Source organism: Gymnoscopelus braueri (genome assembly GCF_963280865.1).
Source record: "Gymnoscopelus braueri genome assembly, contig: SCAFFOLD_96, whole genome shotgun sequence".
NCBI classification, from domain to species: Eukaryota; Metazoa; Chordata; class Actinopteri; order Myctophiformes; family Myctophidae; genus Gymnoscopelus; species Gymnoscopelus braueri.
In genome coordinates this window covers 178,100-250,188 of record NW_027660482.1, presented here as the reverse complement: position 1 = coordinate 250,188, position 72,089 = coordinate 178,100, and the positions used below count along the sequence as shown (strand labels likewise).

Here is a 72,089-nt window from a genome sequence, read left to right as displayed (position 1 = left end):
TAAAGGTTCAGGAATAGCACCATTCGACTCAGCGCAAAAAAATAAGTCAGAATAGCTATGATTTGATTAAAAAAAAAAAGAAGAAAAAAAAAAAAAAAAGGGGGCGTGTCCATGACTTTCTCGGGCTGATTTGACCACTTTCCTGACATTTTAAAGATTCGGGAATAGCACCATTCGACTCAGCGCAAAAAAAGTAAGTCAGAATAGCTATGATTTGATTAAAAAAAAAAGAAAAAAAAAGGGGGCGTGTCCATGACTTTCTCAGGCTGATTTGACCACTTTCCCGACATTTTAAAGGTTCAGGAATAGCACCATTCGACTCAGCGCAAAAAAATAAGTCAGAATAGCTATGATTTGATTAAAAAAAAAAAGAAATAAAAGAAGAAAAAAAGGGGGCGTGTCCATGACTTTCTCGGGCTGATTTGACCACTTTCCTGACATTTTAAAGATTCGGGAATAGCACCATTCGACTCAGCGCAAAAAAAGTAAGTCAGAATAGCTATGATTTGATTAAAAAAAAAAGAAAAAAAAAGGGGGCGTGTCCATGACTTTCTCAGGCTGATTTGACCACTTTCCCGACATTTTAAAGGTTCAGGAATAGCACCATTCGACTCAGCGCAAAAAAATAAGTTAGAATAGCTATGATTTGATTTAAAAAAAAAAGAAATAAAAGAAAAAAAAAGGGGGCGTGTCCATGACTTTCTCGGGCTGATTTGACCACTTTCCCGACATTTTAAAGATTCAGGAATAGCACCTTTCAACTCAGCGCAAAAAAGTAAGTCAGAATAGCTATGATTTGATTAAAAAAAAAAAAAAAAAAAAAAGGGGCGTGTCCATGACTTTCTCGGGCTGATTTGACCACTTTCCCGACATTTTAAAGATTCAGGAATAGCACCTTTCAACTCAGCGCAAAAAAGTAAGTCAGAATAGCTATGATTTGATTAAAAAAAAAAGAAAAAAAAAGGGGGCGTGTCCATGACTTTCTCAGGCTGATTTGACCACTTTCCCGACATTTTAAAGGTTCAGGAATAGCACCATTCGACTCAGCGCAAAAAAATAAGTCAGAATAGCTATGATTTGATTAAAAAAAAAAAGGAATAAAAGAAAAAAAAAGGGGGCGTGTCCATGACTTTCTCGGGCTGATTTGACCACTTTTCCGACATTTTAAAGATTCAGGAATAGCACCTTTCAACTCAGCGCAAAAAAGTAAGTCAGAATAGCTATGATTTGAGAAAAAAAAAAAAAAAAAAAAAAAAAAAAAGGGGGCGTGTCCATGACTTTCTCAGGCTGATTTGACCACTTTCCCGACATTTTAAAGGTTCAGGAATAGCACCATTCAACTCAGCGCAAAAAAGTAAGTCAGAATAGCTATGATTTGATTAAAAAAAAAAGAAAAAAAAAGGGGGCGTGTCCATGACTTTCTCAGGCTGATTTGACCACTTTCCCGACATTTTAAAGGTTCAGGAATAGCACCATTCGACTCAGCGCAAAAAAATAAGTCAGAATAGCTATGATTTGATTAAAAAAATAAATAAATAAAAGAAGAAAAAAAGGGGGCGTGTCCATGACTTTCTCGGGCTGATTTGACCACTTTCCTGACATTTTAAAGATTCGGGAATAGCACCATTCGACTCAGCGCAAAAAAAGTAAGTCAGAAAAGCTATGATTTGATTAAAAAAATAAAAAAAAATAAAAGGGGCGTGTCCATGACTTTCTCGGGCTGATTTGACCACTTTCCCGACATTTTAAAGATTCAGGAATAGCACCTTTCAACTCAGCGCAAAAAAGTAAGTCAGAATAGCTATGATTTGATTTAAAAAAAAAGAAAAAAAAAGGGGGCGTGTCCATGACTTTCTCAGGCTGATTTGACCACTTTCCCGACATTTTAAAGATTCAGGAATAGCACCTTTCAACTCAGCGCAAAAAAGTAAGTCAGAATAGCTATGATTTGATTAAAAAAAAAAGAAAAAAAAAGGGGGCGTGTCCATGACTTTCTCAGGCTGATTTGACCACTTTCCCGACATTTTAAAGGTTCAGGAATAGCACCATTCGACTCAGCGCAAAAAAATAAGTCAGAATAGCTATGATTTGATTAAAAAAAAAAAGAAATAAAAGAAAAAAAAAGGGGGCGTGTCCATGACTTTCTCGGGCTGATTTGACCACTTTCCCGACATTTTAAAGGTTCAGGAATAGCACCATTCAACTCAGCGCAAAAAAGTAAGTCAGAATAGCTATGATTTGATTAAAAAAAAAAGAAAAAAAAAGGGGGCGTGTCCATGACTTTCTCAGGCTGATTTGACCACTTTCCCGACATTTTAAAGGTTCAGGAATAGCACCATTCGACTCAGCGCAAAAAAATAAGTCAGAATAGCTATGATTTGATTAAAAAAAAAAAAAAAAAAAGAAACAAAAAGGGGGGCGTGTCCATGACTTTCTCGGGCTGATTTGACCACTTTCCTGACATTTTAAAGATTCGGGAATAGCACCATTCGACTCAGCGCAAAAAAAGTAAGTCAGAAAAGCTATGATTTGATTAAACAAATAAAAAAAAATAAAAGGGGCGTGTCCATGACTTTCTCGGGCTGATTTGACCACTTTCCCGACATTTTAAAGGTTCAGGAATAGCACCATTCAACTCAGCGCAAAAAAGTAAGTCAGAATAGCTATGATTTGATTAAAAAAAAAAGTAAAAAAAAGGGGGCGTGTCCATGACTTTCTCAGGCTGATTTGACCACTTTCCCGACATTTTAAAGGTTCAGGAATAGCACCATTCGACTCAGCGCAAAAAAATAAGTCAGAATAGCTATGATTTGATTAAAAAAAAAAAGAAATAAAAGAAGAAAAAAAGGGGGCGTGTCCATGACTTTCTCGGGCTGATTTGACCACTTTCCTGACATTTTAAAGATTCGGGAATAGCACCATTCGACTCAGCGCAAAAAAAGTAAGTCAGAAAAGCTATGATTTGATTAAAAAAATAAAAAAAAATAAAAGGGGCGTGTCCATGACTTTCTCGGGCTGATTTGACCACTTTCCCGACATTTTAAAGATTCAGGAATAGCACCTTTCAACTCAGCGCAAAAAAGTAAGTCAGAATAGCTATGATTTGATTAAAAAAAAAAGAAAATAAAAGGGGGCGTGTCCATGACTTTCTCAGGCTGATTTGACCACTTTCCCGACATTTTAAAGGTTCAGGAATAGCACCATTCGACTCAGCGCAAAAAAATAAGTCAGAATAGCTATGATTTGATTAAAAAAAAAAAGAAAAAAAAGAAAAAAAAAGGGGGCGTGTCCATGACTTTCTCGGGCTGATTTGACCACTTTCCTGACATTTTAAAGATTCGGGAATAGCACCATTCGACTCAGCGCAAAAAAAGTAAGTCAGAAAAGCTATGATTTGATTAAAAAAATAAAAAAAAATAAAAGGGGCGTGTCCATGACTTTCTCGGGCTGATTTGACCACTTTCCCGACATTTTAAAGATTCAGGAATAGCACCTTTCAACTCAGCGCAAAAAAGTAAGTCAGAATAGCTATGATTTGATTAAAAAAAAAAAAAAAAAAAGGGGGCGTGTCCATGACTTTCTCAGGCTGATTTGACCACTTTCCCGACATTTTAAAGGTTCAGGAATAGCACCATTCGACTCAGCGCAAAAAAATAAGTCAGAATAGCTATGATTTGATTAAAAAAAAGAAGAAATAAAAGAAGAAAAAAAGGGGGCGTGTCCATGACTTTCTCGGGCTGATTTGACCACTTTCCTGACATTTTAAAGATTCGGGAATAGCACCATTCGACTCAGCGCAAAAAAGTAAGTCAGAATAGCTATGATTTGATTAAAAAAAAAAGAAAAAAAAAGGGGGCGTGTCCATGACTTTCTCAGGCTGATTTGACCACTTTCCCGACATTTTAAAGGTTCAGGAATAGCACCATTCAACTCAGCGCAAAAAAATAAGTCAGAATAGCTATGATTTGATTAAAAAAAAAAAGAAAGAAAAGAAAAAAAAAGGGGGCGTGTCCATGACTTTCTCGGGCTGATTTGACCACTTTCCCGACATTTTAAAGATTCAGGAATAGCACCTTTCAACTCAGCGCAAAAAAGTAAGTCAGAATAGCTATGATTTGATTAAAAAAAAAAAAAAAAAAAAAAGGGGCGTGTCCATGACTTTCTCGGGCTGATTTGACCACTTTCCCGACATTTTAAAGATTCAGGAATAGCACCTTTCAACTCAGCGCAAAAAAGTAAGTCAGAATAGCTATGATTTGATTAAAAAAAAAAGAAAAAAAAAGGGGGCGTGTCCATGACTTTCTCAGGCTGATTTGACCACTTTCCCGACATTTTAAAGGTTCAGGAATAGCACCATTCAACTCAGCGCAAAAAAGTAAGTCAGAATAGCTATGATTTGATTAAAAAAAAAAGAAAAAAAAAGGGGGCGTGTCCATGACTTTCTCAGGCTGATTTGACCACTTTCCCGACATTTTAAAGGTTCAGGAATAGCACCATTCGACTCAGCGCAAAAGAAAAAGTCAGAATAGCTATGATTTGATTAAAAAAAAAAAGAAATAAAAGAAAAAAAAAGGGGGCGTGTCCATGACTTTCTCGGGCTGATTTGACCACTTTCCTGACATTTTAAAGATTCGGGAATAGCACCATTCGACTCAGCACAAAAAAGTAAGTCAGAATAGCTATGATTTGATTAAAAAAAAAGAAAAAAAAAGGGGGCGTGTCCATGACTTTCTCAGGCTGATTTGACCACTTTCCCGACATTTTAAAGATTCAGGATTAGCACCATTCAACTCAGCGCAAAAAAATAAGTCAGAATAGCTATGATTTGATTAAAAAAAAAAGAAAAAAAAAGGGAGCGTGTCCATGACTTTCTCAGGCTGATTTGACCACTTTCCCGACATTTTAAAGATTCAGGAATAGCACCTTTCAACTCAGCGCAAAAAAGTAAGTCAGAATAGCTATGATTTGATTAAAAAAAAAAGAAAAAAAAAGGGGGCGTGTCCATGACTTTCTCAGGCTGATTTGACCACTTTCCCGACATTTTAAAGGTTCAGGAATAGCACCATTCGACTCAGCGCAAAAAAATAAGTCAGAATAGCTATGATTTGATTTAAAAAAAAAAGAAATAAAAGAAAAAAAAAGGGGGCGTGTCCATGACTTTCTCGGGCTGATTTGACCACTTTCCCGACATTTTAAAGGTTCAGGAATAGCACCATTCAACTCAGCGCAAAAAAGTAAGTCAGAATAGCTATGATTTGAGAAAAAAAAAAAAAAAAAAAAAGGGGGCGTGTCCATGACTTTCTCAGGCTGATTTGACCACTTTCCCGACATTTTAAAGGTTCAGGAATAGCACCATTCAACTCAGCGCAAAAAAGTAAGTCAGAATAGCTATGATTTGATTAAAAAAAAAAGTAAAAAAAAGGGGGCGTGTCCATGACTTTCTCAGGCTGATTTGACCACTTTCCCGACATTTTAAAGGTTCAGGAATAGCACCATTCGACTCAGCGCAAAAAAATAAGTCAGAATAGCTATGATTTGATTAAAAAATAAAAAGAAATAAAAGAAGAAAAAAAGGGGGCGTGTCCATGACTTTCTCGGGCTGATTTGACCACTTTCCTGACATTTTAAAGATTCGGGAATAGCACCATTCGACTCAGCGCAAAAAAAGTAAGTCAGAAAAGCTATGATTTGATTAAAAAATTAAAAAAAAATAAAAGAGGCGTGTCCATGACTTTCTCGGGCTGATTTGACCACTTTCCCAACATTTTAAAGATTCAGGAATAGCACCTTTCAACTCAGCGCAAAAAAGTAAGTCAGAATAGCTATGATTTGATTAAAAAAAAAAGAAAAAAAAAGGGGGCGTGTCCATGACTTTCTCAGGCTGATTTGACCACTTTCCCGACATTTTAAAGATTCAGGATTAGCACCATTCAACTCAGCGCAAAAAAATAAGTCAGAATAGCTATGATTTGATTAAAAAAAAAAGAAAAAAAAAGGGAGCGTGTCCATGACTTTCTCAGGCTGATTTGACCACTTTCCCGACATTTTAAAGATTCAGGAATAGCACCTTTCAACTCAGCGCAAAAAAGTAAGTCAGAATAGCTATGATTTGATTAAAAAAAAAAGAAAAAAAAAGGGGGCGTGTCCATGACTTTCTCAGGCTGATTTGACCACTTTCCCGACATTTTAAAGGTTCAGGAATAGCACCATTCGACTCAGCGCAAAAAAATAAGTCAGAATAGCTATGATTTGATTTAAAAAAAAAAGAAATAAAAGAAAGAAAAAAGGGGGCGTGTCCATGACTTTCTCGGGCTGATTTGACCACTTTCCCGACATTTTAAAGGTTCAGGAATAGCACCATTCAACTCAGCGCAAAAAAGTAAGTCAGAATAGCTATGATTTGAGAAAAAAAAAAAAAAAAAAAAAGGGGGCGTGTCCATGACTTTCTCAGGCTGATTTGACCACTTTCCCGACATTTTAAAGGTTCAGGAATAGCACCATTCAACTCAGCGCAAAAAAGTAAGTCAGAATAGCTATGATTTGATTAACTCATTCAGTGCCAATGACGTCGCAGACGTCACGTTTTTCATAAGCCCAGAGTGCCAATGACGTCTGAGACGTCATGAAAAAAAAAAAAAAAAAAAACTCAAAAAATAATCTTTTTTTTTTTTTTTTTTTTTTTTCTGAAAAAAAAGGTTCAGAACCCAAGATATGATGATTTGAAGATTTGCTGCTCCATTCACTTCTTGTTTAACTTGAAAACTGAAAAGGCTGTATCTCGGCTCCAAAGCACTTTTTTTTTACAATGTATTTTTGGCCTTGGCACAGGGGTGATATAGCCAGAAATATTTTTGGCACTTAATGAGTTAAAAAAAAAAGTAAAAAAAAGGGGGCGTGTCCATGACTTTCTCAGGCTGATTTGACCACTTTCCCGACATTTTAAAGGTTCAGGAATAGCACCATTCGACTCAGCGCAAAAAAATAAGTCAGAATAGCTATGATTTGATTAAAAAATAAAAAGAAATAAAAGAAGAAAAAAAGGGGGCGTGTCCATGACTTTCTCGGGCTGATTTGACCACTTTCCTGACATTTTAAAGATTCGGGAATAGCACCATTCGACTCAGCGCAAAAAAAGTAAGTCAGAAAAGCTATGATTTGATTAAAAAATTAAAAAAAAATAAAAGAGGCGTGTCCATGACTTTCTCGGGCTGATTTGACCACTTTCCCGACATTTTAAAGATTCAGGAATAGCACCTTTCAACTCAGCGCAAAAAAGTAAGTCAGAATAGCTATGATTTGATTAAAAAAAAAAGAAAAAAAAAGGGGGCGTGTCCATGACTTTCTCAGGCTGATTTGACCACTTTCCCGACATTTTAAAGATTCAGGATTAGCACCATTCAACTCAGCGCAAAAAAATAAGTCAGAATAGCTATGATTTGATTAAAAAAAAAAGAAAAAAAAAGGGAGCGTGTCCATGACTTTCTCAGGCTGATTTGACCACTTTCCCGACATTTTAAAGATTCAGGAATAGCACCTTTCAACTCAGCGCAAAAAAGTAAGTCAGAATAGCTATGATTTGATTAAAAAAAAAAGAAAAAAAAAGGGGGCGTGTCCATGACTTTCTCAGGCTGATTTGACCACTTTCCCGACATTTTAAAGGTTCAGGAATAGCACCATTCGACTCAGCGCAAAAAAATAAGTCAGAATAGCTATGATTTGATTTAAAAAAAAAAGAAAAAAAAGAAAAAAAAAGGGGGCGTGTCCATGACTTTCTCGGGCTGATTTGACCACTTTCCCGACATTTTAAAGGTTCAGGAATAGCACCATTCAACTCAGCGCAAAAAAGTAAGTCAGAATAGCTATGATTTGAGAAAAAAAAAAAAAAAAAAAAGGGGGCGTGTCCATGACTTTCTCAGGCTGATTTGACCACTTTCCCGACATTTTAAAGGTTCAGGAATAGCACCATTCAACTCAGCGCAAAAAAGTAAGTCAGAATAGCTATGATTTGATTAAAAAAAAAAGTAAAAAAAAGGGGGCGTGTCCATGACTTTCTCAGGCTGATTTGACCACTTTCCCGACATTTTAAAGGTTCAGGAATAGCACCATTCGACTCAGCGCAAAAAAATAAGTCAGAATAGCTATGATTTGATTAAAAAATAAAAAGAAATAAAAGAAGAAAAAAAGGGGGCGTGTCCATGACTTTCTCGGGCTGATTTGACCACTTTCCTGACATTTTAAAGATTCGGGAATAGCACCATTCGACTCAGCGCAAAAAAAGTAAGTCAGAAAAGCTATGATTTGATTAAAAAATTAAAAAAAAATAAAAGAGGCGTGTCCATGACTTTCTCGGGCTGATTTGACCACTTTCCCGACATTTTAAAGATTCAGGAATAGCACCTTTCAACTCAGCGCAAAAAAGTAAGTCAGAATAGCTATGATTTGATTAAAAAAAAAAGAAAAAAAAAGGGGGCGTGTCCATGACTTTCTCAGGCTGATTTGACCACTTTCCCGACATTTTAAAGGTTCAGGAATAGCACCATTCGACTCAGCGCAAAAAAATAAGTCAGAATAGCTATGATTTGATTAAAAAAAAAAAGAAAAAAAAAAAAAAAAAAGGGGGCGTGTCCATGACTTTCTCGGGCTGATTTGACCACTTTCCTGACATTTTAAAGATTCGGGAATAGCACCATTCGACTCAGCGCAAAAAAAGTAAGTCAGAATAGCTATGATTTGATTAAAAAAAAAAGAAAAAAAAAGGGGGCGTGTCCATGACTTTCTCAGGCTGATTTGACCACTTTCCCGACATTTTAAAGGTTCAGGAATAGCACCATTCGACTCAGCGCAAAAAAATAAGTCAGAATAGCTATGATTTGATTAAAAAAAAAAAGAAATAAAAGAAGAAAAAAAGGGGGCGTGTCCATGACTTTCTCGGGCTGATTTGACCACTTTCCTGACATTTTAAAGATTCGGGAATAGCACCATTCGACTCAGCGCAAAAAAAGTAAGTCAGAATAGCTATGATTTGATTAAAAAAAAAAGAAAAAAAAAGGGGGCGTGTCCATGACTTTCTCAGGCTGATTTGACCACTTTCCCGACATTTTAAAGGTTCAGGAATAGCACCATTCGACTCAGCGCAAAAAAATAAGTTAGAATAGCTATGATTTGATTTAAAAAAAAAAGAAATAAAAGAAAAAAAAAGGGGGCGTGTCCATGACTTTCTCGGGCTGATTTGACCACTTTCCCGACATTTTACAGATTCAGGAATAGCACCTTTCAACTCAGCGCAAAAAAGTAAGTCAGAATAGCTATGATTTGATTAAAAAAAAAAAAAAAAAAAAAAGGGGCGTGTCCATGACTTTCTCGGGCTGATTTGACCACTTTCCCGACATTTTAAAGATTCAGGAATAGCACCTTTCAACTCAGCGCAAAAAAGTAAGTCAGAATAGCTATGATTTGATTAAAAAAAAAAGAAAAAAAAAGGGGGCGTGTCCATGACTTTCTCAGGCTGATTTGACCACTTTCCCGACATTTTAAAGGTTCAGGAATAGCACCATTCGACTCAGCGCAAAAAAATAAGTCAGAATAGCTATGATTTGATTAAAAAAAAAAAGGAATAAAAGAAAAAAAAAGGGGGCGTGTCCATGACTTTCTCGGGCTGATTTGACCACTTTTCCGACATTTTAAAGATTCAGGAATAGCACCTTTCAACTCAGCGCAAAAAAGTAAGTCAGAATAGCTATGATTTGAGAAAAAAAAAAAAAAAAAGAAAAAAAAAAAAGGGGGCGTGTCCATGACTTTCTCAGGCTGATTTGACCACTTTCCCGACATTTTAAAGGTTCAGGAATAGCACCATTCAACTCAGCGCAAAAAAGTAAGTCAGAATAGCTATGATTTGATTAAAAAAAAAAGAAAAAAAAAGGGGGCGTGTCCATGACTTTCTCAGGCTGATTTGACCACTTTCCCGACATTTTAAAGGTTCAGGAATAGCACCATTCGACTCAGCGCAAAAAAATAAGTCAGAATAGCTATGATTTGATTAAAAAAAAAAAGAAATAAAAGAAGAAAAAAAGGGGGCGTGTCCATGACTTTCTCGGGCTGATTTGACCACTTTCCTGACATTTTAAAGATTCGGGAATAGCACCATTCGACTCAGCGCAAAAAAAGTAAGTCAGAATAGCTATGATTTGATTAAAAAAAAAAGAAAAAAAAAGGGGGCGTGTCCATGACTTTCTCAGGCTGATTTGACCACTTTCCCGACATTTTAAAGATTCAGGAATAGCACCTTTCAACTCAGCGCAAAAAAGTAAGTCAGAATAGCTATGATTTGATTAAAAAGAAAAGAAAAAAAAAGGGGGCGTGTCCATGACTTTCTCAGGCTGATTTGACCACTTTCCCGACATTTTAAAGGTTCAGGAATAGCACCATTCGACTCAGCGCAAAAAAATAAGTCAGAATAGCTATGATTTGATTAAAAAAAAAAAGAAATAAAAGAAGAAAAAAAGGGGGCGTGTCCATGACTTTCTCGGGCTGATTTGACCACTTTCCTGACATTTTAAAGATTCAGGAATAGCACCTGTCAACTCAGCGCAAAAAAGTAAGTCAGAATAGCTATGATTTGATTAAAAAAAAAAGAAAAAAAAAGGGGGCGTGTCCATGACTTTCTCAGGCTGATTTGACCACTTTCCCGACATTTTAAAGGTTCAGGAATAGCACCATTCGACTCAGCGCAAAAAAATAAGTCAGAATAGCTATGATTTGATTAAAAAAAAAAAGAAATAAAAGAAGAAAAAAAGGGGGCGTGTCCATGACTTTCTCGGGCTGATTTGACCACTTTCCTGACATTTTAAAGATTCGGGAATAGCACCATTCGACTCAGCGCAAAAAAAGTAAGTCAGAAAAGCTATGATTTGATTAAAAAAATAAAAAAAATAAAAGGGGCGTGTCCATGACTTTCTCGGGCTGATTTGACCACTTTCCCGACATTTTAAAGATTCAGGAATAGCACCTTTCAACTCAGCGCAAAAAAGTAAGTCAGAATAGCTATGATTTGATTAAAAAAAAAAGAAAATAAAAGGGGGCGTGTCCATGACTTTCTCAGGCTGATTTGACCACTTTCCCGACATTTTAAAGGTTCAGGAATAGCACCATTCGACTCAGCGCAAAAAAATAAGTCAGAATAGCTATGATTTGATTAAAAAAAAAAAGAAAAAAAAGAAAAAAAAAGGGGGCGTGTCCATGACTTTCTCGGGCTGATTTGACCACTTTCCTGACATTTTAAAGATTCGGGAATAGCACCATTCGACTCAGCGCAAAAAAAGTAAGTCAGAAAAGCTATGATTTGATTAAAAAAATAAAAAAAAATAAAAGGGGCGTGTCCATGACTTTCTCGGGCTGATTTGACCACTTTCCCGACATTTTAAAGATTCAGGAATAGCACCTTTCAACTCAGCGCAAAAAAGTAAGTCAGAATAGCTATGATTTGATTAAAAAAAAAAAAAAAAAAAGGGGGCGTGTCCATGACTTTCTCAGGCTGATTTGACCACTTTCCCGACATTTTAAAGGTTCAGGAATAGCACCATTCGACTCAGCGCAAAAAAATAAGTCAGAATAGCTATGATTTGATTAAAAAAAAGAAGAAATAAAAGAAGAAAAAAAGGGGGCGTGTCCATGACTTTCTCGGGCTGATTTGACCACTTTCCTGACATTTTAAAGATTCGGGAATAGCACCATTCGACTCAGCGCAAAAAAGTAAGTCAGAATAGCTATGATTTGATTAAAAAAAAAAGAAAAAAAAAGGGGGCGTGTCCATGACTTTCTCAGGCTGATTTGACCACTTTCCCGACATTTTAAAGGTTCAGGAATAGCACCATTCAACTCAGCGCAAAAAAATAAGTCAGAATAGCTATGATTTGATTAAAAAAAAAAAGAAATAAAAGAAAAAAAAAGGGGGCGTGTCCATGACTTTCTCGGGCTGATTTGACCACTTTCCCGACATTTTAAAGATTCAGGAATAGCACCTTTCAACTCAGCGCAAAAAAGTAAGTCAGAATAGCTATGATTTGATTAAAAAAAAAAAAAAAAAAAAAAGGGGCGTGTCCATGACTTTCTCGGGCTGATTTGACCACTTTCCCGACATTTTAAAGATTCAGGAATAGCACCTTTCAACTCAGCGCAAAAAAGTAAGTCAGAATAGCTATGATTTGATTAAAAAAAAAAGAAAAAAAAAGGGGGCGTGTCCATGACTTTCTCAGGCTGATTTGACCACTTTCCCGACATTTTAAAGGTTCAGGAATAGCACCATTCGACTCAGCGCAAAAAAATAAGTCAGAATAGCTATGATTTGATTAAAAAAAAAGAAATAAAAGAAAAAAAAAGGGGGCGTGTCCATGACTTTCTCGGGCTGATTTGACCACTTTCCCGACATTTTAAAGATTCAGGAATAGCACCTTTCAACTCAGCGCAAAAAAGTAAGTCAGAATAGCTATGATTTGAGAAAAAAAAAAAAAAAAAAAAAAAAAAAAAGGGGGCGTGTCCATGACTTTCTCAGGCTGATTTGACCACTTTCCCGACATTTTAAAGGTTCAGGAATAGCACCATTCAACTCAGCGCAAAAAAGTAAGTCAGAATAGCTATGATTTGATTAAAAAAAAAAGAAAAAAAAAGGGGGCGTGTCCATGACTTTCTCAGGCTGATTTGACCACTTTCCCGACATTTTAAAGGTTCAGGAATAGCACCATTCGACTCAGCGCAAAAAAATAAGTCAGAATAGCTATGATTTGATTAAAAAAAAAAAAAAAAAAAAGAAAAAAAAAGGGGGCGTGTCCATGACTTTCTCGGGCTGATTTGACCACTTTCCTGACATTTTAAAGATTCGGGAATAGCACCATTCGACTCAGCGCAAAAAAAGTAAGTCAGAAAAGCTATGATTTGATTAAAAAAATAAAAAAAAATAAAAGGGGCGTGTCCATGACTTTCTCGGGCTGATTTGACCACTTTTCCGACATTTTAAAGATTCAGGAATAGCACCTTTCAACTCAGCGCAAAAAAGTAAGTCAGAATAGCTATGATTTAATTAAAAAAAAAATTTAAAAAAAGGGGGCGTGTCCATGACTTTCTCAGGCTGATTTGACCACTTTCCCGACATTTTAAAGGTTCAGGAATAGCACCATTCAACTCAGCGCAAAAAAGTAAGTCAGAATAGCTATGATTTGATTAAAAAAAAAAGAAAAAAAAAGGGGGCGTGTCCATGACTTTCTCAGGCTGATTTGACCACTTTCCCGACATTTTAAAGGTTCAGGAATAGCACCATTCGACTCAGCGCAAAAAAATAAGTCAGAATAGCTATGATTTGATTAAAAAAAAAAAGAAATAAAAGGAAAAAAAAGGGGGCGTGTCCATGACTTTCTCGGGCTGATTTGACCACTTTCCTGACATTTTAAAGATTCGGGAATAGCACCATTCGACTCAGCGCAAAAAAAGTAAGTCAGAATAGCTATGATTTGATTAAAAAAAAAAGAAAAAAAAAGGGGGCGTGTCCATGACTTTCTCAGGCTGATTTGACCACTTTCCCGACATTTTAAAGGTTCAGGAATAGCACCATTCGACTCAGCGCAAAAAAATAAGTCAGAATAGCTATGATTTGATTAAAAAAAAAAAGAAATAAAAGAAAAAAAAAGGGGGCGTGTCCATGACTTTCTCGGGCTGATTTGACCACTTTCCTGACATTTTAAAGATTCGGGAATAGCACCATTCGACTCAGCGCAAAAAAAGTAAGTCAGAATAGCTATGATTTGATTAAAAAAAAAAGAAAAAAAAAGGGGGCGTGTCCATGACTTTCTCAGGCTGATTTGACCACTTTCCCGACATTTTAAAGGTTCAGGAATAGCACCATTCGACTCAGCGCAAAAAAAATAAGTCAGAATAGCTATGATTTGATTAAAAAAAAAAGAAATAAAAGAAAAAAAAAGGGGGCGTGTCCATGACTTTCTCGGGCTGATTTGACCACTTTCCTGACATTTTAAATATTCGGGAATAGCACCATTCGACTCAGCGCAAAAAAAGTAAGTCAAAAAAGCTATGATTTGATTAAAAAAAAAAAAAAAAAAAAAAGGGGCGTGTCCATGACTTTCTCGGGCTGATTTGACCACTTTCCCGACATTTTAAAGATTCAGGAATAGCACCTTTCAACTCAGCGCAAAAAAGTAAGTCAGAATAGCTATGATTTGATTAAAAAAAAAAGAAAAAAAAAGGGGGCGTGTCCATGACTTTCTCAGGCTGATTTGACCACTTTCCCGACATTTTAAAGGTTCAGGAATAGCACCATTCGACTCAGCGCAAAAAAATAAGTCAGAATAGCTATGATTTGATTAAAAAAAAAAAGAAATAAAAGAAAAAAAAAGGGGGCGTGTCCATGACTTTCTCGGGCTGATTTGACCACTTTCCTGACATTTTAAAGATTTGGGAATAGCACTATTCGACTCAGCGCAAAAAAAGTAAGTCAGAAAAGCTATGATTTGATTAAAAAAATAAAAAAAAATAAAAGGGGCGTGTCCATGACTTTCTCGGGCTGATTTGACCACTTTACCGACATTTTAAAGATTCAGGAATAGCACCTTTCAACTCAGCGCAAAAAAGTTAGTCAGAATAGCTATGATTTGATAAAAAAAATAAATAAAATAAAATTAAAAAAAAGGGGGCGTGTCCATGACTTTCTCAGGCTGATTTGACCACTTTCCCGACATTTTAAAGGTTCAGGAATAGCACCATTCAACTCAGCGCAAAAAAGTAAGTCAGAATAGCTATGATTTGATTAAAAAAAAAAGAAAAAAAAAGGGGGCGTGTCCATGACTTTCTCAGGCTGATTTGACCACTTTCCCGACATTTTAAAGGTTCAGGAATAGCACCATTCGACTCAGCGCAAAAAAATAAGTCAGAATAGCTATGATTTGATTAAAAAAAAAAAGAAATAAAAGAAAAAAAAAGGGGGCGTGTCCATGACTTTCTCGGGCTGATTTGACCACTTTCCTGACATTTTAAAGATTCGGGAATAGCACCATTCGACTCAGCGCAAAAAAAGTAAGTCAGAAAAGCTATGATTTGATTAAAAAAATAAAAAAAAATAAAAGGGGCGTGTCCATGACTTTCTCAGGCTGATTTGACCACTTTCCCGACATTTTAAAGGTTCAGGAATAGCACCATTCAACTCAGCGCAAAAAAGTAAGTCAGAATAGCTATGATTTGATTAAAAAAAAAAGGGGGCGTGTCCATGACTTTCTCAGGCTGATTTGACCACTTTCCCGACATTTTAAAGGTTCAGGAATAGCACCATTCAACTCAGCGCAAAAAAATAAGTCAGAATAGCTATGATTTGATTAAAAAAAAAAAGAAATAAAAGAAAAAAAAGGGGGCGTGTCCATGACTTTCTCGGGCTGATTTGACCACTTTCCTGACATTTTAAAGATTCGGGAATAGCACCATTCGACTCAGCGCAAAAAAGTAAGTCAGAATAGCTATGATTTGATTAAGAAAAAAAAAAAAAAAAAAGGGGGCGTGTCCATGACTTTCTCGGGCTGATTTGACCACTTTCCTGACATTTTAAAGGTTCAGGAATAGCACCATTCAACTCAGCGCAAAAAAGTAAGTCAGAATAGCTATGATTTGATTAAAAAAAAAAGAAAAAAAAAGGGGGCGTGTCCATGACTTTCTCAGGCTGATTTGACCACTTTCCCGACATTTTAAAGATTCAGGAATAGCACCATTCAACTCAGCGCAAAAAAATAAGTCAGAATAGCTATGATTTGATTTAAAAAAATAATAAATAAATTTAAAAAAAAGGGGGCGTGTCCATGACTTTCTCGGGCTGATTTGACCACTTTCCCGACATTTTAAAGATTCAGGAATAGCACCTTTCAACTCAGCGCAAAAAAGTAAGTCAGAATAGCTATGATTTGATAAAAAAAAAAAAGAAAAAAAAAAAAAAAAGGGGGCGTGTCCATGACTTTCTCAGGCTGATTTGACCACTTTCCCGACATTTTAAAGATTCAGGAATAGCACCATTCAACTCAGCGCAAAAAAATAAGTCAGAATAGCTATGATTTGATTTAAAAAAAAAAGAAATAAAATAAAAAAAAAGGGGGCGTGTCCATGACTTTCTCGGGCTGATTTGACCACTTTCCCGACATTTTAAAGATTCAGGAATAGCACCTTTCAACTCAGCGCAAAAAAGTAAGTCAGAATAGCTATGATTTGATTAAAAAAAAAAGAAAAAAAAAGGGGGCGTGTCCATGACTTTCTCAGGCTGATTTGACCACTTTCCCGACATTTTAAAGGTTCAGGAATAGCACCATTCAACTCAGCGCAAAAAAAGTAAGTCAGAATAGCTATGATTTGATTAAAAAAAAAAGAAAAAAAAAGGGGGCGTGTCCATGACTTTCTCAGGCTGATTTGACCACTTTCCCGACATTTTAAAGGTTCAGGAATAGCACCATTCGACTCAGCGCAAAAAAATAAGTCAGAATAGCTATGATTTGATTAAAAAAAAAAAGAAATAAAAGAAAAAAAAAGGGGGCGTGTCCATGACTTTCTCGGGCTGATTTGACCACTTTCCTGACATTTTAAAGATTCGGGAATAGCACCATTCGACTCAGCGCAAAAAAGTAAGTCAGAAAAGCTATGATTTGATTAAAAAAATTAAATAAAAAAAAAGGGGCGTGTCCATGACTTTCTCGGGCTGATTTGACCACTTTCCCGACATTTTAAAGATTCAGGAATAGCACCATTCAACTCAGCGCAAAAAAGTAAGTCAGAATAGCTATGATTTGATTACAAAAAAAAAAAAAAAAAGGGGGCGTGTCCATGACTTTCTCAGGCTGATTTGACCACTTTCCCGACATTTTAAAAATTCGGGACCAGCACCATTCAACTCAGCGTCCTTCAATTAGTCAGGTAGGATGGTTTTCAAAATCTAGGTATTTATTTTATTTTTTCGGTCAAAAACATCAGTTTTTGGAGAAAACACAGCGCCACCTTGTGGCTAAACCATGATGTACAGATCAGTGTAAGATGCGGGGCAACGTCTAGTTTACTCCAGTATCTGCGCCTTGGCACCAGACCCTGTCAAACCGGAGATATGGTTAGTTGAACGGCCGACGCGGCCATTTGAAAGACACTGTATTTTCTCGAAATGACATTATTTAATGTTTTGAAAATCAATATCTATGTGAAAACAAGCACGATTTCACTTGAATCACATCTCAAAAAATTCTTAAGTGCAAGGCCTACAAGTTTAAGTCAACTGTTTTTCAAATGGATAACCACACAAGAAACCAACCCTAAAAGAACTTTTCTAAGCCTATAAATGTAAAAAATGACGTCATCTCAGACAACAGGCTCTAACTCCTGGACTATTGGGTTGTTCAACGAGATGAAAGTGTTTGAGTAAACTAGACCCTTGTGCGATTCCAATGGTACCACTCATGACAATGTCGGGCTCTAAAAGACACATCTAAGGCCAAAAGTATTTGACGCTTTGGTGCAATATGTGTTTTCTTAGTGTTTCAGGGGTCCGGGTTTAGGGTCTTTCTAAGCATTATAGAGAATATTGTCCAATGAAAACGTTGTTCACAGTGCCCTATTTTGGGGGGGTAGGCGAAGTTTGGGGGTCTTTTGGGCATGTTTGACTATTGAACTTGTAGATCTGGATGTTTACGAGTACAACGACAACCACTAACCACTTTCTAGGCATAATAGGAACAAGTCTCAACAAACAGTTGAAAACACGACCACAACTCTAAGTGTCAGACCAAAACCCTTGGTCCTGAATGATCTGTATCGTTCCAATTTTGGTCCTACTTCTCCTAAATGCTCTGTATCGTTCCAATTTTTGTCCTAAAATATCTGACAAATTGGAACGATACAGAGAATTTTAGACAAACAGGAAAGATACAGAGATTTTACGTTAAATTGGAATGATATAGAGAGTCTAGGGTTAAGTTCTGACTTCACCTCTAAGTGAGGTCTTTTTTTGGTTGTTATTTACACAAGACCCACCAGGGTTGAGGGCCTCTCCCTTGGATAGGAGGTCCCATTGTCGTTCCCAGCCAGGGAGCCCTATGCAGGTCCCACCTTTTGGTGGGATGGGCTTGCCGCTGATGGGTCGTGACCCTGGGGGGTCATAACCCTCTCCTTCCCCGGGTAAAGGTCAAGAGATGGGAGGTAGTGGTTTCCCACCTACGTATTCAATTCACAGGGAACGAATCGCAATGCCAGATGTGAACTGAGCTAGGTCAGGTCCCTTCTGAGACTACACTTTACAATTGCGGTGCAGATGAGTGTGCTTCCACACAGACATTTTACATCAAGGTGAGGTTTCTTCTGGGACTGCTCTTTACTATTGCGGTGCAGATGAGTGTGCTTCCACATAAACATTTTACAAGTATTTATGTTTGCAACTACAATTGTAAGTATTAGACAGTCTGCAGTCTCAACAAATACATAAAACTCAACCACAATTGTAGGTTTTAGACAGGAACAAGTGTCTACAAATAAATAAAAACTCAACCACAACTCTAAGTGTCAGAATGAAACCCTTGGTTCAAATGACTACATTTCCCAGAGTGCAGCAGCAAAATGGCCACTCATTCAAGACTTGACCACTAGGTAGCATCTTTTTGAGGTTGTTCTTTACACAAGACCCCTCATAGGACGGGGGGTCTCTCCCTTGGATAGGAAGGTCCCATTGTCATTCCCAGCCAGGGAGCCCGGTGCAGGTCCCACCTTTTGGTGGGATAGGCTTGCCCCTGATGGGTCGTGACCCCGGGGGGGGTCATAACCCTCTCCTTCCCCGGGTAAGGGTCAAGAGATGGGAGGTGGTGGTTTCCCACCTACGTATTCAATTCACAGGGATCGAATCGCAATGCCAGATGTGAGCAGAGCTAGGAAAGGTCCCTTCTGATACTACACTCTTCACACACGGTTGGTATGCAAATAAGCTTCCAGTTTCCTCCAGCCAAAATGGCCACTCGTTCAAATAACTACACTTCCCAGAGTGCAGCAGCAAAATGGCCGCACGCTCATTAGGAGCACCTGTGATCCCAAACAAACACACTTCAGGCATTTCAGGGAGAGGAAGCACTTGGGTTCAGTTCAAAGACAGCAATGGTAAGTTAAATGTTTATTTGCGTTCACGTTGTTTGAAATGCAGCTTAATGTGTTTGAAATACATCTTAAAGTTTGAAATGTGGCTTGATGTGGTCATGTTTGATTGCTAAAGTTTAAATTGAAAAGGGGCCGATCTACAAGCTTGTGGAACGGTTAGTTCTCTTTACATTGTTCTAATTCCATGTACAGGGCTTAAATGTTTAACTCTTTTAAAATGTTTGATTACAATTGTTGACTTTAATCATTGAATGTTGTCTTACATGTACCTGACATTGGACGAGGCACAACATGCAGTACAGGACAGGTCCCGATGGAGGAAGAACGTTAACCCTGGAACAAGACGACTAATAAGTAAGTAACTTGTTTGAAGGAATGTATTGTTTGAAACACAATGTTTAATATTTGAGTGGTAGCATGCAGTATGTAATAACAGCATGTTATAACAACTATGTAGTACAGTTATTGCAGTAAGTTAAAACTATAGTTAATACAGTATATGCACTTTGTAAAAACTATAGTAATTACAGTATGTACAGTATGTAATAACTATGTAATAACATGGTTATGACATAGTTGTTACAGTATGTTAAAACTTTTGTTATTACAGTATGTACAGTATGTAATAACTATGTAATAACATGGTTATGACATAGTTGTTACAGTATGTTAAAACTATTGTTATTACAGTATGTACAGTATATAATAACTATGTAATAACATGGTTATGACATAGTTGTTACAGTATTTTAAAACTATTGTTATTACAGTATGTACAGTATATAATAACTATTACATAGTTATTACAGTATGTTAAAACTATTGTTATTACAGTATGTACAGTATGTAATAACTATGTAACAACATGGTTACGACATAGTTGTTACAGTATGTTAACACTATAGTTATTACAGTATGTACAGTATGTAATAACTATGTAATAACATGGTTACGACATAGTTGTTACAGTATGTTAAAACAATAGTTATTACAGTAGGTACAGTATGTAATAACTATGTAATAACATGGTTATGACATAGTTGTTACTGTATGTTAAAACTAAAGTTATTACAGTATGTACAGTATGTAATAACTATGTAATAACATGGTTATGACATAGTTGTTACAGTATGTCAAAACTACAGTTATTACAGTATGTACAGTATGTAATAACTATGTAATAACATGGTTATGACATAGTTGTTACAGTATGTTAAAACTACAGTTATTACAGTATGTATAGTATGTAATAACTATGTAATAACATGGTTACGACATAGTTGTTACAGTATGTTAAAACTATTGTTATTACAGTATGTACAGTATGTAATAACTATGTAATAACTGTTATTACAGTATGTTAAAACTATTGTTATTACAGTAGGTACAGTATGTAATAACTATGTAATAATATAGTTACGACATAGTTGTTACATTATGTTAAAACAATAGTTATTACAATATGTACAGTATATAATAACTATGTAATAATAGTTATTACAGTTTGTTAAAACTATTGTTATTACAGTATGTACAGTATGTAATAACTATGTAATAACATGGTTACGACATAGTTGTTACAGTATGTTAACACTATAGTTATTACAGTATGTACAGTATATAATAACTATGTAATGACATGGTTACGACATAGTTGTTACAGTATGTTAAAACAATAGTTATTACAGTAGGTACAGTATGTAATAACTTTGTAATAACATGGTTACGACATAGTTGTTACACTATGTTAACCCCATAGTTATTATAGTATCTAAAGTATGTAATAACTATGTAATAACTTGGTTACGACATAGTTTTTACAGTATGTACTTTATGTTATAACCTGTCTGTTGGTGGACCCTTGCGGAAGGGCAAGGTAGGTATAGTGGTGAATGGTTAGAAATTGTAGAAGAGTTAATGGTGAGGCACTGCATAGATAGACATTGTCTGGTATGATGGATTATTAACATTTCGATGACGGGTCCTGAGTCCGGGATCATGCTGCGAATATGTGTAATAGTCCATCAAGGAGTTATCCATATAACTTTACCAAACAAATCACGCTCACAAGGACTTCATTAGGGAGGGCCTGATTAGAACTTCACTGACTACTGATTTCACCTCTAAGCAGAACACCTCATTGGCTTGCCACAACATCCCCCAACTCCCAGTGTGGCGGAAGTAGCCAGAGGCAGTTACTTAGAGACATGAGAGGGTCCATGGGAAAATGCGGGTTGGGTGCTTCGGTGGCAAAGTTTTTGTAAAACCATCATTTTCATCTCTTGTCGCGCCCCCTAGTGGCAAAGTTATATTGGCACGTTCTAACCCTAGACTATTGATGTGACCCACCATTCGACTCGGCACCATCCAATTAGTGGGGGGAACGCCTAAAAAAAAACAAAAAGAAAACAACCCCACAAAAAAAAAAAAAAAAGTGTCACTACAAAGTATTACCAATAAACTCCAAATTGCCTGAAGGGCTGTAAAAAAAAAAAATAGGAGCATCTGAAAAAAATACAAAACCTAAAAAAAAAACTTTAAACATTTTTGAACAATTCCAACAAGTGTTTGAGGTGCCTGTTTCACCCACTTCCGGTGGTCGTAGGCGGAAGTGCCTTACATCAAAATTTTCAGCGTGGTCAAATTAGGGGGGGTAGGTCACGTCATATCAAACTTCAGATTATTTTTTTTTGCCTATATCCCAGAAACTAACGCACCTTTCTAATCAAAGGTGCGTTGTCTCCAGAGGACAACAGATTCGAACTCAGCGTTGAATTTCTGAATTTTTGGTACCTCCAACTTTGTTTTCGGACATTCGTAGACTGCGTAGGGAGCTTCGGGCTCGATATGCCCGAGCCCGAAGATCGAAAAAAAACCTATTTCCTAACCCTAACCCCTAACCCCTAACCCTAACCCTAACCCTACCCTAACCCTAACCCTAACCCTAACCCTAAGCTCCCTTCTTATTTCAGAATGTCTCTCGGAGGGGAAAATCCTGCTCAGCACTTTGGAGTCATGCAGCGACCCTCAACATGGTGAGTACTGTACAGCTGAGCTCACCACAGTGGTGTGGCTTTGAACAGCTGTCGACTTATAAAACCAATAAAATCAATATTGGCTCTGTGAAACGATTACAATTGCTCTGCTAGCTGTAAAAGGGGAAAATTGAATTAAATTCCCATAGATTTGACTTTAATGAGAATCCCACAGAGTTCACATCTGCTACCTTTTTGTTTTTATTTTACAGGAAAAGCCCACATTCTCGAGGTGCTCAACGCTCTCTATCATGAACTAGGTGCCTGTGAGATGTTGTCCTCTGGTGGCCCTCTTGAGCGCACATCCAGCCACCAGTCTCTCAATGCCCTGGTCATCTCCTGTTGAACAAGTCTACCCCCTGCTGGGCCAAAGACGCTTCAGCACATCTGTCAAGACGCCAGGGGCCAGGGGCCAAGGGCTTCTACTGATCTGGAGGACAATGAATTGGCTACAACAATGGCCTCTGAAAAGGCCATTAGATAATGTATATATGTATAATTATACTGTAGCTCTTATATTCCTCAGGTTTCCGTGTCCATAAAATTACACTACATCATTGTCATCATTGTTGTTCTTATTATTAACCAAAGGTTTCCATTGAGAAAACATGTACCCCCACCCCCGGGCATTGACTGCACATTATGCAGATGTTTTCTAAAGCGGTCACTAGTGTTATTGTGAACTTGTTTATACAACCCTATGTTTAGACCTGGCAGGCAACGTGTTCATGTTTGAATCATGTGCAACAAATAAACATTAACATTTTTTCTTGGCCCAGGTTCAGCTGAATGTCGTCTTGGCACGTCTCAATGTGCAAAAAATAAACATTAAACATTTTTCACGTCTCAATGTAGTGCAACAGATCCAGTGCAGCTGACAGACGGTCATACAGATCCTGCACACATCAAAATGCTTCAGTTTACTTGACAGTCACGGATGGAAGTGTCAAAAGTAGTCATGGAAGACACAAAAGTGGCTTACCTGTGCTGTGCATGTCTCATTGTTGCAACTGTCCATCAGGTTCTGGATCTTGGCCTTTAGCTGCTGGGTCTCATTGGTGATTTCCTGGATCTGGTCAGCCATCTCCTGTCGCTTCTCATGGACATGGTCACACTTCCTGTTGGGGACAAGACGTTTCATGAGAACAAGTTTATTGTTCATTGACCTTTCGGGATGATCACAATTTTAGAATAGGGAATTGTCCCCAGAATAGGGACGCTAGTGTTCATGTGGTTAATACAAGAGCCACAAAAAGAATCCAACATCCGTATTCAAAGACACCAGTTCCTGTCATATCTTGCATGGCTAACTCTTTCCTGTCTCTCTACAGTTTGTTTGTTTGTTTGTTTATTTGGATCCCCATTAGCTACTACCTTAGCAGCAGCTATTCTTCCTGGGGTCCACACAGAAATAAATTACATTACATTACATTACATTACATGAAAACCTTTTACATCACAGTATCAAAAAATGATGTACACTTAGAAATACAACCAAAATGGAAAATATGAGTCAATCTTGATTATATGATGTCGTAGCCTTAATTATAAATGTAATATCTTAATGATACCTCAAAAACCAAATTCAACACATTCAGGTTACAAATACAGTTACACTATGTAAAAACAGTGTTGTTGTTGTTAGCCGTTTTCCAAAAGCAGATTCCATAAGATATGTCTTTAATTTATTTTTAAAATCAGATTTACTTGTTGCCTGTGTGAGTTGTGATGGAAGACTTTGCAGCTCTTTCATTGCTCAATACATTACTGTGTGTTGCATTGCATTCGTTTTTGAAATGGGAAACGTGAAAAAACCTTTTGATGAATGTCTAGTGTTGTAGGTGTGTTCTTCTGAGCTAAACTTCAACCTGCCATAGAGGACAGCCGGGACCCTGGATGAAATAATGCCTCTTACAAAAGACAGCAGGGAAATATGAAGTCTGTCCTCCACCAAAATGCCATGCATTATTTTGGTGTTCGTTATTTTTGTACAGCACAGAGCAATTCGTGCAGCTCTGTTTTGGACCAGTTGTAATTTTACTAGATATTTTTTGGCAGCACTTGACCAAACCTTTGGACAATAATCCAAATGAGTGAGGGCTAGTGTTTGCACAATTTAGGGAATGCATTGTTGTGGTATGTATTTGGTACATCTCCTGATAACAGACAGACTTCTTCCCATCGCTGCAACAGACTTATCAACCTGCTTTGACCATGTTAATTTACTATCCAAAATGATGCCCAGCTGTTTTGCATCCTCTACCTGATGTATTGGCATTCCTTTAACTAATATATTTAATTTAGGTTTATTTTTCAACAAAAATGTTGATCCAAATACAATGCTTTTTGTTTTTGATAAGTTAAGAACTAGTTTATTACTATTGACCCATGTTAAAACAGATTGTAGTTCTGAGTTCATAGTCACTGTTAAATAATCAATAGATTTTGCTGGCATATATAAGGTTGTATCATCAGCATACATAACCACTGTTGTCTGATCTAAAACTAATGGTAAGTCATTGGTAAAAATAGAAAATAAAACAGGACCTAGGCAGCTTCCCTGTGGCATACCACACTGTAGCTGTCCCATTTGTGAAAAACTGCCATTATAAAAAACATACTGTTTCCTGTTTGACAAATAGCTTTTAAACCAGTCTATTGCATTATGTGTGAAGTTATAACATTTCAATTTGTTCAGTAATAAAGTATGATCTATGACATCGAATGCTGCACTAAAACCTAATAATACTGCACCTACTACCTGTTTATTATCTATAATGAATGAATGAATGAATATTTTATTTTCGTGTCCGGACAGTTTCCCTGACCCATCCCATATATCAGACACATCAATCCCAAAACAAAAAACAAAGTTACAAACATTCCAGTGTACACCCAACCAGCAACTCACAGTATATCCCGACCCGAAACAAACCACATACAGTACACACATTCATATATACCTACACATAGAATACACACACATTAACAAAGAAATTCATCCACTATAAGTAACCCTTCTCCTTCTAACCCACGCTTTATAAAGAAACTCTGAAAATGCAAAAACCTGAAAAAAAAGAAATTCAATCAAGGCACCATTCTCATAATCTATCAGGTTTAGATCAGGGGTGTGGACTTTTTTAAACAGTATATCTCTCAGGTCATCATACAGGGGACAAAACAAAATAAAATGGATTTCATTCTCCACCTCATTCAAATCACAATATTCACATATTCTATCCTCCTCAGCTATGCCTCTATATCTTCCCGTTTCAATATGTAATGGCAGAATGCCACATCTTATCTGCGCACAAAGTGACCTCCGACTTTTTGCCAAATTATACAAAACATAATTTTTCTTCTAACCAGGTTTGTATGCATTTTGCACGGATTCTGTTTTTAAACTCCTCCACATTCACAATTGTTCTTTGGAAATAATGTTCTTCCAGACCACATTCCCTCAATACATCAAAGATCTCAGAGGCCCATTCCCCTTCTCCATCCCAGTAAAACATTTTACTAGCCACCCTATTGGATGGCAGACACAGCAACCTGTTCCAGAGACTTACCATGCTGGCCTTCCATCTAATTTCACAGGAGTCCCACCCCATATCTCCATTAAATGCTGCGATTGGCGCATACTTATGTAGTCCCAAAAAGAATCGAATCGCCCGATTCTGAACACGTTAATTTAACTGAAACCTTTTGTACCCCCAAACCCACGAAATATAATCTAAAATGGGACATACACATGTGTGATACAATTTAGAGTACGTAAGATAGCCCATGTCCTTCAACGTTTTGGTTTTGCCTATGAGGCCTCCCAATGCCCTGCCGGCAGAATCCGCTAGGGCAGATACACCGTGAAAAAAAGACATGTTTTCATCTAGAAACAAACCAAGGTACTTGTACTTATCTGTAAACTGCAGTTGTTTATCACCCACACTAAACTTGAAGCTACTTCTTTCTGTACCTGGGTTTCTAAAATGCATTACTTGTGTTTTCTTTTGATTAATACACATTTTCCACTTCTTCATTAACACAAGTTAACATTTTTTGTAAATCCTCTTCACTTTCTGAGAGTAAAATAATATCGTCAGCATACATCAATATGTCTACAAATACTTGACCACATGGAACCCCTTTCTCCATGTGTTTTACCTCTCTGGCCAAATCATTAATAAAAACAGCAAATAAAGTTGGGGACAAAACATCCCCTTGTTTAACACCAGAGGGCGTAGGAAACCACTCTGTAAAATAGTCATTCACTTTCACACAGGCAACAGGTTGCCTGTATAGAGAGCAAATAGCTTGATAGAACTTTCCATTTACCCCAATTTGATGAAGCTTATACTGTAGGAGGTTGTGATCAACAAGATCAAACGCTTTCTGAAAATCAATAAAGCACCCAAAAGTCTGTTTTCTTGACTTCAGTCTATTTCTAACCACTGTAGTCACTGCATAAATATGATCCAAACATGCTCTTCCCTTCCTAAAACCATTTTGTTCTTCTTGCAGTAAGTTATTTCTTTCCAAGAATTCAACCAATCTATTATTTAGAACAGACGAATACAATTTATATACAGTACTCAGTAGACTAATACCTCGATAATTCAATGGGATCTTAGGGTCATCCTTTGATGATTTGGAATTGGGGTTATGATTGATTTACACCAGGTAGATGGTATAATACCCTGATCAAAACACATGTTCAACAAATAAAATAATAGATCAAACAAAATGGGAGCTTTCAACACTTCGTTTGGTAATTCATCTACACCAAATGCCTTCTTAACCTTAGCAGACTCTATTGCCTTTAGCACTTCCTCTCTACTCAGACTTCTATTTAAAGTAACATCAGTAGTTGAATGTAAGCATTTATCTGTAAAACAAGATATGTGATCAAAAGATCACATATTGTCCATACTTTCCTCTTGTCTTGAATATAAACCAGAAAAGGCTCCCTCCCATTCCCTTAATACTTTAACTGGGTCAGATGATATTTCCCCTTCACTCCATACCTGCATAGGAATCTTTTTTGGACGTTTGGGACCCAGATTCTTTATCTCATTCCAAAATTGTTGTGGGTTCTGTGTATGTAATTGCTCCATTTGTATAATTTGTCCTCTTTGATATCTACGTTTGTAAAACCTCAGTTTTCTGTCAAAACTATGTTGTTTATGCTTATAAGTAACTATAAGTTGTTTTCTTAAATCTGGATTTTTACATTTCAAAAAAAGACGTTCAGCACTGCACATATCTGACCATAAAACGCCCAATTCGCTATTCCAATAGGGATTGTTCTGATTAGATGTTCTAAATTTGGGTTTGTCCACTTTTGTATTCAATTCAGAATGTACTAAAACACAGAACTCCTTGTACCAGTTATCCAACTCCTCTTGATGTTCATTTAGAGTCTGTAATCTCTCAATTAAATTTAGCATAGCAGTACGTCCCATATCAGAATTTAGAAAAATGTCTGGTACATCCCGAACCACTCGCTTTTTAGAGTGTCCAGCCGTAACAGGCACTTCTCCACGTTGGGGCATTTCATAGCCAGCCCTAAACTTAAAGGGATACTTCACTTTCGGGCCGGGGACACATTTAAAAAAAATATTAAAAATAAATGAAAAAAGTTATGGAAAATTCATGGCCCCCTCACACATTAGTAGGACACTCTAATGCGTGAGGGGGCCATGAATTTTCCATAACTTTTTTCATTTTTTTAAAATATTTTTTTTAAATGTGTCCCCGGCCCTAAAGTGAAGTATCCCTTTAAGCCACAACATAGAGTGATCAGGGGCCTGTTCCTCAAAAGGTGAATTAGAGCTAAAGCCTGGCTTTTCCACCTATCCTGGCCTAATTTAGCCAGGATTAGAGCTGAGTCGGTTCCTCAAAAGGTGAATTATCTTGAAGATTAGTTTAGCCAGTTCACCCTGGCTAAGTTTAGCCTTATCCGATTCCTCAAAAGAGAATTGAAGCAAGCCTAGCTTAGTTACCATGGCAATTTAGCTGTGAAGTTAGCCTGGTCAGGAGCAGGCTAACAGCCAAGTTTACTTAATCTAGTGCCTTGTTCTTCAAGTTTTTCCACAGTTAATTCAAAACATGTGTTTGTATATGGACTCATTTTAATGACCCTGCATTCAAATAAAATGAAATAAATACAATAAGATATAATCAAATTAATTACTGAAATAGTGTGTGACCATGAATCATAATCATAATTGTTTCACAATGACTCATGTGATATGTAATTGTCACTCTGTTATAGTTAACACCATAGTTCATCTTGTTGTTAGATTTTTTTGTATATTATAAAAAATGTCTGACACATACATACACACACATATACCCGTAACTAATCATTATATATATATATATATATATATATATATATATATATATATATATATATATATATATATATATATATATATATATATAAATTATTAGTTATGGGTTTAAAGGAGCCTCTTTGTAAGTCAATGAGGAGCATATTTTAAATGATCAATTTCTAGTCAATGGAGAAATTATTTTTTATTTCTTGTCCACCTTTGGAGTTACATCATGATGGCAAGGTAACTACACAACCCAAACCTCTACCAAAGGTCTTGCAAATGTGGGGTTATTTATTGCGTGTCTCGTCCCCCCCCGTCCCCCCCCTCATGCCCCCTGTCGCGGTCAACCCCCCCGTCCCCCCCGTCCCGTCCCGTCCCGTTGTGGCCCCCGTCGCAGTACACCCCCCCGTCCCGTCCCCCCGTCCCGTCCCGTCCCGTCCCGTCCCGTCCCGTCCCGTCCCGTTTCCGTTCGTCCCGTTCCCGTTCGTCCCGTTGCCCGTCCGTCTCAAACACACACACACACACACACACACACACACACACACACACACACACACACACACACACACACACACACACACACACACTATGTGTGCTTGCAATACTTTGCCATGCTTTCTCCCTGGATCTATTTATTGCGGTCGCGTTTCCTTTCTTGCTTAAATACATTTTACTTCCTTGTATGATTTCATGAGCTGCTGCAGTGCTGCTATTCAGCCACAGAGAAGAACGCTGCTCTGGTTTTGGACTCCGTGATTGGTCAAGTTCAAGGAATCTGCGCTCGAGTTCATGGTCTTTCATAGAAATACGTTGCCGGCGAATCCCCGCCCATTCAGCCTGGCTTCATTATCCTGGCTGGACACAGCCTGTCTTGATATAGCATAGCTCGACAAAGTTGCTCCTTTTCAGCCTGGCTTGGCGTCTGAGGAACGGAATAAACGAGGCTTTTCGGACCCGACTTTGTCAAGCCTGGATTTGGCTTAAGGCCAGGCTTTTTTAATTCACCTTTTGAGGAACAGGCCCCAGGTAGACGACAATTATCTCCTATCAAATTAAATAAAGCTCTATCCTCTACCATTTGTGAGGCGAGCAATACCTTAAATTCCAAACAGTTTTCTAAACAATCAAAAGGCACGACCATATAATCAACCATGGCTTTACCCTTTGGCAACACTGATGTATAATTATCACATAGTGGGTCGATCCTACCATTAAGTACACACATTCTCGAATCTCTTAGGAATTCTAGGAATGTTTCCCCATGTTTATTAACATAATCATCAATTGCAACTCTTCGGGGAATAGAGTCAATAGTAGGGATAAAATCTTCCATATTTCCAATTCTAGCGTTCACGTCCCCACCAATATAAATTGCATCCACTTCAGAAAATTGATAGATCAAACTTAATAAACGACAAAAAAAAGCTGAAGCGTCTCTTCCCCAGGGGGAATTTTCAGGTGGGAGGTAACAGGAAAATATGACAAAACTATACTCTGATAATTTATGTTGAAATAATAAACCTAAAATCCCATCATCTTTTTCAACAGTTTCAATCTGGTAATCTTGAAATAAACTGAACCTAACTAACATCCCCACTCCACCAGATGCTCTACATGCTTTAATGTGCGTTTTCCTATTTAACCCAAACCATACATACCCGTCCAGTTCAATAACATTTTCTCCTTGAAGATGAGTCTCATTTAAGGAGATAATGTCTGCATTCAAAGCCTGTAGAATAGATAACCTAAGGTCACAGTTTGCTTGTGTCCATCCATTTATATTCCAATGTAAGAATGATATGTGCTCGCGTGGGCTATATGACGATGGGAAACCTCATTTTGTAGTTTCCAGTTCGTTATCTTCACTTTGACCTAAAGCAGGCCATTCCTTGTCTCTCACAGCTCCGTTGTCCCCGTTGCTTTTCTCCTCCGTTTCTTTCCTAAACCACGACCCTCGTCTGTCTCGGGATTCCTCAGACCCATCAGAGTTCCGTCTGCCTCTGCCAGGCCCGCGGTGATCTTCACGGCCCTGATGGTTGCGGTTCTCCCTCCAGTGTCTCTCATACTGGCCACCGCGGGCTCCACGGCGGCCGCCCCGGTCACCGCCCGTTGGCCCCGTCTCGTTTCTCTCCATTCCCCGTCGTATGAGCCTGCCATTTCCCGCAATAAAGAGATCTTTCCCAGCTGGGATTTCTCTAAGCAGCGTTTTAAAGTTCAGTTCAATTAGCCGGTCAGTATGGGATTTAGCAGAACGCGCATATACTTTTTGATACTCTGTGTGATCCTTCAGCAAATTTTTTTTCCGAAGAATACCAATCTTTTCTTCTCTAGATATGCATTCAATTTTCACCAATCCAGGCTGCCCTCCTCTCCCCTCTAGTCGAATTACATCCACAGTTTCGGTCTGGACGTCGAGCCCGTCCTTCAGAAACCGTTTGACTTTTCCCCTTATGTTTTCCTCTTCTTCCACTGGCAATCCGGCCACAATTAAAGAGACATCAGGATCAAACCTTTCTTTAGGTGGACCGCCGGTTGAGTTGAAGTTCCCCTCCAAGGCATCCATGCGAGATTGCAGCCTCCCAACTTCGATATCAAGCGTGTCTTTAATATCGCGGCGGTGTTTCTCTAAATCCGACCTTATCGCTGTGTGATTATCATTGATAGATTTTTGCAGAGATGAATCTATGCGGTCAATCTTTTTTTCAATCTTTTTCTCAAACGCATTCTGCATTTTATCAAACAAACCACCCATCTGCTTTTCAAGATTGTCCTTCATATTGTCCATTTTGCAGTTGATTTTCTTTAGCTCATCAAACAGCTTTCTTGTCCGTCTATCTATATGTCTTAGACAATCATCTGTTATCTGTGTGAGTGCTGTACCAGTTGAATGTCCTTCACGGTAAGCATGCTGAAAATTTGAAAATAATTTATTCACTGTAAAAAAGCCTTGTATTTGGTCGGTTACAATTATTTCAAGTAGTTTGCTAAGAATCGGCAACAGACTGATTGGGCGGCTGTTTTTTCCACTAAAATTCTCATTTGTATTTTTTGGAAGAGGCGTTACTTTTGCTTCTTTACACCCCACAGAAAATACACCACTTGTTATACTGGCATTGAAAATGTGGCATACAGGACCAGCCACATCACTGGCTACCATTTTTAGAAGTTTACCATCCAAATTATCCTTACCTGCTGGTTTGTCATTATTAGTGCTTAATAGTAGATGTTGCACTTTTTCTACATTTACTTTCTTTAGTTCAAAATGACACTTCTTACCTTTCATAATCTGTTCTTTTATATTAGAATATGATAATGTGTTACTTGTGGATAACATTTCACTCCTTAATTTGTCCACTTTATTAATGAAAAAACTGTTAAAATAATCTGCTATCTCACTGGGCTTTTATTAAGAATGATTCGCCAGTATCAATAAATGATGGTGTTGAACTAGGCTTTCTGCCCATTATGTCATTTAAAGTGCTCCACAGCTTTTCCCCATCATATTTACACTCATTTAACTTTGCCAGTCATCTTTGTTGCCAGTCATGTTTGCCACACCTTTTTAACCATACACTCTTTCAAGTCTTTGTCAATCCATGGTGCCCTGAAATCTTTTACAGTAAACTTTTTTACTTGTGCATGTCTATTAATAATTTCATAGAATACATTTTGAAAAGCTTTAATTGCCTCATCTGGATTCTCCTCCTTATATATTTCCGACCAACATATATTACCTACATCTTTACAGAACGATTCTTGACAGAATCTCTTGTAGGATCTCTTATAGATCACCTTAGGAGCCACTTTAGGTACTTTTGCTTTTCTTGCTATGGCCACTATATTGTGATCACTACATCCAATAGGAACTGATACTCCTTTAGAGCAGAGGTCAACAGCATTAGTGAAAATATACAGGTTGATGATATTTTACCAGCGCTATTTATGCAAATGCGTGTATTTTGTTTGATAAATTGGGTTAAAAAAAACATGCATCAGTTACAGACATAACTTAGTTTTTTAGTGGGCATTCACGTGATAGCCAGTTGATATTAAAATCACCCATCAAATAAACCTCATTTCCAATGTCACACACATCAATCATCATTTCACACACTGTGTCTAAATATTCACTCTTAGCACTTGGTGGTCGATAACAACATCCTATCAGTAATGGTAATGGTAATGCTGCTTGGCATAAAGGTCCTGTCTTAGTTTAGCTGGAATGTGGCTCTGAATGTTTAAGGCAACCCCTCCCCCATATATGCTCCTGTCTTTCCTATAAATACTATATCCCTGTATATTCACAGCATTTTCAGACACTGTGTGATCAATATGCGTTTCACAGATAGCCAGAATATGTATATTGTTTGAAATGTATAAGTCATTTATTTCAGTCAGCTTATTCCTGAGACTACAAATATTAATATGAGCAAATTTCAGTCCTTTCCTTGGTAATTTTTTAAAAATTGACATGGTTTATGTATAAGACAGTACACAGTTAAAGTTGTGGCAAAGTTGTCAAGTTCACTCGTCACTAGGTGACCTTGGGTTGCTGTCACGGGGGCGGATTATTAGTTTGTCATGCCTCAGATAGGCAATTTCACCTCTCTCCCTTGCCTCCCTCATCTTTGGGAGTAGTTATTTCCTTTTCATTCGGACTGCTTCAGTGTAATCTTCATTAATGTAAATATTGGTCCCTTTCAAATTTTTGTCTCTCTCTAACACCGCTGATCTGTTCTTGAATCTTAAAAACTTCACCACAATGGATCTGGGTCTGCTGCTACCAGGCACTAATCTCCCAGCGGTGTGCTCGCTCGACTTCAACATCCGGCTGCAGCTTTAGTTTTTCCACAAGAATACCCCTCACCTTTTCCTCCGTATCTGCCCAGGTCTCACCAGGCGTCTCAGTGATGCCGTCAAAAACCAGGTTGTTCCTTTTTGATTGCCCCTCTGCATACTCCATTTTATCTGTGACAGCTGACAGGCTGTCACAAATCTTCATGCTGTCAGCTTGCATGGAGTTACAACGTACAGATTGTGTTGCATTCTGACCTTTGATATCATCTACCTCCTTCTGCGTAAATTGTATACTTGTTTTGATCTCCTGCACCTCTCTTGTAATTGCATCCAACCTAGAGTTGGTGGAGTCCATAATGAGTTTTACAAAACCTTTAAAATTATCTTGTTGCAGCTGTAAAAGTGCACTGAACATGTATTTCTGTTGTTGAAGCAGCTCCTTTACCTGAGCAAGTGAGACCAGATCTTCCTCTGATCTTTCCTCTCTCAACTCTGCCTGATTTTTCCTCGGAGGCATCTTCACATCAACTACCCGCCTTGGCCTGGTGGCTAGCTGCCTGCTGGTGGTGGCTGCTCCTCAGCCTGGCCTGGTGGCTAGCTGCCTGCTGGTGGTGGCCTGGTGGCTAGCTGCCTGCTGGTGGTGGCCTGGTGGCTTGGTTGCCTGGTGGTGGCTGCTCCTCAGCCTGGCCTGGTGGCTAGCTGCCTGCTGGTGGTGGCCTGATGGCTTGTTGTCTGCTGCCTCACTGCTGCTGATACAGTGTGTGTGTGTGTGTGTGTGTGTGTGTGTGTGTGTGTGTGTGTGTGTGTGTGTGTGTGTGTGTGTGTGTGTGTGTGTGTGTGTGTGTGTGTGTGTGTGTGAGAGACAGTGTAGAGAGACAGTATCTAATGGTGGAGTGACGATTCACTCAACTCTGATACGATTCAATATTACTAACGCTAAGTAGCAAAACTTTTGCTACTCATTACAACTTAACAAAACAATACCTCATGACGGCCTGAACGTGCTGCTCTGCCGTATCTTTCATGTTATTCCTGCGGAGCTGCTGTTTGGACAACCTTTCCAACTTTATTACATGAGATCTCTTCTCTCTGTCCACCTCTGTGTTCAGGGACTTTATCTCCTTCTGCTGCTTCTCGAACTCCGCCACGCTTTCATCCACCTAAACACACATACACCAACCTGAGAACACAGCTCTTCAAGGAGGTACACATTTACATTAACCTCCGAGTGAGCATGTTCATTTTAACCATTTAAACCCTTCCCTTTATACTTTCTTGACCAGGGTCCCCCACGAGTATATACTCGTCTTTGGCCCTCTAATTTGCCCTCTACACCATATCTTTTCACTGAAAATAGCCAATCTACACGTTCAAAAAGCTTCCCATTGAGAGCGTTTAGATCTGCTACTGTTGCTGAATAGTTGTCTATCGTGATATGACTAGAATAAGGACAGTAGGGTTTGATTGATTGATTGATGTAGTTTATTTAGAAAGACATGAGAATAGTACATGACAGTACATAACAGTACATGGAAGTACAAATTCACAATACAAGGTCTACTAAACTGGAAACCCTCATTAAGCATTACGCTTGTTTAAGATGAGAACCCCATGCACACAAATCATGATGAAATATAAGAGGCAGGCAGATATACACACTACTATACAGAATGTCATACAATCAGCTTTCAGGTTACTGGTATGACGAGAGAAAAAAAAAAATATATATATATATATATATACAAAAGAGGAAAATGAAGGAGGGGGGGGGGGGGGTAGGGAGGGGTAGGTTAAGATTTAGACTTAGACTTAGGGTTAATGTGGTTAAGAAAAACCATGAACATTACCTCTATGTTTTGTAGGGCAAGCATTCAATTGTTTGCGTTTTTAGAATCGGGCTCAGATTTAAAATGGGTCAGTTGTGTTTGAAACTTGACCAGATCAAAAAAAAAAAAAAAAACATGAGTATGAAAACATTTATTTCTTGGGTTTTAGCTGATACCCAAGGGCCAAAATAGTGATCTTGACTTGAGAAAAGTAAGAATTGGGTTGATGCAAAATGGGAGTGCCAGGCTGTTGCTTGCCACCGGAATTGAAGGCCCCTCAAGAATGTCTGAAATAGACAGAACAGGGACTTTTCTGTCATTATGGGGTAGTATTGTTCCTATAGATTATAATAATCAACAATTAATTTAAATGCATATGAACAACATTGAGTGTTTCCATTTAACTGTAAAATGTAAATCTGCTCCCAAAATGTGATGACAAATGTGTAGACACTGTTCCTTCTCGACTCATCCCCATCAGATTGAATTATTTGCATCACAGGTTAACTGGTATTCATTTTAATTATGAACGCATAGTTGAAACTCATCCTGTAATAAGGATTAGATTTTTTTTTGCAATTTTGGTACTGTAAATTAAATATTTTAAATGTCTCTTTTTTGGGGTACTGTACATTTAATTTAGACGGGGATACAGAGTAGCTGTAGTCCGTTTCAATCGTACCTCCACAAGAAGCTGCTTGTTGATGTCAAGCCCAGTCTGTAAATCTTGCAGGAGGTTGCAGATGAGCTGAACCTCAGAGTCTGTGATATTCAAAACCTGTGCCTTGCTCTGCAGCTCCACCGGAACTCATCTGCCTTTACCTGGTAGAAAAAGAAAAGAAAAATAAGAAAACAAATCCACACACATCATCATCACGGTCAAATTAACAGACCTGGGCCTCATGTTGTAGTTTTCCTACATTTCCCTTAATTGTCTGAGAAGCAATAAGAGATGGCAACTACATCTCCATACCTTCTTAACATCCAAATCTGCTCTTATGTAGGTGTGCTCAATGATAATCCCACTTGGTCATAAATTAGAATTTATTTGTGATTTGCATAAGTACTGCAACTCCCCTGCAAAGACTCTGGCACATAAAAGGAAAGATCTTAACCAAAAAAGGCTGCAAGAATAACTTCATCACTGTTAAATAAACTTAAAGTAAACATGTTTGTTTTCATATTTGACATTTCACTCTATTGTTTATTTCAAAAGAAACTGCAATTTGTGGGAAGCTTGCACAAAATAATTTTACCCACTCTTGGACTCTTACCCACTCTTGGAAGTTTACGTGATTTTCACTCAGGTTTGAAGGGATACACTAGTTGTAAGGTCCTCATGTACAACAACTGGACAGTCTCTGGCTGAAAGGGGGGAAATAAATATTTTTTCAATGGCCATCTGGTTCACTGGCACCCAGGAGAAACTTTTAATCCATTACATCTCAAGGCAAATATCGTACTTTTATTCATTACAATTATTTGAAACCTTTAGTTACTAGTTACTTTGTAGATTTTAATTATTACAAAACATAATACTAACCACTTCAGCAGTTCAGCCCTATAGGGGCAGGGCAAAAGGCGTGGCCAAGCTTAGGCTGAAGTAGTTCCGGTGGCCATATTAGGTGGGCTCCATAACAACAGCTCGTATCAACATTGACAGTTACTCACGCGTGTCCTGAGTGTGACTCCTGAACGCATACACTACAACGGATTTATTGGTAAAGGACAGAAGATGGACCGCTCAGTGCGTGACAGAGAGATACCATACAGAGAGAAGCTGAACTCGGACGCAAAGGCACGCTACCTGGAAAAAAGTAATTACATCTGTGCCCTAGATCAGATGTAATGACAGTGCCCAGTCAGTCACAATCATTCATTTGACCTGAAAAAACGTTTTGTTGCTTAGTTGTGTAAGCGAAATAAAATATAGAGTCATCTTGAGTACTGATTATTTATATATATATTTATAATATTATTATAGCGAAGTATTATTATTAATTTTACATTGTTCATTCATCATTGAGAAAGTGCACAACGGACCTGTTGCGATCAGTGTTGCCATATTTTGCGAGATAAATAAGCAACCAGGTCTATGAAAACAAGCCCAAAATAAGTGGCTTAGTGACATCAGCTACTTGAAAATAGCCGATCTACAAGCTCACGTGAGCTTGTACATAGGCTATTAAAAAAACCCTCTTGCAATAAAATAAAGAATATTTGTAATATTTTGTTAAACATTCTAACAACACAAATGCTCCCTGGCACAAAACATTTTCATGAAAAGATTTGAGAACCACTGTTTTTTTTTTTTTTTTAAGCCTTAATAAGCAAGTACCTAAATGAGCCTAAATAAGAAAGTACACTTTATAAATAAGCCACACAAAAAAACCTAACCCGCAACTACCAATTTTACAAGCAAGTTTACAGAAAAAGAAGCCCAAAGTCGCTTATAATTAGCTGACATGGCAACGCTGATGCTCGCCTCACCTCCAACAGATGTTTATATGTTTGATTGTGTGCTGTCAAGCTCGTTCTTTGAGATTAAATGTGTTTGGGAATGTTGTTGAAGGTTATGTTATTTCGTCAGCTGACACCCAAGCCATACTACTGTACATTTATTTGATATCTCCGACGTCTGAACACTTGCTGACAGACAGACAAGAGTCCCTGGCTGTTCACTCAGCCACCGTGACTGTGAGCCACCCACGTTAGACAATGTTTCTCAGACTGGACACATAGAGAAACACAATTTAGCTTTTAGCTCAATCTCATTGTATTTAAGATATTCGATAGACTTTTTTTTTTTAATGCCAGATTTAGCTAATACGGCCACAAACTTCCCATCCAAACTGCTAGCTTAGCCGCTAGCCACTTAGCCAGGGCTCTGCTCTGTGATCTGATCAGCACACTGTTTATATTTTTTATTGTGTGCTGTCTGTTTGGGAATGTCGTTGAAGGTTATGTTATTTCGTCAGCTGACACCCAAGCCATACAACGTTTCTTTGATATCTCCGACATCTGATCTCCATGGTGCAACAAGCATAGGACTAGTGCAGTGTTGTGGCAGCGCGTCAATCTACCCAACGAAAATGGTGGACAAAGTGGACGGGGTTACCACTGTGACGCCACGGTGACGTCGCTACGCCCGGTCCCTATACTGATATCTTATCAATTTCAGCTGTTACAATTCCAAAAATGCAAACATGACCCGCTGTAATTACTATATTAGTAGTAGCTTAATGACTAGTATCAAAATTATTTTGTATGTCCAATGTATTTGTATTTAAGTTCATAAAGTTAACATAAGTATAACTAAATGCATTTGAAATGAAATAAAATGTAAACTTTTCAGGATTCCAATAAAAAAATGGCAAAAAAGAAATCCGAATTCCAATTCAAAAATGGCAAAAATAGCAGATCTACAAGCTCAAAACGCGCCGTGCTGCGACGCGTTTTGTAGATCTGCTATTTTTGCTACTTTTGTGTGACGTAGAATGGCCCGACAGTATATAATACAGTATGTAATGCAATGTGTCCCTCTGGAGTGAGTGTGTAAATATAGTGGTCCTCTCCATCGTCAAAGTTGCATCACCCCTGGCTTAGAGCTGCTGTACATAAAATATGGTTAAAATGTAAAATAACAGATGCTTTCCCAGTGTTCATGGTAAATAACTGTTGTTGTTAATGCATAGTTTTTAGTTTTTAGCGGGAAAGTGCAATTGCTTTATTTGCTCTATAGGTATGATGTAATGTTTTAAGTGTAATTTATTCTGCCATATGACCAGGATGCTGTGCCTGGAATGGAATGACGAACCTTGTGGTTGAGCTTGTAGATCTACTTTTTCCCCGTCTATAAATGTCCAAAAGGACATTCCATTCAGCCTCTGTGGCTCTAACACTCTATGCACAGCCCTGAGGCTCATGGTGGCTCTGCTCTCACCAGTGGTGGAAAGAGTACTCACATTTCTTACTTAAGTAAAAGTATCCATCAACTGCATTGTAGAAATACTTTAAGTTGCAAGTAAAAGTCCGGAATTCAAAATTTACTTGAGTAAAAGTACAAAAGTATTGGTATCAAAATGTACTTAAAGTACCAACAGTAAAATCACTAAAATGTTTGAAAATAGCTGATCTACAAGCTCACAACGCGTCCAGATGCGGCGCGTTGTGAGCTTGTAGATCGGCTAAATTGTACTTCAAAATTGTACTCGAGTAAATGTACTTAGTTACTTTACACCACTGGCCTCATTCCTGGCATTTCAGCCCCAGAGAACATACTGTAGACTCCATAGACTCCAGCTCAGCCCGCAACCTTTGACCTTCAGCCTTGGTGACCATGCAGATGCACTTAGGGGCCGGACCACAATACCAGACCACGCCCACACCCTGAGGGTTTGTCTCACTCACTCAATGTACTTAAAGTACCAAAAGTAAAAGTACTCATTATGCAGAATGTCCCATTTCAAATGTATACATTTCTTCATTTAGCAGATCTACAAGCTCACAATATAGCAGATCTACAAACTCATAATGCGTCGCAAAATATTGTATTTCAGTACAGTACTTAAGTAAATGTACTTAGTTACTTTCCACCACTGCTCCCCACCCACCGTACACCCACCGCGCACACACACACACACACACACACACACACACACACACACACACACACACACACACACACACACACACACACACACACACACACACACACACACACACATGCTGTTTTAAATGAATTCCTATCATTTCAGCTCCAGAAAACACAGTCAACCTGTTTTTAAATGTCAGGTCTTTGACAGGCAGCTCACTTTATGTTAATGACTTCATTATAAGGCATAGATTTAGAGAGATACCGCACACTGCCACGTTTCAACACAATATGTATTGATGACAAAACAACGTTTGGGTCGTTTAAATCAGGTGTGATTCAGACAGGCTGACCTCATCACTAAATACATCTCAGACAGGTACAGACGTCCAATCAGAAACCAGTATGTGATGATCAAAACGTCACGTGACCTTAAGGGTACAGTACAAAAAGTGCCTCTGATGTCCTAATCATATAATAACAATAATACAGAGAAATAATTATTCATGCCACATAGATACAAGAAATTATACAACAGGTAGTTTCGACCAAGCAATCTGATTTGTTGAAATAGCTATCTAGCCGTGCTTCAAAACAGCATGATAGCACGGGCCTAATCACATTAATAAATCACTCCGCACTGCAGTCCGCACCTGATTATATGTGGCACAGCTGTGCTGTGACGTCACGCTGTCCCACGGTAGGAAAACAAACTGACGAAAACAAACAGCATAGCGAAAATAGCCGATCTATAAGTTCACAACGTGTCGCCAGGTATCGCACGGCGAAAATAGCCAATCTACAAGTTCACAACGCGACGCCATCGCAACGCGTTGTCAGCTTGTAGATCAGTTATTTTGGCCAAGTGACACGGTCGTACGACGGAGCATATAGCCTACTGGAATTCATTCCACTGCGCAAGCATTGATAGCTCAGCTGTGTTGATGAGACGGTGCCTCAAAGCGCTGCTAGGGACTATTGAATGTCTCAGTCAAATAAAGTCTTCTCTTTACAGGGAAACGGATAATAGCGAAACATTTTTATTATGAATTGCCCCACAATATGAATACATTTGGATGTGTTTTGTTGGTAACTGTTGTATAATCGCAATATTACACTCGAGGGTGTGCTTTACCTACATTATGGGCACTTCAGTGATGCCCGCGGAACTCGGCTTCGCCTCGTTCCTGACCGCATCACTGGCGTGCCAATAATGACGGTAAAGCACACCCTCTCGTGTAATATTGCTTAAGTCAACAGTACAAATAAACAATTATTAAGAGACAACCGTTCACTATGTCCTACTGCCATTGTTTGACACACACACACACACACACACACACACACACACACACACACACACACACACACACACACACACACACACACACACACACACACACACACACACACACACACACATCCAGTGTGTGATTAAATTGGTGTATTATAACTTATCAAAAAAAGGAATTAAAAAAATCCAAAAGGGTAGCACATCCAAAAAATTTAATTAAATGGAGGACAAATGACTCACATTTCCACTTTTTTTTATTGGCACACCAATAAAATGAACGTTTACGCGTTTTGGCTTTGAGCCTTCCTCAGAGCATTCATATCACATAGATTCAACTCACTTTATACAAAAGGTATAAAGTCACCAACAGCTGAAATATCAAGTAAATCACCAAGGTCCAATCACTAGTATGCAAGGACACAGGCAATTACAGGTCATTTGAGACATATATCATAAAGTAACAAAGTAACACATCCAATACACAGTGAAGGGGCATCAAAGATAGACTTAACCCAAAAAGCATTTTAAGCTCTAATCGTCATGAAGTCCATTGGGTGTCATAGTGTTGAGTGTGTATATCCACTGCATTTCTCTCTGGGACAGTTTCTTTAGAATATCACCTCCTCTGATAGGCATCACAATTTTCTCAATCCCACAGAATTTTAATGAAGAGGGGGAACCATGATTTGCTTCAGCGTAATGTTTTGCAATTGCATAATCCATATTTCCTGTACGGATTGCAGTTTTGTGCTCTGATATTCTTTGTTTGAGGGGTCGTGTAGTTTGTCCTACGTATGCTAGACCACAGGGACATAACAGCATGTAAATCACGTGTGTCGATTTGCAGTTGATACATTCACGGATAGGAATCTTCCTTCCTGTGTGGGGATGATTGAATGATTTCTTGTCTGTTGTGTTGTTGCAACAGGCACAGTTACCACATCTATACATTCCAGTTGTTGTCAGCCATGTGGTCTTCTTTTGAACCATATTTTTGTACATGACTGTACCTTTGATTGTGGGTGCTCTCCTAAATGCAACAAGGGGTGGGGATTTGCAGAGGTCTTTGACATATGGCTCTGTTTGGAGCTCATGCCAGTGTCTGTTGAGTATCTTTTTGATTTGTGAAGCACAGTGGTTATATTCAGTACAGAAACAAGCCCGACTTGAATTTTTAGTTTTTGGTGCATTAGATAAGAGATCAGAGCGGGAGGTGTTATTGGTACATTGTATGGCTTTTTATAAAATCCTTCAAATGTCCGGGGTTTTGAGAGTTTGGGTGATATCCCCCCCACTTCTTTGACGAAGAAAAAAAAAAAAAAACTCAGACGAGCCGGAGGTTTCTACGGGACGGGTGGAAAACGGAACGCTCGTCCTAAAACACACTGCCCCATTTTTTTTCCAGGCCGAGGCCGCCGGATTAGACCCGGGGCGAGGGTCTTTTAGGACGACGGTTCTTCCAATTCAACCCGATTCAGAGACCCGACAATGTTTTCCTTTTTGCTTGATATTGTTTGATGGCAAAATAAATCATGAAAGAAGACCCTTCACAGCTAATAGAGAATTTTAAATTTTAAGAATCGGTTCAGAATTGAATGAGTACGGCTATAGTTAAATAGGATGAAGTGTCCTCTTTTCGCGAATTCAGAATTTGGTCACCCTATATTCAGTCCACATATAAATACAATACATTATTTTAAACATCATCTTTGTCACAGTCATTTAGTCCGTGCACTGCATTGAGGCATGCACTGAGAGAAATGAACTATCTACTGTGCACAACTACTAAGTGTGCACAATATATTACAATGTATATAATTGTATTAAGCTTTATACAAAACAATAAAGCCAGTGGCTTGTTGCGGTCTTTTCAGTTACTTTATCAGCTGAAGCTCTATAATTCAGCCTCTTCCACTCGACTCCACTCCTCCAAGAAGCAAATGAACAATTGGAACCCGACTACTTCCGGTTCGAAGTCGGAGTGACCGAGTGGGAGTGAGCGAGTCGCCGAGATTTTCGGTATTGGAATTTGGCTATTCACCTGTTTCCTAGGCTGTGTGTTTTCCACTTCCTGTCGATTTGATCCAATGAAATCCAATGAAACTGGTCAGATGACCAATGATATCCAATGAAATCGACAGGAAGTGGAAAACACACAGCCTAGGAAACAGGTGAATAGACTCCAGCTCAGCCCGCAGCCTTTGACCTTCAGCCTTGGTGACCATGCAGATGCACTTAGGGGCCGGACCACAATACCAGACCACGCCCACACCCTGAAGGTTTGTCTCAGTCACTCAATGTACTTAAAGTACCAAAAGTAAAAGTACTCATTATGCAGAATGTCCCATTTCAAGTTCTCAAATGTATATATGTCTTCATAAAGCAGATCTACAAGCTCACAATATAGCATATCTACAAGCTCACAATATAGCAGATCTACGAGCTCACAATGCGTCGCACAAAATTGTATGTCAGTACAGTACTTAAGTAAATGTACTTAGTTACTTTCCACCACTGTTTAAATGTCAGGTCGTTGACAGGCAGCTCACTTTATGTTAATGAATTCATTATAAGGCATAGATCTAGAGATACCGCACACACACACACACACACACACACACACACACACACACACACACACACACACACACACACACACACACACACACACACACACACACACACACACACACACACACACACACACTAACTAACAAACACAACAACTAACTAACACAACAATTAGACTAGTCATACAATCTCTTGTTCTGTCAAATCTGGGCTACTGTCCTGTTATCTGGTCTAGTGCATCAAAGCAAGAACTTGGTAAACTTCAGCTTGCTCAGAACAGAGCGGCAAGACTAGCACTTCACTGCTCTGTTAGGAGTAGTGTGGATGCTATGCATGCCAGGCTGTCATGGAGGAGGGTGGATGAAAGACTGGCATGCAGCCTTATTCTGTTTTTAAAGAATGTGTATTCCTCACAGAAACCATTTAGTTTGTTTTTACAGCTATTACCTGCAAATGAAAGACAAGGTTATAATACTAGACAGGCATCAAGTGGTCACTTTACTTTACCTCTGCCCAGAATCAATGCACTTAAGATAACAGTAATGTACAGAGCCATGGCATACTGGACGGTGCTCCCCCCATATTTGACTCTAACAAGAAATACATTTGGTTTCAAAAAGAAACTTAAGGAAGCAATAATCAAAAAGGATTGATTAGATTAGGTTATTATTTTTGGTATTTTCAGACAGACAAACCTGTTTTGTTTTGTTTTTTAATTTAAATTGTTAATATAAATGCTGTTCTCTAAGTTTGTGTTTTTGTTCACTAACATTGATTATGTTGTACTGCATTTTATGATTTGTATTGTGAAATGCCTGGACCCCAGGAAGAATAGTCTCCACTAAGGTGCAGACTAATGGTGGCTCAGGGGACTAACTAGTGGCTCAGGGGTAGAGTGGCCGGGTAGAGTGAACTGGAAACCGTAAGGTTCCTAGTTCGATCCCGGACTGGGGGGCTCCCCCAGAGTTAGTGTAGATTTGTCCTTAAGCAAGACACTGAACCCCTCATTGCTCCTGATGAGCAGGTTGGTGCCTTGCATGGTTTCCTCCGTCATCGGTATGAATGTGTGTGTGAATGTGTGAATGTAATAGACAATCTACAGTATGTAAAGCGCTTTGGATAAAAGCGCTATATAAATGCACCATTTACCATTTTGAGACGCAGTGTTGATATGACTAGATATCAATCCACTGGTCTAAACATCCTCTGACATCACATGCAGTAGATATAGCATAACTGCTTTGGGACTTAAATGTAGGGTAGGTGATATTATTTGGTATTTTATTTTTTTTGTTAAAAGGGTTAAAGTACTATATTGTGATAGTAATCATTGCTACAGAGCGTTTGTTCGGTCACATGGGTCTCTCCAGCTCTTTAGTAAACAGAATATAGTACATTTTCAGGTAGGTGACAACATTTAAGCCACCTCAGCCCGCAGCACTTGACCTACTCTTGACCTACTCTTGACCTGGTCTTGACCCCGTCTTGACCCTGTCTTGACAGCCATACATTCTTATGCAAAGGTTAAAATGTCATTTAGATAGCATGTTATTTAGACAGATGCCAGGTTCATTTGTTGACCTGCTATCCTATAGTTTCTATAGTTTCAATGTATATAATGATATTATGTTGATATTATATTGTTTAGACAGATGCTATAGTTTACAATCCTAGTTTACTGAGACACTACACTGTCTCTCTGTATTATATGAACCTATAGTTTACTAAGACACTGTCTCTCTGTATTCTATGATCCTATAGTTTACTGAGACATTAAACTGTCTCTCTGTATTCTATGATCCTATAGTTTACTGAGACACTACACTGTCTCTGTATTCTATGATCCTATAGTTTACTGAGACACTACACTGTCTCTGTATTCTATGATCCTATAGTTTACTGAGACACTACACTGTCTCTGTATTCTATGATCCTATAGTTTACTGAGACACTACACTGTCTCTCTGTATTCTATGATCCTATAGTTTACTGAGACACTACACTGTCTCTGTATTCTATGATCCTATAGTTTACTGAGACACTACACTGTCTCTCTGTATTCTATGATCCTATAGTTTACTGAGACACTACACTGTCTCTCTGTATTCTATGATCCTATAGTTTACTGAGACACTACACTGTCTCTGTATTCTATGTATGTGTTTACCTTGTTTACTGTAAGTCACTCTGGATAAAGAGCGTTATAAATGACTACATTATAAAATAAACTATTCTCCGCAGGCCGTCAGCTGACCATCTTCAACACCCAGGCCACGGTCAGCATCGGGGGGGCAGTGACCGCGGCCGACCCTTCCAGGGCCAGCTGTCCGATCTGTACTACAACGGCCTGAAGGTTCTCAACGCGGCCGAGTGACTAACCCTAATCCCCACCCACCGTACAGGTACACACACACACACACACACACACACACACACACACACACACACACACACACACACACACACACACACACACACACACACACACACACACACACACACACACACACACACATGCTGTTTTAAATGAATTCCTATCATTTCAGCCTCAGAAAACACAGAGAACCTGTTTTTAAATGTCAGGCAGCTCACCTTATATTATTAACCCTTTACTACCGGGAAAGCATTTTAACCACACAAGCAGGGACCCCTTAGCTGAGAGAGAGATGAAGCAGGGATTTGGCGGCCCCCCTGTAGTAACTCTGAGGACCCCCTAGGGGTCCCGGACCCCCTGTTGACGCCATCGTCCTCACTTCCCACATCAACAGTGGCAAAGCTAACGCCGACCCACTCATTGGTGGCAGTGTAGGGTTCTTACCCTTGCTTAGAGGATAGAGAGGTGTTCTGGTAAGAAGCCCCCCCCCCTACCCCCCCCCCCCCCCCCTGTATGTCAAAGTGTCAATGAGCAAGACACTTAACCCATAAGACCCCCCCCTCTGAGTTCATGCTGCATCTGAGCAGGTATCAGCTGGGTAAAGCTGAAACTGAAGCCACTGATCTAGTCTACCCTGCCAAACGATGATGTCACTTTTTCGACTTAGTTTAGTCTTTACTCTTTACGCTCACACCTTAACCCTTTATGACCTGAGGGCCATTCCACAAATACCTTCTAAATCACTAGTCCTCACCCTTTCAACAATATTCAAAAATAGCAGATATACAAGCTCACAGTGTGTCACTTAATTTCGCACTGTGAGCTTGTACATCTGCTGTTTTTGAGTATCCAACAATCAAATCTAAAATGACAGATGCTTTCCTGGTTTTAATGGGTTAAAAGTAGTTGACAGTAAAAAGAAGAGTCACATCTGCAGTTTAATAATAAGAGCAGAAAAGGCATCAAACTCCTGATAAAAAGCTAAATAATGAAACCATAAAATCCTCTTTAACTTAAAGGGTCTACACCATGAAAATCAATTTTTTCTAGTTTTTTTGTATTTTTTGGGGTCCCCAGTGTCTCTTGTACCCAAAAAAATGTTTTTTTTTTTAATTCAGTCATTCCTTCTCATTTCATGGATTTCCAGAATGGGCGTGTCTGAACAGGCGATCTCAGAATGGCAATGATTCTGACGTCACAAACATCAATGATGGCAAACCCAATGTTAAATGAAAAGTGCCCGAATCGCTCCGAAACTTTTTCTACCCCCCCTAAGTGGGGGTCTACGAACAAATACTTGGTGGAATTGTTCAAAAAAGTGTTTTTTTTTTCGATTTTGTATTTTTCTTAAATGCTTCTTTTTATGCAGAATTTTTCCTTTTTTTTTTTTTTTTAAATAATTTTTTGTATTAACAGACAGAATTGCTCAGTAGCCCCCCCCCCCCTGCCCAAGAGGACGTTTTGGTATTGCAGCTGAAAGTGCTGTATAAGCCAGAGACAATTGACTTGGGATAAGTATATCTGAGTGATGATTTAGGCTCAAACCTTTTGAAAAAGGTTTGAGGGACATACACCATATGATATTAAATATCAAATATATTTTTTAAATTCATGGTGTAGATCCTTTAAAATCATATTATTAGCTGTAGCCGACACTACAACTAATACTTATAAGTAAAGTGAGCACACAGTGTGTGTGTGTGTGTGTGTGTGTGTGTGTGTGTGTGTGTGTGTGTGTGTGTGTGTGTGTGTGTGTGTGTGTGTGTGTGTGTGTGTGTGTGTGTGTGTGTGTGTGTGTGTGTTGTCTTTGGCATAATGATATGCACACATTAATGTATCAGCCCTCCCTATTTATCCAAACTGCACAGCCGCTTAGAACCCTGGGAGTGTAGGACCCTGGGAGTTGCCAGAGGCTCCGCAGGCTGCCGTCCACACTAACATTTTGGTATTTTTTTTGACCTGTTAAACAGGTTATATCTGCATCATGTGATACCTGACTGCTTTGACCACACCTCACTGTTGTTTTAAACCAATCACAATCTCAGTGAGTATATGTTGTATTGTATTGACAGCTACTGTGTCCCTTTTGAGAGACCATCCTACAGCATCCTGGACCTACAACCCTCTTCAGACTGACTGCACCCACAAACCCAACCGGTAATTAACCCTTGATACCCGGTAATAGATCTATTACTACGTGTGTGTGTGTGTGTGTGTGTGTGTGTGTGTGTGTGTGTGTGTGTGTGTGTGGGTGTGTGTGTGTGTGTGTGTGTGTGTGTGTGTGTGTGTGTGTGTGTGTGTGTGTGTGTGTGTGTGTGTGTGTGTGTGTGTGTGTGTGTGTGTGACAAGCAGTGATAGTAGCTTAAAGGAGTAGTTCACCCAAAATTCATGGAGATTTTTAGTTTTTGTCGCATTCCTGAGCCAATAATTTCATGACCGGTGGAAAGATGCTAATGTCTCCGGTAGGAGACTCAAAGGAGACACTTTGAGTCTCCTATTGGAATACACTCTGCCATTAAATTATTGGCTTAGGAATGCGACACAAACAAAAAAATCTCCATGAATTCAATGCTTCATGGGGTGTGTAATTGATAGAAAATACGATTTTTTTGGGGGTGAACTACTCCTTTAATATGGTTTTAATCATATACTCTTGAATGAAATTCCATTTAGTTTTTGTCCAATTTTAGCCGGTTCAAGTGTAAACAAACTGGCTTACATGATAAAATACCTTTAGCTTGTGTGTTTACGATCATGTTTGAATGAAAGTCAGAATGACTTGTCTTTGTTCTACTGGGTTAAAGATCTGCTTTATTTACGCTAAACTTGAAATACAAGCTAAATAAATGTACTGATTAGAGTAGTTACTTTTCTTACTTGATAAATTAAAAGATTGATTGAGACGCTGAAAGAGTGTAAAGTTTCACTGTCCTCAGATTGATACAAATAAGTAGGTTACTATAAATAATGATGCACGTTTCGTTTTAGAATCATTTAAAACAATGTGTTACACTTTAACTAAACCTTTTACACTTAAAGGACAAGACCACTCTGGTAGAGGTTAGGGTTGTGTAGTTACCTTGCCATGATGGAACTCCAAAGGTGGACAAGAAATCTAAAATAATTACTCCATTGATTAGAAATTGATCATTCTAAATATGCTCCTCATTGACTTACATTGTATGGTGAAACAGCTCTCAAACTCACTCTTTTAGCATATAAACAAACACAAGCAAAGCTGAATCAGACAATATAGAACATCACCAAACCCAGTATCGACTTACTGTTGATTTTACTATTTGAAGATCCGGATCCGGATCCATGGATTCAGTCGGGGTTTTCTTCCTAAAAAAATGGCAAAATCAACAGGAAGTTAACATTTGTATTAAAAAAACAAACAGTAGTGGGTTTGGTGATGTTCTATATTGTCTGAATCATCTTTGTTTGTTTACGTGCTAAAAGAGTGGACTATGAGATCTGTTTCACCGTACAATGTAAATCAATGAGGAGCATATTTTTAATTATCAATTTCTAATCACTGGAGCAATTATTTTTGATTTCTTGTCCACCTTGGAGTTACATCACGGCAGGGTATCTACACGACCCAAACCTCTACTAAAGTGGTCTTGCCCTTTAATCAAACTAAACTAGATACAAATTTGCTGTCAAAATTAACACTGCTTGTCTCTCTCACACACACACACACACACACACACACACACACACACACACACACACACACACACACACACACACACACACACACACACACACACACACACACACACACACACACACACACACTCTAATTAGTAATGCAAGAATGTGTTCATTACTTAAATGTTACAGCTGGGGTTAGGAGGGGACGAGAGGAGAGGAGAGGAGAGGAGAGGAGGGGAGAGGAAAAGAAAGGGGTACAACACCCCAGGCTTATTTTGTAGTTTGCTTTCCAGTTCAGGTTAATAACTACAGCAGATAAAAAACATGGAGGCCATATGTTGGTCAATCTCTAGCATCCTCAACTGACTATGTGTTTCCTTCTATGGACAGGTTGTGTGTCAAGCACTGTGAGAGCCATGAAGACAGTTCCATTCCTACTCTGAGGCACTTCAGACGTCTTCTTAGAGCACAGCAACACAACACAGGTAAGTCTTTGGAACTGGATTTATAATTATATTTAACTTGGGTCGTGTATCGCTGAAAACTGTGAGTGAATTTGGGGAGTTGAGTGATTTTTGACTACTTATTTGGGGCTGAATGGTTAGAGAGCCCACTTGGGGAGCAGGAGTATCCAGTTGTCCCAGGTTTGACTCCAGGCCTGGACAGCAAATATGACTGATTGAAGTGTCCTTGAGCAAGTGTGATGCATGTCTGTTTTATTTAGTGATATTGCATGTTAGCTGACTGTGGTTGAGGGAGGCTAATGATCATTTGACACATACACACACACACACACACACACACACACACACACACACACACACACACACACACACACACACACACACACACACACACACACACCTTGTTCACATGTGTGTGAACAGCTTTAATGTACTCTGTTCCTCCCACAAGTCCTATTTTACCACCGGGTCGTAGTTTGATTTGATTTATTTGAAAAGACATATATACAAACAAGTGCTACCTTATCTTTCCTAGTCTAAAGACCCTCTATAGGGGAACCTTTTCTAATAGACATGATTTAGTTTTCTGCTTAAAAGTCCTCAGATTGGTTGTCAGTTTGACACTGTTTTCGAGGTCATTCCACTGTGTGGCTCCTATGTAAGTAAATTATTCTCTGCCAACTTTACTTTTAAAAGCCGGATGGCTCACATTTAGCTACACTGGCTCATAGTAACACGCCCCCTTCTGTGACTCTCACGGAACTGCTTCGCCCTTAGTGGTGGGAAATAATGCTCGGTGCAGGCATAATTTACAATTCTGTCCCTATCGGTACATAACTTGAAGGGAGAGTCGGTTCTGCCGGACTTCGCAACGTTCACCTAACGTCTCGCTCGGCGGTGCCTCTCGTTGCTCAAGTCCGCCAGAAACGGCACGCCTCCGACGTTGTAACAGTTTTTTGGCCAACTACTTCCTACCTTAATATTAGGGGCTGTTAGTCTGTTCTCACCAAACGGGCAGAGTGGTCCGCTTTGCTGGGGGCGACACAAACTTAACCTTAACCTTAACCTAACCTTAACCTTAAACCTAATGGTTAAGGGGGCGTCGCCAAGTTACTGATTTGATTTAATAATTTATTAGGCAAACAATTTAAACAGCACAATTACATTTATAATACTTTGTCTAAAAGGTCCGTCCAAAAAAGTCCTTGCGGTCTTGTTCCCATTGGGGACCTTGGTATTCAGTTCACATAAATTAGCAACCAAAAAGTTCAAATATTAAAACAAAAATACAGAGAAATTAACACTATATGTACAAACAAAACAAAAATGAGTTTTTAAGGCTGTTTTAAATGAGCCCAATACTACGACCTGGTGGCAGAAGCTGGTGCGCGTTCCTCCCACCCCCCTCTCCTCTCATCCCTTTCTACTCCTCTCCCCCTCCCTGTGTGTGTGTGTGTGTGTGTGTGTGTGTGTGTGTGTGTGTGTGTGTGTGTGTGTGTGTGTGTGTGTGTGTGTGTGTGTGTGTGTGACTGTGTGTGTGTGTGTGTGTGTGTGTGTGTGTGTGTGTGTGTGTGTGTGTGTGTGTGTGTGTGTGTGTGTGTGTGTGTGTGTGTGAACAGCATACCTCTACTCTAGAGCCCTGCAGGCTACAGATACACTACAATTATTTGAACACTTTAGTTACTAGTTACTTTGTAGATTTTGATTATTATTACAAAACATACACTAACCACTTCAGCCCTATATACATTTCGGCCATTTGAGAATGTGATCTACAGGATCACACTGTGAGCCTATAGATCGGCTATTTTCTAAAGATTGTCTGTAGCTGCCCCATGTTCAACAAATGTCCACGCCTCATACAGATGTCTTTTCTGGTATTTATTCCATCAAAACACTCCAAACTCCTCCAAACAGACACCATACAAGACACCGTGAAAACTATAAAAGAAATAAACATACATTTGTTCAGTTGAGTCCATAATCATTATGAAACAGAGTCCTCTGATTAGTGAGGCCACACAGGTGCATCCAATTAGTGACATTTTACAATGAAGTCTTCCAAACAAAGTTTAAGTTTGTAAATTACAACGCACACAACAATACATCACAGATCAATGAAAGGCACATAATACAATAAGCATTTACCGTGTGCGCCTCTTGAACCTTGTGCAGAACTTTGGCAATATTATTATTATCTCTCTCTCTGTCTTAAACGCATTAAGACCTGGAACGCGTCTGTGTCACTTTTTCATTTGAGCTAAAAAGCATTATTTTACACTTTGGCTATTCAAAAATAGCAGATATACAAGCTCATAGCGTGGCACCGAGTGCCGCGCTATAAGCTTGTAGATCTGCTATTTTTGAAAATCTGTGCAAATCTTTGTATGTTTATATTCTTTTAAAGCAAACATTAACTCAAATCTGTGCTTCTTGGGGTCCCTGGAACAACATATTTTGAGATGGGGGTCGGCGGCCTAATTTTTGGGGTCCTTGATATGAAAAAGTTTGAGCACCACTGATATAGAAACATATGTTTTTCAGAAAACTGTTGGGATTTAGAAGACATTTGTAGAATGGGCTTCAGGTCTTAAAGGGTTAGTTCAGATTTTTTTTTTTTTTTTGTAGGAAATACTTACCATTAATGTAGTGGTTGCAAAGGTATTAATTGATTGCCCGAGTCCCGTGGTCAGAGTTATGGTCCGTTTCTGATAAATATGAAGTAGTTCACATGGTACTAATGTTTGTGTCCAGAATCACTGCGCCGCGGCAGCCTACTCACGCACAAAATATATGACAAAAAAAATAGTACCATGTTACAGAGGGGTCGAAATTGAACGAAACCTGCTCTATATGGTAGAAATAGGTCAACAATACAAATGACGCTAGTTTTTTTAATTAATTTATTTTTAATGAGTGGACCCCACCAAATCTACTAATCTACTGGAACTACTTCATATTTATCAGAAACGGACCATAACTTAATCAATTAATACCTTTGCAACCACTACATTAATGGTAAGTATTTCCTACAGCAAATACTCAAAAAATCTGAACTAACCCTTTAAGGGGTTAAACGTGACCTCTCAGGATCAACTCAGCTTGCTTCTGACTTGATTACCAGCTTCACTCTGCCCATGTGACTCTCTGCCCAATTTACCGTAAACCCTCTAAGCAACGGGCACAGCATTTTGACCTTAAATCTTTTACTATATTTAAACCTTTTTAATATATTTATTGTAACTTTTAGTACTATTTATTCATAATGAAATGAATCTTTTAACCCAGAGTGTACATGAACTTTACATAAACAAAACATATTTATAATTATAACTGAAACCACTGTCTCTCCTTCTGGCATAGCCGTAGGAAGCCATTCCCAGTTGGGGGGGACATATTTGTACCGGCCCACAAAGTCGCGTGCGCACCCCCATCCTCGCGCGCGTGTGATTTTTTTGCGGTTTTGGGCGGATATTTCCGGTTATTTCTTTTTATAACTCTTAATAAATATGATTGTGCCGCTCTTCCACCTTCAAGCAGCTCACAGCAGCTCACAGCAGCCAGCAGCCAGCAGCCAGCAGCCAGCAGCCCTCCCTTCCAGGCAGCGGCCGCTGGGTCCTAGTGCCGGCCTCATTTGAGGCTTTCTTTTCCTCCTCTTTTTCCCCGTGGCCTCGCGGCCCAAATACCGGTTCGCGGCCCACGCGAGGCCGCTCCGCGGCCCACGGGGGACGAGTTCCCCCCGTCCCCCCCCTTTCCTACGGCCCAGTAGAAATAATGTAACTGTACCAGAAGGCTTCTGGGACAGTTACATTATTTCTACATTGAAGTATTGATACTTTTACTTAAAATAATGTAGTACTTTTTCCACCACTGCAGTGCCCACACCAAAAGCCACACACACAGTTGTTGAACGATGGGCAGCCAGAAGATAAAGGAAAAGCTGCCTCACGCTGCTTTATTTTGATGTGCAATTTAACGCATGCATGATCGCACCTTAATAGCTACCTAATAGTTTAATAAAACTACAACTCAAGTACTTTTTAGTGATGTTTGTGTTCTTGGCTTCTTGTGGGTTTGCTTTTATCAGAGCGCAGCTGAGAGTGCAGCTGCTGCGCACCAGTGAAACAGCATGCTCAAATCTAATTCATTAATAATAATTATAAATAAATAAAAAGGTGTCAGGCTTCAGGCTGGGCTCGAGCTGTAAAATTGGCACTTATGGGGCCAGGGGCCGAGCTAGGTTATAACGGGTTTGTATAGGAAAGGGGCGTGTCAGATGACATGAATATCAAATATCTAAATACTGAATCAAGACACTTGATGTCTGAGATGAAACACAAAAGCCTGAGTAGACGTTTAAATGACCCCAAACATCACCCTAGCTTTACAAGCAGATCTACAAGCTCACAACGCCTCGCACTGCAAGGCGTTGTGAGCTTGTAGATCTGCTATTTTTGGCTAATGTTCCCCATCACACAAATATATGGCGGACCCCTTGTAGTAACTCTGAAGACCCCCTAGGGGTCCCGGACCCCCTGTTGAACACCCCTTGCATATAGGGAGGGCCGTCACGGGGCGGAGCACAATGGTCATTGTTGGTGGAGTGAAGAGAAGCTTAAAGGGCTATTTCACTTTTAACATGTTTGGGGTCATTGGAGGCTAAAGGTTTACCTTATTAATATAATGGGGTCTGTGAGCCCGAGCCCGGCCCTGGGTGATCAAATACAGAAACTGTGTGTGTGTGTGTGTGTGTGTGTGTGTGTGTGTGTGTGTGTGTGTGTGTGTGTGTGTGTGCGTGTGTGTGCGTGTGCGTGTGTGCGTGTATGATTATGCAGCTATCGGTGCCAACCTTTTTGTACACATTTCCACTAAAAGGAAGACTTGCTAAATAGTTTTACATTGCATGATAACTATCATATTTAAGTATAATATTTAATATTTCTGTGCAGGGTTAGGGTACTCTGCTCACTATTCAGCCTGACTAGTCCTTGAAGCAGGGGTCTTCAACAGGGGGTCAGGGACCCCTAGGGGGTCCTCAGAGTTACTACAGGGGGTCCGCCAAAATCTTTGAGTGATAGAATTTCATTTTTTACCTTAACCACTTGAACCCTAGCATCTCTTTTTTGAGGAGAACTTTAGCCAAAAATAGCCGATCTACAAGCTCACAACGCCTCGCAGCGCGAGGCGTTGTGAGCTTGTAGATCGGCTAATTTTGGCAAAGAGGTATAGGTGTAGAGGGGAAAAAAGAGCAGACCAAGTAAATAAAAAAGGTTTAATCTGCAGCACAATTTTATACAAAATAGAGGGGGTCCCTGCTTCATCTCTCTCTCATCTAGGGGGTCCTTGGAAAACCTGAAAACGTTGAAGACCCCTGCCTTAAGCACAATTTTGAGGTACTTTACTTTACTGGAGTATGATTAATTGTGTATTTACTTTTACTTCTACTCCACTACATCTCAGAGGCAAATATTGTACTTTTACTCCACTACAATTATTTGAACACTTTAGTTACTAGTTACTTTGCAGATATGAATTATTACATTATAAAACATGCATTAACCACTTTAGCCCTATTTTATACGTAAGTTATTTGAAAAATAGCCGATCTACAAGCTCACATAGATCGGCTATTTTCAAACATTTTAGTACTTCTTCTTTTGGTACTTTAAGTACATTTTGATACCAATACTTTTATACTTTTACTCAAGACAATTTTGAATTCCTGACTTGTACTTGTAACTTCTACAGTGCAGTATTGATACTTTTACTTAAGTAAAACATTTGAGTACTTTTTCCACCACTGACCGCTTGCTATCTTTGACTGTGGTGTGTCGTGGTGTATGCGTGCTGCAGCAGCAGCATGGGAGGGGGGGGGGGGGGGGGTCAGTTAAGTTAAGGAATTCTACATCTCTAGGTCTCAAAGTGTGGTCCCTCAGGGACCCTCAGGGTTCCATGCGGATGTGCCCTTACAGGTCTGTAACTCTGAGAGTGTTCAAATGGAACCAAATGGACCCGTACGGGTCCATTTGGTTCCATTTGAACACTCTCAGAGTTATGGAGCAGCTTGAAATGAAACAGAACCACTGATACAGACAGTATATGATACTTGTATAATGCCTGATATATACATCTATAAAATCACTCCATATTCACTCTAACCATACGTGTTTGGATGTGTTTGGATGTTTGTTTACAGTCCTTTCTATTTGTTTTTATCATCTTTCTTTTAGGAAGAAAAGATGAACAGTAAAACTGCAGAGATGGCCTCACATTCAGGTTAACCAGTCAATGATTGATATGATAATATTGTCCTGAATATTTACCATTTTAAATTAATTTGAGATAATGTATGAATATTCATCTTGTATTTCCAGGCCTCAGTAAAAAACCCTCAGAGATGAGAATTATACTTTTGGGAAATAAAGATTCAGGGAAGAGTTCATTAGGAAACACCATCCTGGGTTCAGAGCAGTTTAGTTTAGAGAGAACAGGGCCATATTCCTCGAAAGGTGAATTAAATAAGCCTGGATTTAAGTCAAATCCAGGCTTGACAAAGTCGGGTCCGTATAGCCTGGTTTATTCGGTTCCTGGAACGCCAAGCCAGGCTGAAAAGGAGCTAGGCCAGGCTGTGTTGAGCCAGGATAATGAAGCCAGAATTCACGTATTGCTATAGAAGACCATGAAAGTCGATAGCAGAATCCTTGAACTTGACCAATCACAGAGTCCAAAACCAGAGCAGCGTTCTTCTCTGTGGCTGAATAGCAGCACTGCAGCAGCGCATGAAATCATACAAGGAAGTAAAATGTATTTAAGCAAGAAAGGAAACGCGACCGCAATAAATAGATCCAGGGAGAAAGCGTGGCAAAGTATTGCAAGCACACACAGAGTGTGTGTGTGTGTACTGCGATGGGGGCCGCAACGGGACGGACGGGACGGGACGGGGGGGGGGTTGACCGCAACGGGGGCCGTGACGGGATGAGCGGGGGGGGCGGGACGGGACGAGACACGCAATAAATAACCCCACATTTGCAAGACCACTTTGGTAGAGGTTTGGGTTGTGTAGTTACCTTGCCATCATGATCTAACTCCAAAGGTGGACAAGATATTAAAAAAAAAATCTCCATTGACTAGAAATTGATATTTTAAAATATTGATTGATTGATTGATGTAGTTTATTTAGTAAGACATGAGAATAGTACATGACAGTACATAACAGTACATGGAAGTACAAATTCACAATACAAGGTCTACTAAACTGGAACTCTCATTAAGCACTGAGCTTGTTTAAGATGAGAACCCCATGCACACAAATCATGATGATATATAAGAGGCAGACAGTTATACACACTACTATACAGAATGTCATACAATCAGCTTTCAGGTTACTGGAATGAGAGAGAGAAAAAAAATATATATATATACAAAAGAGGAAAATGAAGGAGGGGGGGGGTAGGTTAAGACTTGGACAGGGGCCATTTTCAAATTGCAGCCTCCTGAAGGTGTATCTTTAGGGCAGTTTTGAAAGTGAGTAGGGGTTTACACTCCTTTACTCCTTTACTTCCCTTAGTTGAGCCAACTCTGGGTTGAACATGATCAGTGGAGCTGCCTCTGGTGTTATGATCATGGACTTCATTAACATTTTGGAAGTATTTTGACAAATACAGGGGGATCCCAATGTTGTGGTGTATCTTGAAGACCAGGCCCATAGCAAGTTGCTGTACTCTGTCCTCAACCCTAAGCCATCCAATCCTAGCAAAATGACCAGGGGTTAGATGGGTTTTGTGATTGAGGCCAAGAAGCAGCCTTACAAGTTTGTTTTGGGATGTTTGGAGCCTTGTTTTTAAGGCCTTGGAGGTGTTGTGATACCATGAAGTGCATGCATAATCATAATGACCTTGAATGAGGGCCCCTGCAAGAATCTTCAGAGTATTCTTACTGACTAGACGATCAATCCTCCACAAATAGCGTGTTGTTTGGTTGACATTATTGATCACTTTTTCTGCGTTTTTGTTGCCAGAGAGGTTTGCCTCCAAGATGGAGCCCAGGTAGGTAATTTCATCCTTTCTTTTGATGACATCATCACCCACTTTGATTGTGAAACTCTCTGCCTTACTAAGGTTAGGACTAGACCCAAAGAGGATGGATTCAGTTTTACCCAGGTGTAATGAAAGTTTGTTGTCAGAGAGCCAGATGCAGATCTTGTCGAGTTCGGAGCTGAGAGTTTTCTCAACCTGCAGCCTGTCCCGTCCGAGACTAGCAGGGCCGAGTCATCTGCGAACAGGAACAGTTTGCAGTCGCAGGCTGATGACATATCATTCACATATATCAGGAACAGTAAAGGTCCTAGTATACTTCCTTGTGGGACACCACAAGTCACAGGGAGGGGGGGGGGACTGGGTGCCGTTTACTTCCACCACCTGCTCCCTCCCTTCCAGGTAGGATCTCATCCAGTTCACTGACGTATCATCAAATTCATCAAAAAATATTGTCGAGGCCTGTGGCTTTGTGTTGATGAATAGCACTATAACACCTCTTCTGTTTTCACAGGGGAGAGTTTAAAATCATCTTTGCGTACACCCTGTTTTTCGTAAAATGAGTCAACATACTCTTCACCATAGCACCCATAGTGAGGGGGTAGTTTTTCAACCAAATCTGAGGTTATGGTCGTGAAGAATATGTTGAGGATTTTACTCACTTCATGTTTGGATGTGATGAGAGTGTCATTCACCTTGAGGCTTATGTTTGTAAACCTGGTTTTCAATTTCTTGCTGCAGCCTAGTAGGTTGTTGAATAGCTTCCAAAGCTCTCGTGGTTTGCTTTGATTTTCCTCAATTTTGTCATCGAGGAAGCTTTTTTCTGCTAATAGGAGCATGCCATTAACCTTGTTTCTTAGCTTGTTTCTTTCTTTTTCAAGTTTAGCTACGTGGGATTCGAGACCTTTGTTAAAACACTTGAAGAGTTTGATCCTACCTTTATGAAGCTCAGAACACTTTTTGTTTCTGACTTTCATGGCAGTAAGGATGTCCGAATTCATCCATGGTACCGAGCGGGTTTTGACCCTGATGGTTTTCATGGGAGCCATACTGTCCAAAATTTGAATGAATTTGGTTTTGAAACCAAGCCAAGATTTGTCTACCTGTGTGCTGTTTAGTACGTCGGACCAGTCCAGTTCCTCTAGCCTGTGATCTAAGTCCTCACTCTTATAGTTTTTGAGGTCTCTGATCGTGACTGATTTGTGGTAACCGGTCTTAGGTTTACGTTTCTTTCTGGTGCAGAAGATCATGTTATGATCAGATATGCCACAGGTAGAAACACCACTATTGAGGATTTTGTCCTTGTCCGTTGTTAGAATGAGATCTAAGGTAGTTTGAGTGGAAACACACAGCCTTGTGGGCTGAGTGATCAGCTGGTGGAATGAGTGCCGATGACAAAACCCCTTGAATGACTTATACGCTGACGCTTCCTTACGGAGCATGTCTGTGTTAAAGTCACCAAGAAGTATCGTCTCCGCACATTCCACCTTAGCTAAACACTCCTCAAGTCTTTCATAGAAATCAGTCTGGTTAGGAGGTCTGTATATGGTAGCGACTAGCACAGGTTTGGCATTTTTAAAAATTATCTCAACCCACACAGCTTCAATGGCTGCATCCTTCAGGTCTTCACGAAGGATGCAGTCATTGTCATTATGTACATACATGCATACACCACCCCCATTTCTCAAATTTTTGCTCCAATCATTTCTGAAGAGTTTGTAGTTTTCAATTTCAATCTCAGAGTCCCTTATCGTATGATCAAGTTTAGTTTCAGAGAAAGTTAAAATGTCAACCTTACCATCATAAAACATCTGCCTGATTTGTGTTAGCTTGTTTCCTACAAGGGAATTCACATTGAGGTGGATCATGTGTAAGCCTACACCAAAAGATTTTATCATTTGTTCGATGGAGAGATGTTTATCCACTGAGAGAAAACGCTGAGGAGCAGTATCAGGGGGGGGGGGGTGTTGAGAAGTAAGCGTCCATCAAAGCCTTTGTTCCGTCGTAAGCAGCCAGCTGTGGGGGTTGGGGGGGGATGGGTCGCGGGGGCCCCAGCACGGCCTCTGCTAGGACCATGGCCGTGGAACGAACCGTAGGTTGAAAACGGTGCAACAGGGCCTCTGCTTCGGAGAAAACAGCTAGGTGACTCCTTGGTTCCGCGTCCTCGTCTATGCTGCTTCTCCCGGTTGATCGCCGTGGCACGTCGGTGCAAGCGTCCTCGTCGACGGTTGCGGTGGAAACAACGTGGGTGTTTCGGTTGATTCGCCTAGTTGAGTTGGTGGGGAGCCATTGGTGTTGACGACGTAGCTAGCTTCAGTAGCTACACTGGTTGCGTTGGCTCCGGTGATCCAGAGGCTCTTTGTTGTAACCAGGCTTTGTTGTTGTTCGACGTTAGCAGCTTTAGCAACGTTAGCATCGTTGGCAAGGTTTTCCTCCCTCGCCAAACGAGCAGAAGTTTGCCTGGTGGTAACTGGGCCTGGGTTAACGTGGATATCACCCGACAGGAGAAGAAATAGGATGATTAAATATCTTCGGTCCATGCGTCCTGTCGGAGGTGCGTTCTTCTTTCTAGCCGAATTCATGGACAGGAGTGTATGGAGAACTCCAGCCGCAAATCCCAGATGTTTTGTTGATACCATTGCGCCGATCAGGTAGAAATCAGAGTGTTTTTCATTTCTCATTTCCCGTGGATTCCCCTTTTCTGTCTCCCATCAGATCTAGATTCTGTGGTGATTCAAGGAATGAATCCGTCGTCCACAGAAAGATGAAAATGAGAAGCAAACCTCTAAAAAAATCTAGCAAAAATGTTGCCGTGAGTGCAAGAGCTAATTTGCTTGCGACTGTCCATCTCGGTGTCTAGACTACCTTGGTTGCAACTCCTTGCAACCATTATCCCCAAATGGTCAGTCCAGACTGCTACAATTTCTTGCAACTGGTTGCAAGTTGCGACTAGTTGCATATGCTCCTCATTGACTCACAAAGAGGCTCCTTTAAACCAGTAACTAATCATTTATATATATATTTAAATATATATATGTATATATATATATATATATATATATAAATATAAATATAAATATAAATATATATATATATATATATATATATATATATATATATATATATATATATAAATAAATAAATAAATAAATAAATAAATAAATAAATAAATATATATATATATATATATATATATATATATATATATATATATATATATAAATAAATAAATAAATAAATAAATAAATAAATAAATAAATATATAAATATAAATAAATATATATATATATATATATATATATATATATATATATATATATATATATATAAATAAATAAATAAATAAATAAATAAATAAATAAATAAATAAATAAATAAATATATATATATATATATATATATATATATATATATATAAATATATATATATGTAACAAACAACAAGATTAACTATAGTGTTAACTATAACAGAGTGACACTTCACATGAGTCATTGTGAAACAATTATGATTATGATTTATGGTCACACACTATTTCAGTAATATAATTAATTTGATTATATCTTATTGTATTTATTTCATTTTATTTGAATGCAGGGTCATTAAAATGAGTCCATATACAAACACATGTTTTGAATTAACTGTGGAAAAACTTGAAGAACAAGGCACTGGATTAAACTAAGCTTGGCTTAGTGACCAGGCACTAAGCCAAGAGCCAGGCTCCCTGACCAGGCTAACTTCACAGCTAAATTGCCATGGTAACTAAGGTAGGCTTGCTTCAATTCTCTTTCGTGGAATCGGGTCATGGCTAAACTTAGCCAGGGTGAACTGGCTAAACTAATCTTCAAGATAATTCAGCTTTCAAGGAACCGATTCAGCCCTAATACTGGCTAAATTAAGCCAGGATAGGGGTTAAAGCCAGGCTTTAGCTCTAATTCACCTTTCGAGGAATAGGGCCCTGGTCAGTATGAGAAGAGACAGGGAGACGTAGCAGGACGACATGTCACTGTGGTCAACACTCCAGGATGGTGGGTTAATAACTCTCTAAATGAAACATCTGACCTGACCAAACAGGAAATAGTTCTTAGTGTATCTCTGTGTCCTCCAGGACCAGATGCTCTCCTCCTGGTTATAAGAGCAGGATTGTCACGTACAGCTGATAGGTATAAAAACATGGAGGAACATGTGCAGCTTGTCAGTCAGAGAGTGTGGAGTCACACTATGATTAATAACTGAACACACCCTCTGTCAGCACTTGCAGCAGTGCTGTCCCTGCTCGCTTGCCGTATGGGCGGCGGGCCGGCGGCTTTTTGTCAGGACAGATTAGTTTAGTGTAGTGAGGTTGGACTAGAACTAACTCGGTTATCTTTATTTTTATGTTTGTTAGGTTAGACATTTTCTAAAACTAAGATTAGGTTTAGCTTGATTCTGATTATTTATTGAGTTGTGCCTGTTATCCTGTTTTCTGGTATTGTTTAAAATCATGACAAAACTAACAACAGAACAAAGAAATGGTCAATAAAAACCATCAACATCTGACACAATGTATAACTTATAATAAGAATTGTGTGTGTGTGTGTGGGTGTGTGTGTGTGTGTGTGTGTGTGTGTGTGTGTGTGTGTGTGTGTGTGTGTGTGTGTGACCAACAGGATGACTGTCTACAGAGTGGACAGAGATTCACAACCACACCTCGACTGAAGACACCCAGTTAAACCACAAGAGGGCAAAGTAAGACTGGACACTAATTACACTAATTAACACTAATTAAATGTCCAAATAGTGAAGCTGCAGATTCGGCACAAATATGGGATGAATTAATTCTACTATTATGCCACCAAAATGTGTAATATCCTACTATTACCACCAGACATCACAAAGTGTGACTCCCACCCTCCTTCAAAACCTCCATAAAAGAACACCTGTCTGGACACAGACAAGTCTTCTAGCTGACAAAAGAAATGTCCCCCCACTGTTCTGTTAATATACTTTTACTGCTCCTGGTATTGATGATTTAGGGGGGCGTGTCAGATACAATGATTATCAAATGTCTGGATACTGATTGAAGACACTTAAAAACTGTCTGTGTAGAAACACAACATCCAGTGGAGGTGTTGTGGTGTCTGTGCTCTAAATGAAGGACTTGCCTTCCCTGATGAACATGGCAGATCTACAAGCTCACAACGAGGCGCCATGCGTTGTGAGCTTGTCGATCTATAGGCTAGATCTGGTGTGCGACACCATCCAACCAAATGGACCTTACTTTGGTTCCATTTGTACTCTCAGAGTCATGGTGGTCTTTGAGATTAAAGAGTTATAGAACCTCTGGTATTATAATAGTATATCAGACATAAAGACCACATATCAGATCTGACAGTGTGATAAATACCTGGGTCTGGAAAAGCTTCCAAATGTGATGGAACACTTTCTGGTTTCATAAATGTTGGATCCGGTTCCTCTGGATTCCAACCCTAGAATAGGAGCAACAGTGCACCTTTGGCCCCCAGGGGCCCTGATGGACCCCTGGGGGCCACGGGTGGGCCCTGGTGTGACTATTGTCATGGCAGACCCCTGAACAGTGTCTGTGCCACGTTAGGTGTGGAACGGAGCAACGGAGGGTCTCACAATTCTGCAACACTGTGTGTTTGTGTGCGTGTGTGTGTGTGTGTGTGTGTGTGTGTGTGTGTGTGTGTGTGTGTGGGTGGGGGGGGGGGGTGCAGTTAAGGAATTATACATCTATAGAACAGTGGTTCTCAAAGTGGGGTCCAGGGACCCTCAGGGTTCCTTGAGGATGTGCCCTGAGAGTAACTCTGAGAGTGTACACATGGAACCAAATGGACCCTTACAGGTCTGTAACTCTGAGAGTGTACACATGGAACCAAATGGACCCTTACAGGTCTGTAACTCTGAGAGTGTACACATGGAACCAAATGGACCCTTACAGGTCTGTGACTCTGAGAGTGTACAAATGGAACCAAATTCCATAAATTAACACTATGAATCGAGGGTTATACTGAAAAAAGAACTCCACAAACATGAACAATATTCTCACAAAGGTTACTGTCACTGATGATCTATATGAGCAATTCAGCATATTACTCTACAACAGTGGGACACAACCTTCTTGCCATGGTCACATTGACAAATAAGGGTTAGGGTTAGGGTTAAAACATCTTTGCCAGAACAACCACAACAACCACCCAGCCTGCCCTAACAATCCAGTATAGCCTTAAACTACTGGTTAAGAAAGTAAAATGAGCAGTTTCAATTATTAAGTATTTAAGTAGCCTTAGATAAAGACTATTTTATCGATTTTGAAATCCTTTATCTCTACGAGAGTCTTATCTACCACCCCCCAGCTCCAAAGCCCGTACTTTTCCAAACATGTACAAATGCTAAATATAAGGTGCTTACCCGCTTGCCCCTGATGTTAACTCGGTGTCCGTTGTGTTTGTGTAATGTATTAGTCCATATTTTTGCGCCTCGTCACCACCGCCCATTTTTGAACCTCCGACAGAATTGGCCACAGACGGGATAAAACACTTATTTATTGAAAGATATGGACTAATACATTGCACAAACACGCCTTACACCGAGTTAACATTTGGGGCAAGCGGCCGGGTAAGCAACTTATATTTACCATTTGTACATGTTTGGAGAAGTACGGTCTTTGGAGCTGACATTCCAGGGCAATCTAGGGTAGGCAGATAAGACTCTCGTAGAGATAAAACATGTTAAAATCGATAAAATACATCTACGAGAGTCTAAGGCTATATTAGATAAAGAGAGAGTGAAAATGAACAGTATAATAATTTTTCGTCCACAAATACCTACTGTATCTGTCTCAAATTAAGACGGATCACTGATTGTCTGCACTTCTCTGTGTGCGTCTGCTCAATGGATATGTGAGTGCGTGCGCCCAGCAAGGTTATAGGTTTCGATTGGATTGGACATATACTTCGTTGCGCGTTGTATTGCGTACCGAAAATAACCGATCTCCAAGCTCACAACGTGTCGCGCTGGGACGCGTTGTGAGCTTGTAGATAGGCTATAATTCTGTGCGTGACACAGCGCTCAATTAGGTATACTCAAGCTTTACTGGAGATGCGGCGTTTAGAGAGTAAGAAAGGGGCAATTCTCTTAGCCTTGAATGCTGCCTTCGAGTAGGGCATTTGCCTTATTTTCACAATTAATTTTTCACCATAATAAATGCTGCATTCATGGTCTGGAGAGGGCACCTTTTTTACCAACCGGTAAAAGGGCAGGGGCTCAAGCCCCCTTTCAAGTCTATGTGTGAACGTGCATGGTACACATGGAACCAAATGGACCCTTACGGGTCTGTAACTCTGAGAGTGTACACATGGAACCAAATGGACCCTTACGGGTCTGTAACTCTGAGAGTGTACAAATGGAACCAAATGGACCCTTATAACAAAAAGCATCACATGGATGCACCTGGGACGTATCATCAGTGTTGTAGCCTGGGGTCATAGGATGTTTCGGGTCTCGCAACATACACCCTCGCCCAGGTGACCCAGCCAGGGTTGATCAAGCCCCGACTTAAGTCCCAGGTAGCTACCCACGGTCAGTCCTAAATAGGGAAAGACAGGGCCACTCAATCCGCTTGTCCGGAACTACTCTGCCGGGACTGGGGGAGAGGAAGGCTCTGGTACCTTGAGGGACTAGGCTCTGAGGATGGCCTCCTGGCCGGGCTCCTCCTTCGTCTCACCAGGTCCAGGACCTGAGCGTTGCACCAGACTCCCCCCGATCCAAACATTTCATTCTGGTTTGATGGTGTCTTGGGCCGTGGTGGTACTGCAGGCTCCCCTTGCGGCTTGCTTGAATGGCCCTCCCAAAGGCCTCACCGTGAATTTGTTGGGCTCCTTCCTCACGGAAGACACTGACTGGGGCGCCAAACCAAACTGCTCCCAGATGCCGTCTACATTCCGGCTGTCACCCGTCTCTCCGGTGGTCACCAATCTATTCCTGGTCTGTAACTCTGAGAGTGTACATATGGAACCAAATAGACCCTTACAGGTGTGTAACTCTGAGAGTGTACACATGGAACCAAATAGACCCTTACAGGTCTGTAACTCTGAGAGTGTACAAATGGAACCAAATGGACCCTTAGAGGTCTGTAACTCTGAGAGTGTACACATGGAACCAAATGGACCCTTACAGGTCTGTAACTCTGAGAGTGTACACATGGAACCAAATGGACCCTTACAGGTCTGTAACTCTGAGAGTGTACAAATGGAACCAAATGGACCCTTACAGTAATAGAGGGTCAAACAAATCCCATACTCCCACAATGGTCAGCTGATGCAATTACACTGTAACTTCACTGGACAAGGCTCATGTGTCTCAGGAATGGGTGGACCAAAGGAAACATTCCCACCTCTAAAGAAAAGTTATTTTATGATACCCACATTCTTTCACTGATTTTGCTGCTTTTTTTTATAGGGTTCCCTCATGACATCTTTGTTTTGTGAAATTTCATGTTGAAATATCAAAGAGGAGTACATCAATTTGCCATGTATTGTTGTACTGTAATATATTTTGATGAGAAATATTTTTTATGGAGTTCATTATATCAGGTAAAATATAACCATGGTTAGTGTTAGGGTGATTATTTTCATGGTTAGTGTTCTAGCGTGTGTGTGTGTGTGTGTATGTGTGTGTGTGTGTGTTGTTGTCTGATACAGTTTGTAGTGGGAGGCGGACTGTATTTTCATTGGCTGAACCCCCCCCCCCCCCCATGGCCTTGTACGCATTTTTGTCTCCGCCAGGCCGAAAGGCATGGCGAGAGAGTATGTTTTGCACCCTGTCCGTCCGTGTGTCCGTCCGTGTGTCCGTGTGTGTGTCCGTGTGTGTGTGTGTGTGTGTGTGTGTGTGTGTGTGTGTCTGTGAACAGCTAATCTCTGGCACCGTTGGCCCAGCCACTGCAAAACTGAGCAAACACACTCCCTGGATGCCAAAGCCGAACTTCTGCCCTGATTTTTTCTGATTGGCCTGTTATAGCGCCACCTGGAGGCCGATTTGTGCAAAACACATTTTTGGACACTTCTCCTACAGATTTTGGCCAAAAATCCTGCAAATCGGTACACACTGGCCCTCATTTATCAACGCAGCTTATAAACCGGCTTATATTTTTCCATATATTCGGCCGTACACCAACGTCGAAGTCACATTTATCAACGAATCCTACACAGCTGATCCGAACCTACATTTGGTCCCAGGCTTGATAAATGTCACGGCTGGAACCTAGCGTCATTTAAATAACACGCCCTTAAATATTCTCAAAACGCCCCGATTTTACGACATGAAGAAGGACCAGAATACGACCAAAGACATCAAAAGCCAATGAGAAAGAGTTTCCCCCGCCTGCCTCGCCACACACGCCCCCCCCCTCTCTCTCTCTCTCTCTCTCTCTCTCTCTCTATCTCACACACACACACACACACGCCCGCCCGCCCAGCTGTGTTTTTCATGTATTGTAATCCGTACCGTAGCGGACGGTACAATCTTTGTCACGTAGGCTTGTAGCCTACATGAATGACATATTATGATACCAATCACATCGCCATGAATGGAATACGTTTGTATATTAATTTATTTAACCCATACCGAGCAGTGCACAAGCAGTCATGTAGAATATTCCCCGTGAGACGGCAGTGGTTTCGGTCCGTCCCGTTAATAAGAGATTGGAGCGTCGGGTTTATATCCTTAACCCAGCCAGGTTGTCCTCAAAACTCTCTATGACATAACTCCATAACATACTCCACAAGCTACTGTAAGTTTGTACACCTCACTGTCCATGAAAAGATCGTCGGCAGTCCCGATCGCGGGACTCCCGAGTCCCGACGCAAAAGCGCTCGTATATTTTGAAAATAGCAGATCTACAAGCTCACAACGCGTCGCGATGCGACCCGTTTTTGAGCTTGCAGATCTGCTATTTTAAAATAGCCAATGCAACTGAATGACTGTTAAAGCAGTTTGTTTAAATTACTTTATAAAATGTTATATTTTCACAGGGATTAATTATTAGTGTGTAGATATACATTTAGGAGTGGATTATGTGTCCAGATGCCTGTCAGACAGTCAGACAATGCTGCTCCGCAGGTCTAGAATGGAATAAACGGGCGCAGCCAACGTCAACAACTGGTCTCGACCAGACGTGAGATCTCAGCGTATGGTAGGATGAAGCCCACGTCAGGATATATTGATAAATGCCGAAAGGTGCGGTGATCTCGCCCTACGCCCATTATTTGGGCTGCACCGCGTTGATAAATGAGGGCCAGTATCTCTATAGTCATTTAAAGAAACGGTTTATTTAAAATTTTTCATATTTCATCCTGATTGGCAAAGATTGCCTTTCAAAGTTTGCAGGAGTACTCCGTTTCGAACAAAATTCCTCAAATCATGCACACAGCATGAAATTTCGCACACACATTCCCATTAGGCCGAGGAAGAAATGACATTTGAAAATGTTCAAATCGGCCTCAGGGTGGCGCTGTAACAGATCGATTCGTGTTTTTACCTATAACTGCACCGATCAGTGTAAAACTTTGTAAGCACACTCTCTAGAGAACAAGGAAAAACCTTTGTCCTGCTTTTTTCACATTTGCCTTTTATAGCGCCACCAGGAGGCAGACGTATGTAAAATATTTTTTTGATATTAAGCCTTCAGATTTGATCCAAATTTCACGCAAATCGGTACACATGATCTCTATAGTCATGTGATCAAGATGGATCTGTTTGATTTTTCATATTCCATCCTGATTGGCTAACATTGACATGTAATGTTTGCAGGAGTGGCCCGTTTTGAACAAAATGCCGCAAATCATGAACGATTGAGGTGAAACTTTGAATGCACATTTGCACTACGTTGAGGAACAAATGCCACCCTTTTAACATTGGCCTGTTATAGCGCCACCAGCAGGTCAAATTTAGCAAAACACATTTTTAGAACAAAATGCCTCAAATCATACATTACATAGGCAGTGTCCGATTGCCGTGCACGGCCTAGGAATAAATGGCACCCTTTTCACATTGGCCTATTATAGCGCCACCAGGAGGCCACAATAACCTACCTGACCTGGCGGAGACCTGTGCTCCGAGGAGCACTTTTTCTAGTTGCACCTGTTTTTAGTCCTTAATCGTGACTTAAGGCCATATGTCAACCATTTGGCTATCAGTTTGCCTTCATCTGACTTACTTTTAATGTGTATTTTTCAATATTCATAGTTAATCTTTAATCAGAACCCAAAGAAGCGACATGTTTTGAGCTTGCAGATCTGCTACTTTTGCGGTTTATGAATTTGCATCCTGAAAAGTAACAGTTTTGGACATGAGGTTTCCACCCGACAGAGACGATATTATGTATTGATCAATGAATAATCCCCCTTTGTATGTGTGGTACATATTTATCTCCTAGCCTTGGTCCAAAACTGAGTTTTTTTTTTTATAATTTTCTTTTTTATATATAGATTTTGACATTTGTGTAGATACACAAATGTCAGAACTGATGTCAGAAAACATCTCTGTCAGTCTTAGTCCAAGGCTTCAATGCAGGGGACGCAGGTTTGCATCCAGGTAGTTACACATCATCAGCTGTTCTTTGTTTCCACATACATTATTGCACCAACACTTGAAAAAATGTCTGTGGCTTCTAAACGTGTCTCGTGTGGGTGACGACGACGTTCAGTTCATCTGATCATCCAACACAAGTAGTCCATGGGCCCAGGCCAGAATTTGTACTAATCAGGGACACTCAAGGTGGCAAACTCTAGTTTGGTATTTTGAAAAGGTCTATATATCTAGATAATATTTCAACATGATAGCCCTTCCCAAGTAGTAGCTTAGTCCCAGTTATCAGCCTTCAATGACACCAACCATATTTCCAAAGAATGAAAAAAAAAATTGGTGGCCGGCCCCAATGTCCGGCATGATTAATATCTATGACCATTAAAAATAATGGTCATAGATATTTTTAAGCATTAATGACAAGCAGGTGTGTAAATGCAGCCTAACACTTACAGCATGATATTTTGGGGGCACGGTGGCGCAGTCGGTAGCGCTGTCGCCTCACAGCTAGAAGGTCCTGGGTTCAATTCCCGCCGGGGACGCTGTGGGCGCTGGGGGCGTGTTCTCTCCTCCGCGTCATCAGTGCCCATACCCTAGGTGGGTTGGTGAAAGGGCCTACTCTGTGTGGAGTTTGCATGTTCTCCCTGTGTCTCCTAGGGTAGTTAATACCCTCACAAAAACATGCAGTAATCCTGGTCACTATACTGCCTCCCCCTGGTCAGCCAGGGCGCCTGATGGAGGGGAAAGGAACTGGTTGGAATAACGTGTTCCTTCCACGTGCTACGTCTAACCAGGGAACCTCCCCCCTGTCAGGTGATAAGAAGCGGCCTGCTTGCTCCTCATGCATTGAAGGAGGCATGAGCTTCAGCTTGGGCTCTCCCTAGGCTGGCAAAGGGAGAGTAGCGCCCAGGATTACATAGGCAATTGGCACTGGCTGAAAAAAATATGGGTCACAAAATCGTGGGATAAAAATTATTTAAAAAAAAAAAGAAAAAAATCGGACATCTGATAAAAATAATGGTCATAGATATTTTTAAGCATTAATGGCAAGCAGGTGTGTAAATGCAGCCTAACACTTACAGCATGATCTTTTGGATTGAACATAATTAGTAATATACACATTTTACAGCTGGGTCATCTTGCACAAATACATGAATTACCTATTACCATTTGAACATTGAGCGCATGCAGCGTGCATAATGGTTTCTCAATAATCTGTTGCGTTTGAACACATTTCCTTCAGAATAACAAACAATCAAAGGGTAGCCTACTGTACAGGAATCTATCTACAAGCTCACAATGCGTCACGAAGCGACGCATTGTGAGCTTGTAGATCGGCTTGTACATCGAGCTTGTAGATCGGCTATTTTCAAATGGCCGAAATGTATTTAGGGTTGAAGTGGTTACTGTGTGTTTTGTAATAATAATCAAAATCTACAAAGTAACTAGTAACTAAAGTTTTCAAAAAAAAAATAGTAGAGTAAAAGTACAACATTTGCCCCTGAGTAGAGGTTAAAGTACTGCAAATTGGAAATACTCCAGTAAAGTAAAAATTCCTTAATAGTGTATTTAAGTACAGTACTTGAGTAAATGTACTTAGTTACTTTACACCACTGGTAGCAACATGTTTGTTCAGAAAACGCTGTCAGAACGCTGTGGTGTCACGCGAAGCGCCCAGTGCACCCCTGAGCACCACCTCAGGTGTGTGTTTATGACAAGGAGCACCCACAGCATCGGCCTTTACCCAGTAAACAGATCATGTCATGCCCCCAGAGAAGTGTGCATAGCTAAATATCCCAAGGCACAACACACACACATGATGTCATAGACACCGATCCCGTGGGTGCTCCTCGTCATAAACACAAACCTGCCAAAGTTTGCAGGATTGGTTCGTTTTGAACAAAATGCCTCAAATCCTGAACGCGGCATGCGATTTCTATTACATTTTCCGCATAGATTCCCACTTTGCCAAGGAAGAAATGCCCTCCTTTTCACATTGGCCTGTTATAGCGCTTAATAACCTACCTGACCTGGCGGAGACTTGTGCTCCGAGGAGCACTTTTTCTAGTTAGTGTGGTTGCCCGAATGGGCAACCAGACTATAGTACTCTACCGACTTTATTTAACTGGATAAACTTTTTTCTCACGTGCTATTTCTCCCACAGTTTATTTTTCCAAATGTTGTGCCATATGTCAAATTGACCGCCTTCACCGGGACCAGACTGCTTGTACTTTGCTAAGAGATTGGCTGCATAGTTTAATTGATATTGATTTATTAGTGCATTAAATGTCCCCATCCACTTCAATGGGAAAATGAAAAAACTCAAATTGAAGTATTTTTTTCTCGGAAACCGTAAGGGCTAGAGTT

At 39.7% G+C, this 72,089-nt stretch overlaps 1 protein-coding gene across 1 annotated transcript; it reads right to left on the bottom strand.

Annotated features, from left to right (window-relative positions):
• Positions 1-23,029: 23,029 nt before the first annotated feature.
• LOC308081525 (kinetochore protein Nuf2-like) lies at positions 23,030-38,183 on the bottom strand (the record flags this gene model as incomplete). Its single annotated transcript, XM_080457896.1, has 5 exons — positions 23,030-23,086; positions 23,173-23,308; positions 34,310-34,485; positions 35,834-35,958; positions 38,171-38,183. The coding sequence occupies 5 exons, from the start codon at positions 38,181-38,183 to the stop codon at positions 23,030-23,032; spliced, it is 507 nt and encodes a 168-aa protein (XP_080314022.1).
• Positions 38,184-72,089: the final 33,906 nt, after the last annotated feature.